The following is a 72,089-nucleotide window of genomic DNA, read 5'->3' on the forward strand; positions in this document are numbered from 1 at the left end:
CTCACCATTCGTGATGCATTCCCCTAGAACACAAGGTTAGGTAACTGTTCACCCCAAGCTACTACTCGAGGCCACGGGGGGTCCATGTAGATTGCCCACCGGTGTGGTCCTGTCTCATTTGCTCCTGTCGCAGGTATTGCCAGGCTAAGTAGGGTGAACACCGATAGAAGCTGACGACTCTGTCTCGCCATGTCTATTTTGTCCTCGTCTCCTTCTCCTCTTTCTTTTGCTGGGTCTCCTCCTTTTCTTCCTGGGGTGCCTCCTGAGTAGGGACAAGTTTGAGAGTTTTCGTTGGCACCCACTTTGTTCCTTCACCTGTTGAGATACAAGCATACCCTGGTCCCCAGGTTAGTACCCTGAAAGGTCCTACCCATTCATTATTGGGATTTTTCCACAGGACCAATTTCTTTTTATCTGTGTATATTGTTGGGCCATCAGGAGTCAAGGCAGGTGAATTGTGAGGTAAAAAGAATTTCATAGCAGGGGTAAGATCATTACCATCAAATTTCAAATAATTTATAGTATACAAGATTTTATTAATCTGTCTTTGAGGGGATAACCGCTCAGCTCCCCCTTTTTGTTTTTGAAAGAAAGTTTTAATGGTTTGGTTCATTCATTCAACAATGGCTTGACCAGTTGGGTTATAAGGGATACCACATATGTGCTATATGCCAAACTCTAGAAAAAAGGCTTGTAATTGCTTGGCAGTATAAGCAGGCCCATTGTCAGTTTTTATCACACATGGTGGGCCAATTATAGCAAAAGCATGATAAAGGTGATTAATAACATGTCTAACAGTTTCTCCTGTTTGAGGAGTAGCTATACAAAATCCAGAAAATGTATCCACAGTAACATGGAGGAATTTATGTTTCCCCAATGGTGGAATATGTGTAACATCCATTTGCCATGGAGAATTAGGAAAAAGTCCTCTAGGATTGATACCAGAGCGAAGTGATGGTGAATTGAAAGGGACACATTGAGTGCACCTTTTCACTATAGCTCTGGCTTGTTCTCTGGTTATGCCATAAAGGCGATGTAGAGACCTGGCTGACATATGATACTTACCATGTCCTTGTTGTGCTTCTTGACAATTGCCTATAAGTATAGAATCCACAATATTATTCTCTGAAAATATGGGACCTAAACCATCTGTATGGGATCTTACATGCATTACATACAGAGGATGTTGTCTTGATCTGATGCATGATTGAAGGTCATAAAACAATTCTGTTATTGGTGAAGCTTCAGGTTTAATATATGCTGTTTCGATGTGAGAAAGCACACCAGCAGCATAATGACTGTCTGTAATAATGTTAATAGGTTGAGGTGTTCTGCAAGCATGTACAAAAGCATATAGCTCATTCTTTTGAGCAGAAGTATATGGAGTCTGTATAACTGTATGAATGTCTAAGTCAGGACAGTATATAGCAGCTTTCTTTTCTTTAGTAGCATCAGTATAGACATTATAGCCATCAACAGGTGTATCCCTGACAATCTTGGGAAATATCCATTGCCAGTTATTAAACCATTTTGCAAAGGAGTATTTTTGTCCTGCTTGAATATTACCTAGATTCAATAACACAGTCCAATTGTCATCACAATATAAAAGGGTCTCAAGTCTTTCTTTTGTAACAGGGACCCACAAAGTGCCTTTCTGTCCACTAAGATGTAAAATGCGAAGAAGTGCCTTTTTAGCCAACATACAGGCTTCTTCTAGATAACTAGTTAAAACTCTTTTATTACTAGTTTTGCTGTATAACCATTTTATAATGTTTTCTTTTTGGTGAAGTATAATGTGTGGATGTTGCTGAGCCATTATCAATGTGGCTTCTATCTCCTTCTGTGAAGATACCTGATGGGTGTGATTTCCTAACTTCCTAATGATTTGTTTTAAGCTTTGTTCAGCCTCAGGGGTCCATTTTCTAGGAGAATTTAAGTGAGGATCCCCTTTTAAGATAGAATATAAGGGTTGCATCTCCTCATTAGTAATGCCTACCTTTGGTCGCATCCATTGAATATTTCCTATGAATTTTTGGAAATCATTTAAAGTTTGTACCTTGTCTTGTCTAAGTTCAGGAGGTTGTAAAGAGACTTCCTCCAAGTCAAGCTGAAATCCCAGATATTGAAAGGGAGGTTGTTTTTGCACTTTCTCTGGTGCTATCTGAAGCCCTTTGTTTGTCAAAATAAATACTGTTTCTTGGAGTATCTGCTCAAGGACTTCTAAATTGGCATGACTACAAAGAGTATCATCCATATAGTGCACTAAATAGGCTCCTTTATATTTGATCCTTAAAGGCTCTAGTAGGTCTGCCATATATCTTTGGCAAATAGTAGGACTATTTTTCATTCCTTGTGGTAAAACTTTCCATTGATATCTCCGAGCAGGAGCCCAGTGATTTGGTGTAGGTATAGAAAATGCAAAATACTTGCAGTCATCAGGGTGCAAGGGAATTGAGTAAAAACAATCCTGAATATCAAGGATCCACAAGGGTTGATGTCTAGGGATTATATTAGGTGAGGGTAGTCCTGTTTGCAAAGGACCCATTTTTTCCATTCTTTTATTTACTTCCCTTAAATCTATTAACATTCTCCATTTTCCTGATTTTTTCTTAATGACAAATATAGGAGAATTCCATGGACTAGAGCTTTCCTTTATGTGTCCCTGCTGTAATTGCTCTTGTACTAAAGAATGTAAGGCGGTGAGTTTCTCTTGTGTCAGGGGCCACTGATTAATCCACACAGGCTCTTTTGTAAGCCAAACTAATTTATGTGCTGTTAATGAAACATCAGTGGCCCCTATGAAAAACCCATGCTTATTGTAACACCCATGTCTGTAAGAACACCATGTCCCCATAAAATAAGAGGTAATCCTGCTGTGATATATGGACGGAATGTGCCACTTTTATTGTCCTTTTCCCATGTGAGGGGGCGTGTAGAGATTTCTGTTTCTTGATTGCCTCCTATACCTCGTAGAAAGGTATAAGTCAATTCCTTAGGCCACCAAGGTGGCCACTGGTCTGCAGGGAATACTGATTTATCAGCCCCAGTATCAATTAACCCTGTAAATTTCTGTTTTTCTACACTTATAGTACATAGGGGACGGTCCATAGAGACGGCTTGTGTAAAAAATGCTCCTGACCTCCAGCCTGTCTGTGGGCCTTTTATTATGATAGGATCTTCTATGTGGAATTCTGCAGTGATGGCAATGGCTTGAGCCACGCACTGTCCCCTTTCAATATAGGTATCATCATTGTTAGTGTTAATCATGGTGAGGTGAGGGAGGGAGCCTTTATACATTTGAATAACTGGAACTGCATGTGAGTAGTGCTGATTTGGGGGTGATATGGTAATTAAGGAAAATTCTGGCCCCAATTCCTGTTGGTCCATGAGTGGGATGTTACAGACAGCATGGGGAGGCAGTCTGAAATTATCTAAGCTTCTCAGTTTCAATACTCGAATTGTTTTTCTTGGGCAGCTAGAGTCATGTATTTCTTTCCCCATTCGTTTGTGAGAGGGTTTGATTCCTGTACTGTCATTCCCATGGGACGAGTATTCGGGGCTCCCGCAGAGCCCCTGCGCCCATTTCCCGACCTGCATTCAGAGGCCCAATGCCCTAGCTTTTTACATTTTGGACAGGGTCCAAATGTCTTTTGTTTGACTTGCAGTCTTTCTTAAAGTGCCCTTCTCTCCCACATTGATAGCATGTTTTCCCTGTTTTTTCCCCTGACTTATGCTCTGCTAAAAATTGATTCATCAACTCAAAGTGGAAACACTGAGTCCCTACCTTTTCACATCTTATCATTTCCTGTAAGGTAGTGTCCCTAGGCAAACCTAGCATGGCTTTCTTACAGTCTTCATTGCAGTTTTCTCTAAGTAGTGATTTTATGACTATTTCAGTCCCTTCTACTTCTCCCATTGTTCGTGTGACTAGTTCCTGAATTCTAGCCACAAAATCAACAAATGTCTCAGTCGGTTTCTGCCGGGCAGTGGTCATAGACTCCTTTGCCTGCCCCTTTTCTAGTATCCTAGACCAAGCTTTCCTAGCTTGTACTGCAATTCTATGATAGCCCTCCTCAGCATATCCTAGCTGTTGGGCAGTGGTAGCAAAATCCCCTGTGCCACTCATCTGTTCGAAGAGGATTTTTCCTGGGGCTCCAGGTGCCAATTGGTATGAAACCATACGGCACTGATCTACAAACTCAGCCATCCAAAAGACAGCAGCTCTGGGCGTCAGAACTGCATGGGCTATTGCCTTCCAATCATTTGGACACAAAATAGAGTTAGAGATAACCTCTAATTGATACATTACAAAAGGTGAAGTAGGTCCATATTGGGCAACTGTTTGTTTTAATTGCAGCAAGGTTTTAAAAGGAATACTTTCATGCCTCCTCCGTACCTCTCCTGGGTTAAAGGGATCAGGTTCTTCAATGACCAGATAGAGGCCAATATCCCATTCACTAACATCCTCACCCTTTTCTTTTGCTTCTCTAATGCCCTTTTGTAATGGTGATTCTTCACTGCTGGACTTTGCTGTGTGCCCGCCAAGGTGGCCACACCCACTTCCCAAAGTCTGTGGCGTAGCAAGAAATTCTTTTGCAAGAAACTTTCCTCTAACATCCTGTGCAGGAATATCTCATCGGTGGAAATTCCTTACTATCCTGCTCCTGCAATCCCTGATTCTCGGGAGGGGTCACTACCAAGTTTCTTAAAGTGTCCTCCAGCTCCCCCAAGTTGGAATAGTGTCCTGTGGGTGGCCCGAGAGGGAGGTCTGCGAGGTCCTTTCTTAGTTTAGGAGAGCAGGGTCTATTCGCAGAGGGAGAGGGGAAGGAGGAACCTGTCTGAGTACAGACAGGAAAACACTGGACTTCTCTTTGCTTTTGATTTGTCAGAACCTGTTTTACAAGATTGTAGATGGTATAGTCTAAAAGCCTAACTTTTCCAGGGCAAGTACCATCATACGAGGTTAGCTGCTCCCCAAAAATCTTCCATCTCCCTGGCTCAAAGCAACCCTGTTCCGGGAGCCAGGGGGATACCTGAAAAGCCAACCTCACAAATTTTCTAAGATCTTTTAGGTGTATCATTATTCCTTCATTCTTTGCTACCATATATAAAGCTCTGGCATAATTCTCCTCATCTGTGGGAAGGAGAAGACCTATATTTTGCCCCATTATGTAAAGCGAAACCTTTACCTTCTCCGCCCCCCAAGGATGGGAAACGTCTCGGAGACCCGATTCCGTCGGGCTGAAAGCTCAAAGCTTGCTGACACGCTATTCATGGAGTTTAGACTCCGCCCGTGGGTATCTGTCAGGCCTGTCATCGATCTGCCCCACGTTGGGCACCAGTTGTCGCGGCCGCTGCAGTGGAGAGCATGAGACCAGCTCAGTGCTCAGTAACCCAGAGACACATGGATGAGGCGGGAGACAGCAAGGCGGCAGAAGCTCCGTTTATTGAGTGCAGGTAGCTGTCTTTTATAGCCCTACTGATGCATGTTCAAAGCATGATCCCCTTGTGATAGCCAATCATCAGGTCTGCTGGAGCTCATGTCAGGACTCATCTCCCAATGAGAGGAGAGCCAAACCAACTGTGGGAGCTGCATGTCAGCAAAGGAGAGGTCTTGTGAGACTTCCTTATTTTTGCCATGCAACTATGTTGTGACCCTCAGCTTCTGCTGATAGAAGCTAGAACTCCCATGGGAAAGTTCCCTCAACAGAGCTCTCATGAGACCGTGAGACATTCACCCTAACAAGGTTGAAGATTTGGTATTATGGATGGGGAGGGGGTCGGAGGGTCACAAAAATACACTTATTCTGTAGATCACTAATAATACACTTATTCTTCACCCTAGAATTAATAGCTGGAAGGGGCCAGAGTAATTTGTTTCTATTTTTCACAGTAAAGGAAAGTCTCTGCTAAAAACCAGTGTTTACATAAATAACTCTTCAATTAAGGCACATCTTAAATCTTTCATGGCAGCTAGGTGGCACAGTGGATAGAGGGCCAAGCCTAGAGTCAGGAAGCCTCATCTTCCGGAGTTCAAATCTGGTCTCAGACACTCCAGCTGTGTGACTTGGGTAAGTCACATAGCCCTGTTTGCCTCAGTTTCCTCATCTGTAAAATGAGCTCAAGAAGGAAATGGCAAATCACTCCAGTATCTTTGCCAAGAAAATCCTAAATGAAGAGTCAGACATGACTGACAAAATACTTCATGCTTCTCAGTGATCTGAACTGTGATTTTGCATGTTTATCAGATATTAGGACCCAAATAAACTCAGTCTCACACACACCAAAGGACCTATTTAGTCAGGCCAAATAATAAAGAATGGTACAGTTTTCAGAAGAACATGGCCAATTATGTCAAACTAAGGATTCCATGCCTCTACCTTTACATATTAAGAGAGCTTTAGTCCAAACCAAGAAGTCAGTTATTAAATGACAGTATATGGAGATCAAGGCAGCAGAGATCTTTAATACTAAGGAAAATGTTTGCTTACATAAGAATTAAATAGCTTGTTTCTTAATAAAAGGGACTGAAGGAATTGGGCATGTTTGTCCAGAAGAATGGGAGGAGGAGAGAGGTGGGATTTGGAGGTGTGTGTGAAACTTCATGGCTTATGTTTAAATGTTTTCCATTCATATGGAGGAGCCATTGGACTTTTCTATGGTTATGCCGGCATCTTATAATGGGGATTCCTTTTGGGTATGGGTCACTGAGATCTCTCCTAGAATTATGTGATTCTGTAAAACTTGTACTTTTACCTCCTTCCTGAGCATGCAGGTTTTTTTTTAAATTAAAAGAAAATGCTCTTTGCCACTAACAATATAAAAACCATTGTCCAAGTTTCTTTTGTCTTAATTTATCTCTAGTCTTGCAACTTCTCTTTTTTTCCATCATGCACTTCTATTAGCACAAAGGAACTTATCTGTATATTTATGGGTTTAATAATAATAGCTAACATTTACATAGTACTTTAATTTTTTTCATTCAATTTAATTTTTTTTTCATCACTTTTCTTCTGGATTGCTTTTTAAAAAATATTCTATTTGGCATTTTATTTTTCCCCAGTTACATGTAATAACAATTTTTAACACTTATTTTTAAAACTTTGAGTTCCAAATTCTCTCCCTTCTTCCCTCCCAAATCCCCCTCATTGAGAAGGCAAGCACTTTAATTTTTGAAATATGCTTTTGCATGTGATCTCATTTAATCCTTGCAACAACTCTGGGAAGTAGGAGCTATTATCATCTCCATTTTACAGATGAGAAAACTGAGGCATTGTTAAGTGTTTTGCCCGTGGTCACATAGCTAGTAAGTGTCTGAAGTAGAGTTTGAACTTGGGTTTTTCTGACTCCAAGTCCAATACTCTACTGTACGACTACTAGTTGCTCTTAATAATTAATATTTATCAAGTGCTTAGTATGTTCCAGGCACTGTGTCTTAACTTAGTGCTTTATAATTATCATCTCATTTACTTCTCCCAACAACTCTGTGAGGCTGATATTATATTTACCCCCATTTTACATATGAGGAAACAGGTAAATAGAAGTAACTTGCCCAAGGTCACCCAGCTAATGTCTAATGCCAGATATGAACTCAGGTCTCCATGACTCCAGGACCTGTGCTCTATCCACTGCACCACCTAGTTGCCCTTAGAAGCACACTTTTCATTAGATATAGCTTGGGGTACTGCTTCACACACACTGTCTTTGCCATTTTAGGCCAGGGGAATGGCATCTACCAATCAAGATACCCACTGCCCGAGCTATGGTTCATTAGGAGATGGAGAAGAGCAGGGCCAGAAAGGTACTCCAGGTCGCTGGCATTATTAAAGGCAAAGAAGTCTGAGAATGGAATGAAACTGAGGAATTTTATACATAGAACACATTCATGAAATATTTCCATATTTAAAAATACAAGACAAATCATGAAACCTTTTAAATTGTACATTTACTGTAGAAAGATCTTTATTATATTCTTCCTGAGCTTATTATATTATTATATAATATTATTATAGCCTTATTATATCCTCTCTTGAGCTCCTATCCTCTTACAGCACATATTAAACAGCATGACTCATACTCAAAAAGAACAACTGCAAGAGTTATGTAGACTATGCATACACACACACATTATATATAATGTATATATATTATATATATATATACGTATACATATATGTATATATACATATATACGTATTTTCAGTCATGTCTGCCTCTTCATAACTCCATTTGGGGTTTTCTTGGGAGAGATCCTGAAATGGTTTACCATTTCCTTCTTCAGCTTGTTTTGCAGATGAAGAAACTGAGGCAAACAAGATGAACTGACTTTCCCAGGGTCACACAGCTAGTAAATGTCTGAGGCTGGATTTGAACTCAGGAAGATGAGTTTTCCTGACTCCAGGCCTGGTGCTCTATCCACTGTGCCATCTATCTGCCCCAAGCTTCTCTTTACAGAACAAAATGCTTATTTCAAGAAATTTAGATGAAAGAATAATTTTTAAATGCATCATCTATTTTATCTGCTTTCTTAATCTGAATCTATTTTAATTTTTTTCTTGATGGTTGAGGTCAACACTATGAACATCAATGATCATACTGTGCTATAAAAACAGTGATGACGCAGGGCTTACTGTGATGTGTATAAGTTGGCTTGTCCCTATACTAAATGACCCTACATTGTTGCCTTTTTTTTAAGCTGTCTGATTTCACAGATTTGCTGTCTTAGTTTTTGCAACCAAGCTTTCACTGCTGTTGATAAACCTGATTGTGGCAGTTCTTTCCCCTCCTAATTATCTGTCGGCTTGAAAATGAGATAACCATTTTTGTCTGAAAAGCCTATGTGTAAAGTAAGAGTAAATAGGGTCAGTGAGGGTCTGAGAGGCTCTTCTAAGGGTAAAGCACACTCTATTTTGTTTCTGTAGAGGTTGGTTTTTTTTTTTTGTTTGTTTTGGCTTGCTTCCTGTGTTCTAAATAGGTGAGATTGCTGGACAGTTGACTTCCAAGTAAGTTGTTACTAAACTGGTCATCAGGAAAAAAACAAGATTTTTATTGATTCTATCACTTTAATCGCAACCAATAATAATAATAAAAGAAAATTACCTGAGGAGCAACCTAGAAAAGATTTCCAAAACCCAGTCTAAATACTATTTATTTCTATTTTCTATTTTAAGATTTCCCTTCTATAATGGAATATATATTTAGTGCAAACAACACAGTAGCCTTAATAACATCTTATTTGCCCTAAACCTAAGCATGGCAGCAGCTAACACAGGGTGTCTTGTCTTACCAATTTAATATCTTCTTTTTTTTTTTTAGGCAATTGGGGTTAAGTGACTTGCCCAGGGTCACACAGCTAGTAAGTGTCAAGTGTTTGGTCTGAGGCCGCATTTGAACTCAGGTCCTCCTGACTTCAGGGCTGGTGCTCTATCCACTGCACCACATAGCTGCCCCTTACCAATTTAATATCTAAAGGCACTGTGTGTGTATGTTTTTAAGAAAAAATAATTTCTGTAAAGAACAGAACTGAGCCACATGAAATCCAGCAACAGGAATTCTATTAAAATTCCCTATATGTGGGCGACATCACAAACCAAAGTAACAGCATTTTTATTATACAATTGCCCCTAAAGTGGTTACTGTCATTTCTTTACCCCCTTACTAGAAGCAAAGAATAATAAATAGACTGTCCAGCTGTCTCTCCTCCAAGCCCCAGAGCACATGGGCTTCAAAATTAAGAACAGACAAGAACTAAAGGAAGTTATCTTTTGTTGGAGAATTCCCCCTCTGCCTTTGATGCTGAAACACTAAAGATTTTCACAAGTATTGTTTTACTCTTTTGATGGAGTGTGGGAACATTTATGTTCCACCTAGTAATTAGCCTCATTCTTATAAAGCCTGGTGGGGCTGACAATCTGTTTGTCACTTTGTTATTTTTATAGGGCATCCTTCATAGTAATAAGAATGAAACCAATTCACCCTTCCTTGGGGTTTGTGATTTAAAAAACAAACAAAAAACATTCATAGTTCTTTGTTGTAGGCTTATGAAAGTGAGATATAATACAGAAATAGAGCTAAACAATTTCAAGAAATCCACAGCCAGAGTTGAGGTCAAAAATATATATTCTTTTCACATAACTATCACATAAAATGATGCGAGATGGGGGGTGGGACTAAGAGGATGAAAACAAATTCAGGCATGAAGGAGAGAGGTACTCTTTGTCTACAGCTTTCGACATCTTTAAAAATTAGACTTTTGTCAAGTGTCTTTTCCAGAACAGAACAGGGAAGACATGTCTAATTGAGTTTTCAAGGCTTGAGAAAATTCCATTTCCAGCAGTTCATGGAGGGATATTCCATCATGAGAATACACCCAAGTCTTCCCTGTCCAGTCGTAGCGTTTGGGACCACTAGAAGACAAAACAACTACATGACACATTCCATGTAGAGAGTATGTGGTAAGAAGCAAGAATTCACATTTACAGAGATGCCCAGAAATGAATGAACTTCCCAAAGTGATTGAAGACATGTTTCATTATGAAGAGACTGTCCCTATAGAGATCCAGAAACACGTGGAATCTTTTGTAACCCCCACAGATCAAGTCAAACAATCAATGAGCATTTATTAAGAACTTAATATGTCCCAGGTACTGTGCTAAGCACTGGGAATACAGGGAAAAGCAAAAATACTGTCCCTGTCCTCAAGCCAAGAACCAGCTACATAAAAGATGTGGGGGAGGGGTGACTGGAGGTAATCTCAGTGGGGAAGCTTCTAGCAGAAAGTGGGGTTTTCACAGAGTTGAATGAAGCCAGGGAAGCCAGGAGGCAAATGCAAGGAGTGAGAGCATTTCAGGTGTTGAGGAGAGCCAGTGAAAACACTTGGAGTTGGGAGATGTATACAGTGCCTATACGCAATAAGTACTTAATAAATGATTATTGATTATTTAGTAAATTTTGGTTTTGATCTGCATCCGTAATTTCAGCAGTGTTAAAACTCTAGGCTGAGTGAATCCCTTTAACCAATGCAGACCAGCAGCTTCTTTGTAAATTATTTTAGTCTTATAGAGTAGTTTGCCTAGGGTTATACAACCAGTATGTCTTAGTATGAGGCAACTAGTTGGCACAGTGTAGAGAGCACTGGACCTGGAGTCAGGAAGACCTGAGTTCAAATCTGGCCTCAGACACTTACTAGCTGAGTGACCCTGGCCCAGTGATTTAACCTTTATTTGCCTCAGTTTCCTCAATTGTAAAATGGGAATAATAATAGCACCTACCTTCTAGGGTTGTTGTGAGGATCAAATGAAATATTACAGTAGGTGCTATATAAATGCATTATTATCATTATTATTACGGGTCAGAGGTGTGACTTGAACTCAGGTCTTTCTGACAGAGGCTGGCCCTCTATTTACTAGGATATGTCTCCTATGTTTTAAAAACATAGTATCTACATAAATATTTCTTAGGTTGGGAGGCAAATTAAAAATTATCCTTTTTTCTAAATTTAAACTGAAATAGATAAAAGTTGTGATGTGTGAGTTATTCAGAGATCAAGATATCTGTGTGATTTTTTTCTCTTTATACCAGGGAAGAGACAGAGGCAGAATAAGAATATTACTCACTTACCTTTCCAAACAGGAGTGGGGTAGGTATGAAAGGAAGGAGGCAAAACACTAAATTTGCTCAGCTTTAGAGCTGAGACTTCAGATAGTCCAAACTCCTCCACCCCCAGCCCTGGAATTTTAGAGATGAGGAAACTGAGGCCCAGCGAGACAAAGTGACTTGACAAGGTCACAAAGATACAAAGTAAAAGAGATGAACCTGGATTTCAACCACGATCTTCCAAATCCAGTTCTCTTTTCATGAAATCAGACAGCCTCTCAGTACTACCTTCTTACTACTTTGAATTACCATATACTGTCAGTGAGTGAGATTTGTTCATGCTCTACAGACTGGCTCCCAAGTTCATATAATAAGTACAACTGCTATCAGAATGAGCGTTTCTCACCTTTTCACTTGGAAAAAAATGGAAAGAGGAATAAAATAGCCAAAGGCGGAGTGGAAAAATTACTGTCACCTCATCCTACTCACCTCTCATTTGTTTACTATACTGCCCTGGGAACTGAACTTCCTGTGCAAGGGAATGGAGTCTGCAGGGTTATAGTGGAAATGAGGGAGGACAGCTCAACTTCACATCCCAATGAATATTCTTCAGAGTAGGAACAATATACGTGGGCACTTGTAAATAAGGATAAATCAAACTGATTGTAAGCTGTGCAGACATTCCCTTTTTTGCAGCTCTGGAGCTGATGGCTGTTTGGAGTCAGGATTATCTGCTCCAATTACTTTGTTATGTATCTTCTTTTTTCACATTCGGAGCAAAAGATGACATTTAGATTCACTCATGAGGGCTACTATTTTAGGGGTGATATTTCATTGGCTGTTGCCAAGAATGCTTGGCATGAACATAATGATTTAAGACTTAAAGAACCTATTGGAGAAATTATTTGACCCTTACAAGCTGTGCTAAATTTTCTTCTAATGACAGTAACTCTTTGGCACCCTAGTTTGCTGAGAAGTCCTAGCAAGGTGGTGGAGTGAATGGCCTTAAGTAAAGATTATACCCAGCTCCTCCTTAGAGCTTCAAAAACATCCACATAAGCATCAAATAGAAGAAAAAAGAAGAGAAGGAATTGCCACCATGATCACTACTAAAAATCACCATATCCAGGAAATTACTTGGCTCCCTCACCCAGAACCAAATTTCCAATTCATCTCCCTCCCATTTGAGCATGGCTCCCTAGCCTGTGTGTGGTGATATTGCAGTGTTCAGTCATCTCCACTTATTTGTGGCACTGGGTACTGTGTGATTTTTTTTTTAGAGGGTAGAGTGGAAAAAAATCAGTATTTCCTTGCCCCCATTGACTGAGGAATGGCTAAACAAATGTAACAGAAAATTACTGTGCTATAAGAAACAACATGATGAATCCAGAGAAGCGTGGGAAGACTATTGTGAACTGAGAGGCAAAGTGAAGTAAGCAGAACCAGGAAAACAGTGTTATGTAATGACTACAAAAACATAAATGGAAATAACAGCCACCAATTTGATTCAAAACAATCGAAAATGAATGTTGCAGAAATATAAAAAACAAATATTGCCCTAACGAAGAGAAATGAACCCAATTAGGGAATTAGGCAATTAGGGAATTAGGGCAATTAGGGAATAGAAACAAATTGTGATACGTGAATGTAATGGAATATGACTGGAATATGGTGGATAAGTATGAAGATCATGGAAATGCATGAGAAGACTCGGGGCAATTTTCACAAAAGCAAACTTGGCAGAACCAGGAAAGCAAAAATTAAAAAAAAAAGGAAAGAATCAATAGGAAATGTGTGTGTGTATTTATATATACTGAATGCTGTGAAATTACAATGACCAAACTTGGCCCTGAAGAAAAGATTATGAGAACTTTATCTCCCTCCCTTCTTTCTTTGTAGCAGCTAAGGCGGGAAGGAGCAAGGAGGAGATGACTATAGGTGTGGAACATTAGATGTAATGTTGGATTTGGCTGATGTGTTAGATTTGTTGAACTTTTTGTTTTTGGTTCTTTGCCAAAAGGAGTGGCTCTTGATAAGTGAGTAGAGGGATATATTGGGAAATAAAGATGATGTAAAAACAAAAGATATCAGCATAATTTTTAAAAAATAACAATGGAACTGCTATAGTATATACCTCAATATTATACAAATTAAGGAAAATCATAAATCAGATCACATTTACATGTCAATGATATGTGTATTCATCAGTGGGGTTGCTCCTTCTATTCTATAGGCCTAGAGTACAACTGTTCTATGACAGTCTTTGGGTATTGCTATGGCCAAAAAGACTAACCACCCTTTGGTCAACTTGGTAATGTGCTTCTCCAAATTTAGGTAGGCTGGTCCTCAAACAACAGACATATAAGCAGGCCCATGCTGGTAAAGTCAAATCATGTCCCTTACAAAATAATTCCACATAGTTAAGGTCTATTATTCATATTCTCAGCCTATAACACAAATATTCACTTTCTCCCTAACAACTAGAATTGTAAAGGGGTTCTGTTGTATTTCTATCCCCTTTTCAGTTACACAACTCATTTAATTCTCAAGGATATATCCCCCACTCCATTTAGGAGTAATTTAAGGAATAGTAAGTTATTTTGGAATAAGTGCTAATTTATGAGACAAATTTCTTCTTTTTGGGGGGGTTGTTTTCCTAATATAGAATTACTCCTTTTTTCTATATGCTATCCTGTTTTGCTGCCTCTTTTTAGAAAACAAGTCATTATTCCCATACTTCTCATCTGGCTTAAGTAAGGATAGTGTCAGTATCAGTTAGGTTCAAATACTTCCTCTTATTTATGCTAGCTGTATGACCTTGGGCAGGTTTCTTAACCTCTTAGTGGCCTGGGTAACTCTTGATCTGTAAGTCAAAGCTGAATTGCTGATCTGTGTTGGTGAAGATAAATCACAGGTCCAGGATTAAAAAAAAACAAAACTGTTTTTTTTCTTCCAGTTTGTTGCTTCTTTGCCTAGGTCCTCATTCAACTATCCTTAAGTCATGTAAACTATTTCTTGCCTTTGAATTCTTCTTTTAGATTATCTGTAATTGTTCATGCTTTAGGAAAATCCTTAGGTATCTTCTTATGTATCCCATTTACTTTACAGATCACAATGCTATCCTTTCCTTGTTTCTTACAGCTTTTTTCATGAAGAATGTGGGTGAAATCCACCACTATCACGCTATATACATCTACTGAATGGATCTGACCATGAAGCAGCCTTTATTTATTTTTACAAACTTATCTTCAAATGATTTTGTAATAACTTGCCTATGAGAAAAATCACCAGGCCTTCTCTATTAATAACATGACTGAAATATTTGAATTTTGGGGGGCTATTAATAGAGTCTATAAAGATAAGCGCTACAGATGGTAAACCTTAATTTACATGAAAAACAATCATAATTCATCTATGGGTTTAACTTGTTCAACAAGACAGTTCTCAGGAGTTTTTCTTTCTTTTAAAAAATATTCTCACACTACATAAAGGCCAAGCAAATGGTAATTAACATTCAAGCACTTTCACTTCGATTGGCACATTTCCAAAGCCCATGCCTTTCAAAGAGTGCTATTCATTGATGTTTGCACAACTTTTTCCTTTCCTTTCCTCTTTTTTTTTTTTTGCTCATTCCCCAGTATATCACACAGAGGACCTGGTCAGCAGGGATAATGTGGCTACAAAAAGCCATTGTGTTTTCATAGGTAAATCAACCAATGTCATAGGAAGCATCTGGAAAAGTTCTCAACCAAATCAAATAATCTGAAAGATAAATTTTACCTAAAGAGGGAAAAATAGAAAAATACATTTTAAAAAAAAAATTAGTATTTGTAACCTACCCTACATGGATTGTCAGCAGTTTCTTTAAAAATTTTCTTGGCATATATTGCAGATGAAAAATGCTACTTGGGCTTTCCACAAATTTATTATTATTCACTGAAATACACTTCTGAGCAAGACTGGTATAGCATCATGTTACTGTCAAGTGTGTCCAAATAAAACATGGGCTTGCATGGCCTTTTTCAGTCTCCAGACATAGCTATATTTTTTTTGGTGGTTGCCATGACTACTAGTATTATCCTCTAAAAATGGAGAGGAAGCTACGGACACATATACTCTTGCTAGCGCCCAAGTAGGCTGAGATGTTTTTCCAGGAGTGAGGATGAATTTGCAGTGATCCAACCATATTTTCCTCACTTAGTCCCTGCTGTGAACAAGAGCACAGATTTATAGGATAGCTGGCCATGGGTAAGGGATGATGGCCATGGCCATGGACTGAGATGAAACTAATTGATCCACATAAGGATCAAACCTCTGTCCCCTGCTTCACTAGCACTGTAAGGATGTGTTTCTTTGGTGATATCCTTTATTCCTGTTCTTTTTCAAGGTTCCTTATTGGTTCCACATAGGTGGCATAGTAAAAGGAGTGCTGGATATGGAGCCAGGGTGATGAGTTCAAACCTTGTATCAGTCACTTATTAACTGTGTGACCCTCAGCAAGCCAATTCATCTCCCTGTGACTCACTTCACTCACCAGTGAAATAGGGATAATGACAGCACCTACATAATAGGGTTACTATCTCAAATGAGATAACAAAGGTAAAGTACTTTGCACACCTTAAAGCACTGAATAAATGCTAGTTATTGTTGTTGTTGTTATTATTATTATTATAGTTCATCTGGCTAATCCCCATATGCACCTTTCTGTTGTCTTGTGCATGAGATTCATTTTCAAATCTTCTAAAGCTGCTGTGGGCCATGTCTCAAAGTCTTATGACAAAGTCAGTAGGATACTGGAATTTATAAGATGGATTTTAGTTTCTAGGAGAGTCTGGGGATTTTAAAGGAGCTCAGTAATTTTCTGAAAGTAATCCAGCCTACTCCTCCTGTTTAATGCTAAGAACAGCTTATTATCTATTTATATTGTCAGTCCTAGAAAAAATACAGATAGACAGATTCTACAGATTGTTCATCCAAATGCCATGTTAAAATCCAGGCAATCACCAGGAATAACATGAATTGGAAACATCGTTTATGAGCCTGAAGGAAGTGAGAGCAATGGTTTACTAATATCTGACCCCTACCGAATTCACTTACAACAGAGTGATTGAACACAGCATGGTGAAGAGATCATTCATTAATTGCCCATGCTAATTATCCAAGAATTAATGTAAACACTAGGGCAGGGAAACATGCAACACCATTTATACTGAACCATGTGCTTTTTCCTATCTTATTCCTCCCCAGTAAGTATGCATCTATGGAAACTCTGGCTGTGTACTAGGTGACTTGGACAGTTTTTGCCTCGCCCTTTAAAACTCTCGTGTATTTCAGTCAAACCTGCTGCACTATGCTGCAAATGGAACTCTGCTAACCTTTGGTTTCTATGTTTGAAGCAGCCAAAGAAGAACTGCAAAACAAATCAGGGGTCAAAGTTGGTACTAAAACTGTATTGTGCATTGGGAAAAACCCTGAAATGTAAAGCTGTGTAGTTCTAACGACCAACCTTGTCTCTGACAAAGAGAGGAGAAAACATTTCTCTCTCCTTCTTTGCAGACACTGGGACGGGTGGGTTGGGATTGGAGGTGATCCTTTAGCATCCGTCAGACTGTTGATGTGGTGGTGGCTGGTTTGGACTTACTGCTTTTTTCTCTTCTTCTCTAATGTTTGTTACAAGGGTTGGCTTGGTGGATAGAGGAGTAAGGATATGCTTGGACATAAAGGTAATGTGGCAACAAAAGATATTAAACTTTTTTTTAAAAATAATACAGCATGAAACAAGACTTTGCTACAGACATGCCATTAATTCAGAGATGATGAAGACAGCCTACCCTAGTTCCTAAAAGACACATCTTTTTTTTCATTTACATATCTTTTTGGCTAAATACCTTCATGTCTGTTCACAGGAACCAAATTATCAGCAAGGAGAAGTCATGTGATTGGTGTACATCTTCCTGCTTAGAACAAGAGATAAATGTATGCAAACATACAAGAAGATTCACTTTTCAAGCTAGTTAATAATGGGCAGGGAGGGGGAAAAGAGAGGAGGAGAGGGAAAGGGCACCACAGGAAATTATTAAGGTACGTCGCAGTTCAATTTTTCCAGAACAAGATAACTTACATACCTGGATGGAGAAGACAGCCAGATCTGCTTGTTGGGGGTCTGTTTGTTGATCACATAGGTTCCCAGGTCTTCACCCAGCTTTACTGTTAGCACACCATCCTAGGGTTTGGGGTGGGGGGGGAGGGGAATTGAAAATTGGCATCACGTCATAATTGCTTTGAACCTCCCAGTTTCTCAATACTTTGCAATCACATTTGAACACAACAGATATCACAACAATCTTGATTTAGGGCAGGCATGCACACCCTGAAGGATTTTGGGTGGCCTGCAAAAAATGGAGTGGATGTTTTCCTCTGCATTTTTCTCAGGCTGCCTGAAATCCTCTGGGCTGCCACAAGGGTCCCATGGGCCTCAGGTTGTGCAGGCCTGATTTAGGGTTTAGAAATAATAATATCTCATGACTTTGAAAACACTTTCACATTCTTAATCTCATTTGGTCCTTACTAAAAACCCTGTCTAAAGGCAAGTTAGGGCAGCTATGATGAGCCCTACTTTTACAGATGAGGAAACTGAGGTTCAGAGTTCTGCTCAAGGTCACAACATGGAGAGAGTTCTGTAACTACCTAGTCTTATACCCAGGGTAGTGTTCTTATATACTCAACATCCACAAACATTCAAAATGCACATATAAACAAACAATAAAATTAGACATGTAAAATTCAACATGTAAATATACTCACAAAAGGAATATCAAACAGGTTAAATCCACTTAACCATTTACTTTGTTTACTGTGGGAGGATGATGGTGAGGAGCTCTGAAGCCCCAGGCTCCCCCTGAATCTGCTCCAACCCCAGATCTTTTCACATGTCATCAGAAAGCTTTTTATTTTTACTTTTTTTTTTTAATGCTTAGAAGACACCTCTCTTATACTTCAAGTCATACATGGAAACAGATTTGTTCACTCACCTTTGCCCTCCAAATAACTAATGTAAATTTTAAAATATCCTTTCAATGGTAGAGCCTTTTATTTCCACATCTCCTGTGCCTCTTTAGGATGTACAGGATATGGGAGAAACAGATTAGAAAAATAAAATTCCCCTTAATCAGACTGGCAATGAAAGATTTTCTGGGTCTTCTTCACTGTACATCAACTGTGACCTGAAGAAAGGATCTCTATAACATCTACATGGAAATAACCTATTCTTTTGGGTCAACTCCCAACCCCACGGCAACTTAACTGTTGTGAATAGTTCTTATAAAAATTTCTGCAAGTATGAAAGCAAACTATTTAAATAAAAATAATAATGATAGTAGCAATAATCGTACAATTATTAGGTATGGAAAGGCAATACAAACAGTTTATTTTCCAGGTGCAACCTAATCATTAAATAATAACCGCACAGTGACAATTAAAATTAGACCCAATTAGAATCCTAATACATTATTAAATCAGGTTTGTATGAAGTATGCCACCATTAATTTTAGAACAGGAAACAGAACAGAACAAAGAGGATGCTTCTGATTTACTATTTCTAAGGACTAAATTGAAGGGGGAAAATGACATTAAAAAATAATTCACTGCCTTTGGACTCAGAAATACCATTGTGGGCATATGCCATGAGGAGATCAACGACAGAAAAAAGGTCCCAAATTCACCAAAATATTCATAGCAGCACTTTTTGTGTTAGCAAAGAACTAGAAACAAAGTAGATGCCAAGTGATTAGGGAATGGCTAAGAACTAAGAAACATGTAGAATTCAGAGAAGCATGGGAAAAATTAATAATTGAAATGGAATGAAATAAGCAGAACCAAGAAAACATACACAATGCCCACAACATGGTAAATGGAAAAACCCCCAAATCAAATTGAACATTGTTAAGGACCACGACTGGTTCAAGAGAAAAGATGAGAAAAGTACTTCTTTGCAGAAGTGCATTATGGGTATGGAACACTGCACACACCCTGAGACTTGGTTGATGTGTCAGTTAGTTTTGCTGAATTGCTTTTTATTTCCTCCTATTTTATTCTTTCTTTTTTTTTTTTGGCTAGGCAACAGGGTTAAGTGAGTCACAGAGCTTGTGGCTGGATTTGAACTCAGGTCCTCCTGACTCCAGGGCTAGCGCTCTATCCACTGCGCCACCTAGGTGCCACCTAGCTGCCCCCCCCCCCCATTTTATTCTTTGTTAGACAAAGCAGGTTCCTTGGTAGGGGATGGGAAAGGTTATATTAAGAAATGAAAGTGACATGAAATAAAAGCTACCAACACAAAGTTTTGAAAAGGATACTCAACTAGTTCCCCCTAGCCCTCTGAAAAAAGTATTTTAATAAGTCATGGGTTAATTGTCATTCCTTTGCTTGAAAGTCTTCACTGACTCTCAACTGCCTAGAAAGTAAAAACTCCTTTTCTTGGCATTCAAGGCCCTCCATAACCTGGCTCTACCTTTTTATCTTTATTTCATTCATTTTTCCCAACGTGTTTTACCAACCAAACAGGCCTATTCACTGTCTTGTCTTCCAGAAATTACCCATGTACGGGATTTGCAGATGCAAGTCACCTATGCTTTCATAGGTGTCTTTCACTGCTCTGTTCTGTTAAAACTCAACTCAAAGATCACCTCTAAGTTTTCTTCCCCCTCTGACCTCATGTAGCATTTTGTTTTTCACTTTTCCAACATATTTACTGTGGATTTGAGTTACCTGTGTTGGTACATCCCACTACAATACTGTAAGCTTCAAAAGGGAAGGGGGTATGTTTTACCCAAACTTTGTAGTTTTGAGCAAAGTAGAAGTTTCATAAATGTGTGCTGAAACTAAACCTAATTAGGTTGGTTGTTAGATGATCTGTCCCTAGGCCTATTTCTGAAGGCTTTTAACATTAGGTAAGAGCTTTCAGATCTTCTGCTCTACTGATCTAGCTTTTAGAAACCATGATGAAGTTCTGAAGGTGACCTTCAGAGGAAGATTATTACTATTAAGGCTCTACACACAGAGTAATCATCATCATCATCACCATCATCATCATCATAACAGCTAGCATTTATATAGTACTTACTATGTGCCAGGTATTGTTTTAAACACTTCACAGATTTGATCCTCACAACAACTCTGGGAGGCAAGGACTGTTATTATTTTACAGTTGAGGAAACTGAGGCAAACAGAGGTTAAGTGGCCTGTTCAAGGTCATACAACTTGTTAAGTGTCTGAGGTCAAATTTGAACTTAGGTCTTCTTGACTCTAGGCTCATCATTCTATTGATAGTTACCTAGCTGTCTTTACGCGGCAAAGTATTGGGAAGGGGCATGGCTAAGCAAATTATGGTATATGAATGTAATGGAATACCACTGTACAATAATCAACGACGAAATAGTATAAGCTAATACAGAGATAAGTGAGTAGGGCCAGGAGTTATATAATTAACAACCCTGTAAAAACAAAGAACTTAGAATTCTTAGAAGTGCAATAACCAACCAAGATTCTAAAGGCTCAATAATGAAGCCTGCTAACCATTTCCTGACAAGAAGGGGATGGACTCAGGGTACAGAATGAGACATATATTTTTGGACATAATACAGAAATTAATTTTGCTTGACTATTCATATTTGTTAACAAGGGAAAAATAAACAGATGATGAATAAACAAATAAATAAAGGCTTCTGGTGTGAGTCCACTGGGGGGAAAATACCTTCCACACAGGATTTATGTTCCTTGATTATGCTTATTTGTTACCAGGATTCTACCTTTTTTCTCCCACTGCGACAAGGGAAGGTAGTAATAGTGTTGTTTAAAAAAAAAGAAAAGGAAAGAAAGAAAGAAAGAAATGGGGCAGCTAGGTAACACAATGGATAGAGCACCAGCCCTAAAGTCAGGAGGATCTGAGTTCAAATCTGACCTCAGACACTAGCTATATGACCCTGGGCAAGTCACTTAACCCTGATTGCCTACAAAAAAGAAAGAAAAAAAAAAAGAAAAGTAGGCCATTGAAGCATTTTAAAAAATGTACTGAAGAGAACAGAAAGAAGTTCAGAAGGTAACACAGATAAGCAGGATTGCTCTGAAAGTAACTAATTAAATTATATACTTGTGAAAAAAGCAAGTGTAAGTAATAGAGAATTGTGGTTTCATATAAATAATATTTTCCTGTTCTACTCTGTATATGGAATTGTACTTTTCTGGGGGGTATTTATGGAGTTTAGAAAAAAAAAATTTAAAGGGTACACAAGGGATGCAATGTCATACAGTGGAAAGACCACTGAACTTGGAATCACGGGACCCACCTTCAAATACTGGCTCTGGCACTTATTACCTGTATAACCTTTTGTAAGTTACTTACCTTCCCTGGGCCTCAACTGTAAAATGCAGTAAGAGCAGCTGACTTTTAAATTCTCTTTCAGTGCTGTATCTATAACCCTATCAATCAATCAACTCAATCAACATCTGTTAATGGCTTGCTCTGTGCCAGGCATTATGTACTTAACATTATGTACTTTACAAAGAAAAAGCAAAAAACAATCCCAGCCTTCAAGGAGCTTACATTCTAATGGGGGAGACCATGTATATAAATAATACATATAAATATATAAGCTACAGAATGTTCCTCCAGCTTTATTTTACTAACTCAGGTCCCTCTACATCCATAAAACCTGTTTCTAAACCCTCTTCTTCAAAGATGTCTTCCACCACTCACCCTAGACTGACTGTTGTTCACACCCTTATCCAGTGTTCTCAAAGGATACATGTACTCTGTTTATACTCTATTTAATATTTAATAACATGTCCCTGGAAAGCCATCATGTAACTCTCTCCTTTGTGTACTGGTCAGTCTCCCTGGTTAGGCTGTGAAGCTCTTGGGGGCAGGGCCCACAATGTCTACCCTAGCATACTGGCATAGTTCCTGGGGGGTGGGGATGGGAGAAGGGACATAGTAGGGGGAGGTACTCATTAAATGTTGTTTATACACCTGAGATGATCTTCAAAAAGATCCTTATCATAAATAATTCCAGAGTTTAAACCAAAATGCTTGCTTCCTAGTATTAATTAACTGCTGTCAAGAGAATTAACCTTAACAGGGGATTTTCTCCTTCTTGCTCAATGGGGAGTTCGTACTAAATAATAATTAAAAAGGTCAGAAGCCAGAAAGAACCCTTTCCTAAGTACGACACCTAGTGGTTTGTCATAGCCCTTTATTAAACTCTCAAACATAAGTGGTTGTCTTCATCCAATTGAAGAAATCTTAATTCAGTGCAGAGTACCACATATAAACAAACAAACATCTTATGGAAGTATTCCTAGCAATAAGAAACATCTATTAAATACTTGCTGCATGCAGAGAACTATGAAAAGTATTGGGTAAAACAGGAATTTTAGATGACAGTTCATGACCTCATGGGGTTTATAGTCTAGGACAATATTATTAAATGACGCAGGGCAGCAAGAGCTGAGTATAATTAGGGGATAAGGAGAAGTTGGGGTGGAAGGCCTCCTTTTCATTCAATATGGGCTTCCCTTTGCAGGTTCAGACCTGGGATTTCATCAGTGTAGGAAATTCCAGAGAGAAAACACTTCTTACCCTGGGGTCTGAGAACTTCTTTCTTCATATCTGATAACTGTATTCCAATATGCTTTGTTTGTTTTGCAACCCTATGTATTTTATTTTCTGCATTAAGAACATTATTTTGAGAAGGGACCCACAGGCTTCATCAGATTGCCAAGGTGGTCCATGACATTAAAAAGGTTCGACATTCTTCTCTTAAAGAGTTGCCTGGAAGCCCCGAGGGTTTAAGTGATTTGCCCAGGGTCGTATAGCTAGTATGTGTGAGAGGCGGGTCTTGACTCCAGGTAGTACTGACTCTAAAGCTGGCTTCCTATCCTAGATGAAGCAGATGGTGTCATGCTGAATATAGCCTAGAGCTGGAGTCAGTTCAAATATGGTCTCAGATACTTACTTGCTGTGTGACCCTGGGCAAGTCACTTAGCTACTGTCTGCCTCAGTTTCCTTGACAGTAAAATGATAATAATAGGTGCTACCTCTCAGGGTTGTTGTGAGAATCAAATGAAAATAATACTTGTAAAGCACTTTGTAAACCTTAAAGTACTATATATAAATATAGCTGTTATGTCATACTGCTTTAATATAATTTCTATACTGGGTAGGGTATGAAAGTACAATTATTATCATTATTTAGTCATGTCTGACTCTTCACACTGTCTATGGGGTTTTCTTGACAAAGATATTGGAATGGATTGTCATTTTCTTCTCCAGTTTTACACAGGCAGGGGTTAATTGACGTGCCCAGGATCACATAGCTAGTAAGTGTCTGAGGTCAAACTTGAACTCTGGTCTTTCTGTCTCCAGGCCCACGGCTCTATTCACTGCATCACCAAGCACCCTTTCCCAAATTTCCCAAATTCCAAATCCCATCTCTTGCCTCTGGAGATGCTATTCTGCAAAAGTGGAATACATTTTGTTTTCCTCTCTGTCTCTTAGAAGCTTGAGTTACCTCTGAGGTCCAGCTCATATGCCATCTCCTCCATGAAGTCTTGCCTGGTCCCTCTAGTTCTTCTGGGTCACTTTCTCTTCAAATAATCATGTATTTATTTATTTGTGTATATGTTGTAAACCCTAGCAAAATGTAAGCTCCTAGGAAGCAGAGACTGTTGTAGATTCCTTTGCACACAAAAGGCACTTAATGTTTGTTAGCTTGGCTCACATGCACAGACTTAATTTTTAACAGGCAGACTCTGAGTCTTATTTCTGACACATAGCATCACAGCACATAGCAGGAACTTAATAAAGGCTTGTTGACTTCTGTACTGCTGCTTGGTAGGACTGTTGTCTTGCTGACAATTACCTGGCCCTAACATGAGAAGAAACCCCACCAAAGTCCACCTTCCCAAAAGAAGGCTTCCTGTATCTTCTTAGAAGGTCTCTCATTCTTTTTCTCCAAGCCACCTGGGGAGACACTTGTTCTCCTTATAACTTTGGGCCAGTTTTATAAAAGGATTCATTGAGCTACTTTCCTTAAAGAAGTAGCCAGCTGGTGGAAAGAGCCCTGGATCTGTATTCAGAGGGCCTGGTTTCGACTTATTTTCTCTGTGACCTTGGGCAAGTCATCTGACCTCTTTGTAACTCATCTGTAAATTGAGGAAGTGGGACTAGAATGACCTTCAAGGGCCTTTCAGCTCAGAATCTATGATTTTGTGTCATACTTATTGAAAGTGCTGAGAGAGACTTCTTTCCCTCAATGTGTTGTTGTTCCAACAGGTCAGAAATTTTTTTTTTAGGCAATTGGGGTTAAGGTGACTTGCCCAGGGTCACACAGCTAGTAAGTGCCAAGTATCTGGTCTGAGGCCGAATTTGAACTCAGGTCCTCCTGACTTCAGGGCCGGTGCTTTATCCACTGCGCCACCTAGCTGCCCCAGAAAAATTAAAGTAAGAATAGAAATACCCTGAAGGAAACATCGTAATCCTTGGAGGTGTAAGGCTTGTCTCCAAGATCTTCAAAAAAATATGCTAAGGAGTCCAGTGTTTCCTCTGCAAGTTTTTCATAAGTGGCTTCATCTATTGAGCTGCAGGGATGGCAGAAAACATAGCAGCATACAATTAACAAATCTCATTTTGCTCAGTATCAAATTAACATTTTTTTTAAACAAAATAAGAAAACGTTAAAAACAACAACCTCCCTCCCCCACCCCCCAAAATGGACCAGACTAGATAATCTCTTAAGTTTTTCCCCATTCAGAAATTCTGTGATTCTATGAAGTTGAAACACTCCTGAAGACCAAGAAGACTTTGACAAAACCATCACTTTTTTAGGTGGGATATTGTTGAGGGGATGCATGCAGGAGATGCACAAGACACCCTCTGAGGTTTCTGCAAACTCTAAGACTATTATTTTATATTGGGACAATACTTTTTGCTTTCAAAATAACTCTAGAAGCTGGAGAATGGGACAGATATTAGAAACTATAAATCTTCCTATTCCTTAAGAGGAACTAAAAATCACAAGCCCAAACGGACAACTAAATATTAAGAGAATGGATTTGCATGGCTCAGCCTAAAACTAACAATCCAAAGAAGGATGTTGGGAATGAACTGGCAAATCCATGATATGGTCAGATCACTTAATGCACAAGTGTTTACTGAATGTATATGAAAGCATTTTCTTAAAGAAAACTAGTGCATACAAAACACACACACACACACACACACACACACACGTATACACATGCCCTGAAGCTTGTCCTCAAAGTTGAGAAAATGCACCTTCCTCCCTGCTTAGCAGGGAGGCAGGAGAGATTCTACTGGTGTCAGACACCATTGCGTTCATTTAGTTTTGTTGACCTCTTTTTTCCTTCTCTCTTTGTTATGAGGGATGGCTTGCTGGGGAGAGGGCAGGTCAGGGTTATATTCAGAAAGGGTGATGTAAAAACAAAATATATCAATAAAAATTTAGTTAAATTTTAATCAAACAAAAATTCTTTTGGGGTTGTGCATTGATTTGAGAAATTGATTTTTATTGCTTGCTTTTTTTTTTTACATCACCTACATCTCCCAGTGTATCCTTTCTCCTTTCTCCTCCAAGAGAACCATCCCATATTACAAAGAACCAATGATTCTTAAATTATCTTTCCTTGAGCTGTTTTCCAGGTCAGCTGCTTTTAATAGTGGATACCTCACATGTTCTTCTAATTTTTCAGTCTTTGGACTTTGTTTTTACGTTTCATGTTGTCTTATTGAATCATTGAGTGCTGATTATTCCATTCTATTTTTTCTGAGAGTCTACTGTTTGGGTCATATTTTCTACCCTTCTGTTCTAAGTAGTTTATTCTCCTTCCAATTTTTTTTTTCCACAAGTGCTCTAATTTTGTTAAGAAAAATCTCTTGCTTCATGTCTTCCATTCCTCTTAGAGGTCTTACAAAAATGGCATTCTTTTTCTTTGAGGCTCTACTTGTACTTATTATGGAGTTATTTCTTGGGATTTTCTTTTTTTTCTTTCTTTTTAGGGTTCAACATTCACTTTTATAGAATTTTAAGTTCTAGATTTTCTCCCTCTCCTTCCCTACCCCCTGCCCAAGGCAGCATGCAATCTGATATATGCTATACATGTGTGATCATGTTAAACATATTCCCACATTAGTCATGTTGTGAAAGAAGAATTACAACAAAAGGGAAAAACCACGAGAAAGAAAAAACTAAAACAAAAAAAAAAGAGAAAATAGTATGCTTCAATCTGCATTCAGATTCCATAGTTCTTTCTCTGGATGTGGATAGCTGGACTTTTCTTTTCTTTTCTTTATTAATTAATTTATTTTTAGTTTTCAACATCCACTTCCATAAGATTTTGAGTTCCGAATTTTCTCCCTTTTCCTCCCCTCCCCTTACCCAAGACGGGGTAAAATCTGAAATGGGCTTTACATATACATTCATATTAAACATATTTTACATTATTCACGTTGTAAAGAAGAATTAGAACCAACGGGAGGAACCATGAGAAATAAGAAACAAACAAACAAAAAAAAGAGAGCAAATAGTATGCTTTGATCTGCATCCTGACTCCATAATTCTTTTTCTGGATGTAGATAGCATTTTCCATCATGAGTCTTTGGAGGTGTCTTAGATCCTTGCATTGTTAAGAAGAGATGTCTATCAAAGTTAGTCATTGTATAATGTTGCTGTTACTGTGTACAATGTTCTCTTGGTTCTGCTCACTTTACTCAGCATCAGTTCATGTAAGTCTTTCCAGGTTTTTCTGAAGTCTGCCTGCTCATCATTTCTTATAGAATAATAGCATTCCATTACATTCACATACGACAACTTGTTCAGTCATTCCCCAATTGATGGGCATTCCCTCAATTTCTAATACTTGGCCACCACAAAAAGGGCTACTATAAATATTTTTGTACATGTGGGTGCCTTCCCTGTTTTTATGATCTCTTTGAGATACAGACCTAGAAGTGGTATTGCTGGGTCAAAGGGTATGTACAGTTTTATAGCCCTTTGGTCATAGTTCTAAATTGCTCTCCAGAATGGTTGGATCAGTTCACAGCTCCACCAACAACGCATTAGTGTTCCAATTTCCCCACATCTTTTCCAATATTTATCATTTTCCTGTTTTGTCATGTTAGCCAATCTGATAGGTGTGATGTGGTACTTCCGAATTGTTTTGGTTTGCATTTCTCTAATCAATAGTGATTTAGAGCATTTTTTCATATGACCATATATAGCTTTAATTTCTTCATCTGAAAACTGTTCATATCCTTTGACTATTTATTAATTGGGGAATGACTTATATTCTTATAAATTTGACTCAGTTCTCTATATATTTGAGAAATGAGGCCTTTATCAGAGACACTGGCTATAAAAATTGTTTCCCTAGCTGGGCTTTTCTTAACCCACAGTATTGCTCCTCTGTGCCTGGAGTTTAATTTTTATTCACTCATGATTCCAGCCTTGGTTCCTTGAATGGGACTTTGAGCCAGGGATGGGTTCCATCACCTCCATGTCCCCTAAGTCTGGTTGCTGCTGCTGCCCAGCCACAGTTCAGGATGGGGCCCAGGGGAATTCTGAAGAATACTATCCTAATGATAGCAGCGCCACTGCATGGGTGCTCCAGATCAGTGTGTGATGATAAATGAGAAGCATTGCTAATGCAACTTACTTTTTGTCATTCAATGTTCCTGTATTCCTCAAATTCATCAGATGAACACTCTGCTTTTTGACCTTTGGAATCTGGCCTTTGAAGCCCTGGAACTGAGAACTCTAAAAGACAAAGACAATAATTACTGTTTTCCTGGATATATTTGAGTCACACGAAACACTATATTAAAGAACTATTGACAACCTACTTATGAAGTTCATACTGTTAAGAAGTACAGGCTAATGTTTCTAAGATAATAGTATTATACTCACAAATTTATTCTTATTTTTATTACTGTTATTACCAAGAGTAAAGAGAGGCAGCCTGCCATAGTGGATAAAGATCTAGCCTCACAGCTAGGAAGACCTGGGATTAAGTCCCAATTCTGATCCATAATGGCTATGTGACTCTGAGCAAATCACTTAATCCTAGGCAACCCTCTAAAATGAGAAGCTGCACAGAAAGTGGCATCATGCATTGGAAAAGGGAATTTCCTCATTCAGGAGATTCCTATACTATTGAAGTCACAGCTTGAGTCTCTATGCTCTATTACCAAAAAGAGTAAACTTTAGTAATGTGGAAAAAATATCCCACTATGATACAAGATGCAAAGTGAAACTGCCATTAGATAGTTAACAATTTATGAAGATGGAAGGGAATAGTTCCAGATGGAGGAGAATCAGAGAAAGCTTCATGGAGATGAAAAAAAGGTATTAAGCTAGATTGGATCTAGAAGAAGAAGATCAAATGGTGAGGGGATGGGCTGAAGGAAATAGGGACATTTAGCCTGGAAAAGAAGAGAGAATTTAGCATTTTCTCAAATATTTGAAGATTTACAAATCCATGTGGAAAATGAATTAGACTTGGCTTCCTTGGCCCCAAAAGGCAGAAATAGTACCAATGGGTAAAAGTCACAGACAGCTCAACAGAAGGGAAAACTTAGTAGCGATGAGAGCTACCAGTTGTTTCTGGATGTATCAAGTACCCTGTCAGTAGAGGTCTTTTAGAAAAGATAAAATGACCACTTGTTGATGATCTAAAAAAGACAAGGCAAGGATTTTGGTTATCTTGGGCAAGTCACTTAACCCAAGATAGTTTCCTCATTTGCAAATACAGATATTTTTAATAAATAGCATTTACATAGTGCTTTAAGGTTTGCAAATCTCTTTACATAAATTATCTCACTTGATCCTTACAAGAACCCTGCGATAAACATACTATTATTATTCCCAATTTTACAGATGAAGAAATTGAGGCTGGGATTATAATGACTTGTCCAGGTCACATAAGTGTCTGAGGCAGGATTTGAATTTAGGTCTTCCTCACACCAAAGTCCAGCGCGCTATGCATACATTACACCACCTGGCTGTCCCTAAGCATTATCTTCCTCAGAGGGTTTTTTGAAGAACATGCTTTATAGACTACAAAGCACTTTATAGAAAGATAGGCCAGCTTTAATGTCATTCTGTGATTACTAGAGGCCTCTTCTCTGCTAAGATCCTAAGAGTTTATTTGCCTATCTCTCAGGTTTCTAACCTGGGATCTGTGAACTTGTTCAAAAAAGCAAAATTTAATACCTACATTTCAACATAATTGGTTTCCTTTGTAATCCTATGTATTTTATTTTGTGCATTTTAAACATTACTCTGAGAAGGGGTCCATAGACTTTACCACATTGCCAGAGGAGTCCGGATCTGTTTATTTTCTTGTAGATTTCTTGTAAATACTTTTTAAAAGTCACATACATGTGAAATAATTTTCAGAAATGGTAAAGTGACAAGGACATCTGAATGCTCCAGTACTACCAGAAGTGCACTAGACTCTGAGTCAGAAGAGGAGTGGCTTTAGAGACTTAAAAGCTCTGTGACCAAGCCGGGGTAGCTCAGTGGCTTAGTGGAGTCAACAAGACCTCATTTCAAATCTGGCCTCAGACGCTTACTAGCTGTGTGACCCTTACTAGCTGTGTGGCAGATCACATAAGCTCTGTGTGCCTCAGTTTCCTCACTGTAAAATGGGAATAATAAGATTACCAACCTTGAGGGGTTGCTGTGAGGATCAAATAAGCTCATATTTGTAAAGCACTTAGCACAGAACCTGGCACACAGTAAGAGCTACTTTTTTTCCCCTCACTTCCTGTTCACATGTGTTAAACTCTCTGAGTTTTATTTTCCTCTATGAAATGAACTCATAAGGTTGTCATGAGGATCAAACGGGATAATATACCTAAGTTTTGCAAACTTTGCCAGTTATTATCATAACTTAATAAAAATAGGGGAGATAAAGTACAGAAACAAGCCTAAATCCTCAGCACATTTGGAATAACTTACATTTAAACCATTTAATGCACATTTATTAAGCATCTCTGTGCAAGGCACTCTGCTAAGCATGTACAATTACTAAGTGGTTTCCTGACAACAGCAGCAGGCTTCTGGTTGAACGTTTTATTTTTCTTGTTTTCTTTTTTTTTAAATCATAAGAAGTAGATGGGAGACAGGAAGGGGAAGAAGAAGGGATGTAGAGAAGATAGCTTCTGTCCAGTCATTCACTCATAGTCTAACTCTTCTTGATCCCATTTGGGGTTTTCTTGGCAAATATACTAAAGTGGCTTGCTATTTCCTTCTTCAGTGGATTGAGGCAAAGAGAAGTTAAGTGACTTGCCCAAGATCACACAGCTAACACATATGTGAGGCTGGATTTAAACTCAGATCTTCCTGATTCCAGGTCTAGAGCTATATCCACTGAGCTACCTAGCTGCCTCATGGAAGTTATTTATCAACCCATAAATATTTTAAGTAAAGAAAATATGGTATAGTGGTTAGATTTTGAAAGACAAGAGTTTAAGTCCTAACTTTGCCACATACTAGTTTGTGTGACTGTTAAAATCATTTATCTGTTAAGTCCTCCTGGGTAACTTCTAGGACAATAAATTTCCCACAAGCTGCTACTCTGTATCAATAGAGGGAGTATCTTCAATAGTAGTTTCCTATACAGATGAAATCTCAGGTCTCTGCCACAAAACAAAACAAACTTTAATAAGTGGGAAGTCACACCTTACTGAAAAAAAAATCAGGGTTCCTACCATGGCTCATTGGATTCCCAAAAGGTGTGCAGTGAGGATTCAAAGTTGGAATGATTAAAGTTCTGTGAAATAAGACTTAGGAGGAAATGATTACAGAACTGTGACTAATTCAGCCAGAAAAAGAGAAGCTGAATTAATGACTTCATAATCACCCAGAGAAGAATTTTATACTCATGGAATATTAGAGCTACACAGGGACTGACTTTAGAGATGATCTGTTTTAATCCTCTCTTTGTATAAACGAGGAAGCTCTGTCCCAATCAATCAACAATTCAGAATTTATTAAGGGTACAATATGAGGCAGGCATTGCAGAAGCAAGAGAAAAAAATAAAACTGCCCCTGACCTCAAGGAGCTTACATTAAAGTAGATAAGTATGTGGGATCTGAAGTCAGGCAGATCTGCCTCAGGAACTGACTAGCAGGGTGACCTTGGGCAAGTCACTTAACCTGTCAGTCTCAGTTTCCTCATCTGTAAAACAGAGATAAGAATAGCGTCCTACCGACTTCTCCCTGTCCCCCCACCCCTTGTGAGGATCAAATAACATAAGCGCTTAGAACAGTGCCTGGCACACACAATATAAATATTATTATTATATTTGTAAAGCGCTTTTGCAAACCTGAAAGCGCTATATATATTACCTACATCACAAGATTCAGTCAACAAACACAAAAAAACAAAGTCCACTCAATACAGCCTAAGCCTCACCAAGAGGCAGAGGGGAGGACAGAGCACTGCAAAAATGGGGGGACAGGCATCGCAAAGGCACAGAGATGGCTGGAGAAAGGTGTAGGAAGACAGGAGAGTTAGGAAAGATGTGGACCCCGGCCACTACGTGTCGGAGAGCAGATTCGGACATCACAAACCCAGGGTTCAAGCCCCGCCACCCCCACCTCCTCAGGGCGCCTGGAGCTAAAGAACGCGCATGTGCGGCTCCAGACATCACGGCCCCTCCCCACTCCCAGGCCCCGCCCTTCCCTTTCCCCAGGCCTCCACCCTCTCGATCCCAGGCCCCGCCCCTTTCATTCGGGCCCCCTCCGCTCCCCCTCCTCAGGCCCCGCCCCTTCCTTTCCCCAGGTAACTCCCTCCTGCTTCCCAGATCCTGCCCCTCTCGTTTCCCAGGCCCCGCCCCCGCACCTCCGGTTCCTCCGGCTCCGCCCCTCCCGTTCCCAGACCCCGCAGCCAGGGCCGCAGCCGCGGTATACCCGGCTGTGCGTACTCACGAGCTGTCCCAGGGCCCAGGAAGACACAGCTCCAGCCCCTGCTCCCAGAGCCAGGGGGCCCGCCTGGGCCGGGAGGCTGCAGAGCGCAGCCTTCCGAGGCCTGGGCGCCAGCTGTTGCAGGGTGTGTGGCCCAGCTTTGCAGGGCTTCCGCGGTGCCGCCTGCGCCAGCGCCAGCGCTCCCAGCCTGGTCCTCCACATGCTCCTCGCGCGCCTTCGCTGTGCGGCCGCGGCGCCTGGGGGGGTATTGGGGGAGGGGATCTTAGCCCCGCCTCCTTTGTCTGCGCCGTATAAACCGCGCGAACCCCGGGCTTCACGCGAATGCCCCCTGGTGGTGCAAGCCTGCCTCTTCCCCGCTGCCTTTTTCCTATGGGGATCCCTTCAAAGGCTGTAATTATGGAACAATGATAGCGATATTTCCACGGAGATGCAGCCCTGCCTGGGGGAGTGGATACAGAGCTGGCCGTGGAGGCTTGGGTTCAAGTCCCCTCTCTGACATACAGTGCAACCCTGGGTAACTTCTCAGTGACCCAGAGAACTCTCTAAGACTTTAGGTTACAAAGCGTGTGCTGATCTGCATTAGTGGAGGGAATTTACTCCTGTGGAGTTCCCTGCACTGATGAAATCAGGATCCCAACTTTGGAGTCAGAGGGGATCTTGGAGTTAGCTCATCTAGTCCAACCATTAATGATGATAATGATGATGATAATAACTAACATTTATATAGCACTTAAGTTGTGCCAGGCACTGTGCTAAGTGCTTTACAAGTATTTGATTCTCACAACAACCCTGGGAATTAGGTGCTATTTTCTCTATTTTACAGATAATAATAATGATAATAACATTTATATAGTACTTACTATATGCCAAGTACTGTACTAAGTAATTTACAATTATCTCGTTTGATCCTCACAATAACCCTGGGAAGTAGGCGCTATTATTATCCCCATTTTACATATGAGGAAATAAGAGTTCCAGAGAAGTTGGGTCTTACCTAGGGTTGTATAGCTAGTAAATGGCTGTGTCAGGATTTGAACTCATGTTAGGCAGGGGCTGTTACCTCTATTTTATAGATGAGAAAGTTGAAGCTTAGAGGGGTTGTGACTTGCCCAGGCTCACACAGCTAGTAATGTATGAGGCAATATTTGACCTTGTCTTTGACCTTGTCCAGTGCTCTAGACTGCCTTCATTTTATAGGCCCAGAGAAGGTAACAATTTGTGTAAAGTGATAACAGGTAATTAGTATTCCTAATGAAGGAACATTCCTTGAAAAGGAATAACAATAATAGCTTATGTTTACATAACACTTTGAAAAGATGTTCTAGCCTTATTTCATTTGCATGGTTTAGTGACAAGAGGCCTGATCTTGGAGTCAGAGCCTGGGTTGAAACTTATTAGACCTGAAGCAAGCCAATATGTGCAATGAAGGTTGATAATTATCCTTGTTCTACCTGCCTCACAGGTCTGGGCCCTAAAAATAACAGCTCACGTTTATCTACTACTTTGCATTTTATGAAGAGGTTTCCCCAGAACCACCTGGTGAGGTAAGTAAAGCAAGTTTATCTCAAGGCCCAGATGGAATCAACTTTGGAAAGAATATTGGATTTGGAATCAGAAGACCTGAAGTTTTGCATTTCAGTTACTGCATTTTTGCATATGTGGGAAACTTTCACCCTGAATAATCTTCTCATTGGTGAAGCCCTCCTCATTACTGACTTCTCTAGGAAGGACTTAATGTATATTTCACCTCACTGTTAACCAGGATTTTCTCTGGACTTGCCCTTTTTTTTCCTTGACTGCCATATTCCTCTGTTCTCCCAGGCATCTCACTTTTTAGCACCCCTCTATGTGTCTCTTCCCTCATTGGAATGTAAGCTCCCTGAGGATAAGGACTATCTTGTTTGGTTGTATTTGTATCCTTAAACTCTCAGCACTGTGCTTGGCTCATATTAAGCCCTTAATAAATACTCTAAGTCAGGCCTGCACAATATCGAGTGGGCCGGTTGTAGTGCCAAAGGATTTCTGGTGGCCTGCAAAAAAGGTAGGGTTGCCACTGCATAAGCTTTTTTGTTTGTCACATGACCTGCAGCAACCAACCATTATCAGTCTGTCTCTAGTCTAACCTATCTGCAGCCCAAAGAAGTTTAGCCTATTTTAATTTTGGCCCCTATCTACTGCCAAGTTGTGAAGGTCTACTCTATGTCATTGATAAATGATTGTTGAAACAAAGAATGAATAAAATCTGCCGTCACAAAGACAGGAGCTTTAAGTAGACCAAAGGAACTTTAGTGACTTACTAAAGCTGCATAATGAGCCCACAATGAATGTTTGTCATCAATATTAAGGCAATTATAAGGCCTGGGATATAGAGAGATTTCTCTGGAATCTTAACAAATAGTCAAAGCCAGGTAGGGCTATGTAGGCAATAATATCTTCTCATACAGGAAATTTCTTGCTCCGGTGATTTGCATCCCCTTATAGCCTGGCAAACATGTGGAGCTAGCTGTGAGATGACTCCTGACATGTTTTCTAACACTCCAGGGTGGTTGGTTGGGTCCTGGGAAGGGGTTCTCTCTCCAGTCTAGCTACCCTAGGGCAGGGCAAACCCTAAATAAAATGATGAAGCAAGCCACAAACAGCCTTAGCTTCCTTCTACCTCCACTATCTCTTTCTTTCTCATTCCTGGGCACTTATCTTGTGGGTCTCACTCATCAAGTCAACTTATATTAACCTGGCGTTAGCTGATAAGGGATTGAGGTTTCCTGGTGGTATTTGCATTCCCACCCACCCCACCTCCCCAGAGGACTCTTAGAGAGTAGAATGTTAGGAAGCAGGGTTGATGCTTTTGTGTAGAGGCCTGCACAACTCTCCTCACCCAAAGCCATATGTCATAGATGATGTAGAGGAGTCCCTATTCTGCTCCAAATGTATTTACTTCTGCTCTGAGTTTTGTCCTTCAAGTAAAGTTTGCAGGCTTTGGGGCCCTTTTGGTGTTCTAATAATCTCAAAGGGTATTTCCAGGGGTTCTGGTTTGGCTCAAGATTCTCTCCAGATAAGCTTCGGTTTTGAGGGAGGAGGCTCTTTAGAACTAACAAAGCTGTTCTGGGTTTCCTCTAGAAATCAGACCAATTTCTGTTCAGGTTGGACCCCAGAAAACATTTCTAGAGGAAAAAAAAAAAGCAGATTGTTGGGACATATACCCCTGAATGGTCTAGAGGACCCCAAAGTATTTCCTTTCTTAATTGCAGCACTCCATTGTCATAAGATTGTATTTAAAGATTTAAAGCTCTAAGATACCTTAGAGGTCATTGAGACCGATTCCCTCATTTTAGAGGTGGGGAAACTTAGGCTTAGACTCACTTGCTCAGTTGCATAGCTAGGAAGTGTCTAAGGTGGGATTCAAAAAGAGGTCTTCCTGACTCCAAATCTAGCACTCTATTCTTTTTTTTTAATTTTTCTTTTTTTTGTTAATTTATTTTGATTTATCAACAATCACTTTCATAAGCTTCTGAGTTTTAAATTTTTCTGCCCCTCTTCCCCAAGACGGTGCACAATTTGATATAGGCTATACATATACATGCTTATTAAACATATTTTCACATTAGTGATGTTGTAAGTAAGAATTAGAACCAATAGGAGGAACCACGAGAAAGAGGAAACAAAACACAACAGAAGAAAAAAAATAGCAAATAGTATGCTTCGATCCACATTCAAACTCCATAGTTCATTCTTTGGATGTGGATAGCATTTTCCATCATGAGATGTCTTTGGAGATGTCTTAGATCCTTGCATTGCTGAGAAAGGTTAAGTCTTTCAATATTAGTCATCACAAAACGTGGCTGTTACCATGTACAACGTTCTCCTGGTTCTGCTCACTTCACTCAGCACCAGATCATAAAAGTATTTCCAGTACCTTGTATTTTTAATCTTAGACGCTATTTAAAAACGAAACAAAACCATACCAAACCATTCATTTAATTGAAGCACCATCTTGTCTGCTCCCCCAAAATGAAGACACAAGGAGATGAACCTGGCTTAGCATCTTCCTAGCATGCCCTTCTTTTATCTTCTTTCACATCCCACCTCATCCCCTTCCTGCCTCAGGACAGGCAAAGTCTGACTTTAACTGATAAGCTAGCCCCTCCCAGGCTAAAGAGTTATGGGGAGGGAAGGCTGAGGGAAGTTCCAGGGAGCAAAGGAAGGGTGAAGAAGCCCAGGAGGGGACAGCTGGAGAGCAGAAGCCTCTGGGAAACAGCTTTCAAGAAGAATGGGCATCATGAATCCAGGAGCCAGACTGAATGGCTGAATGTTCTGTCACTGAGCCTTCTCCTTTCCCCCCACCCAAGTACTTCCCCTTGGCTTCTGCCTTCAGACTCCTGCACATCCTCTCTGCTCTAGTACCAGCTCTGAGTGGGTAGAAAAGAGTAATTCTGGGTTGATTTCTCCCAAGCCTGTGGGCATTCATCTCCTGCATCCTGACTTCCTCTTTAGAGCCAAAGCAGTTTATGAAACTAACAAAGATCTGTTAAATGCCTGTGTTTCAGGGAGCACTGTGCTAAAGTATTGAGGGGAGGAGCCTCAGGTAACTTATCTATCCAGTGGATGTATGTATGTGAAACAAATGCATAACTGTAATATATATTATGATTTGAGAAGCATACTAGAAAGGGACAGAAGTACTGTGACTGATATCTGAGGAGGAAGGTCTGTTACATACAAGCCATATCTAGGAAGGCTTCACGGAAGAGGGGGCATTTGAACTAGATTTTTAGGGATAAAGAAGAATTCAGCCAGTGAAGACAGGGAGAGAGGACATTCCAGGTTTGGGAAACAACTAGAACAAAAACAAGACTTAGAAAGAAGGGTTGTTTATCTTTTCTGTGTCATGGACTCCTTTGGCAGTCTGGTGAAGCCTATGGACCCATTCTCAGAAGAAAGTTTTTAAAAGAATTACAACAGAAACTAATTATGTTAATATATAATTATCAAAATATATAACACAAACAAACCAAGTTCTTGGATCCCAGGTTAAGAGGACCTGCCCTAGTTCTTTGTGTATTTTTCCTTTTGAAATGACTTTTTAGGTTGTTTATATTTGCTGACATATTCGCTCATTAGTGGGCAGCTAGGGCACAAAGTGGATAGAGTGCTGGCTCATCTTCCTGAGTTCAAATCTGGTCTCAGACAGTTATGTGATCCTGGGCAAGTCACTTAACCCTGTTTGTCTCATATATATATGTCAGTTTCCTCATATATATACAATTTATATATATAATATATATATAATTATGTAATATATATAAATATATATAATTTCCTCATATATAAAATGAACTGGAGAAAGTAATGACAAACTACTTCAGTATCTTTGTCAAGAAAACCCCAAATGGGGTCATGAAGAGTTGGGCACGACTGAACAAGTGCTTATTAGTAGGATGTAAGCTCATTGTCAGCTTCTTGAGGGTAAGGAATCTATTGGTTTTTGTTTTGTATCTGCTGGGGTCTAGCACAGTGCTTTGCCCTGCTTAATAAATGTTGGGTTGAATTGAATTCAATATCTCCTCCCAAAACATATACAAACCTGTACTTTGAACTTGATCCACATTGGCTGATTCTTTGATTAGATTGGTCAGTGGGGAATGTTTTGTCCCGAAGACTAGAACTTGGCTCTCAGCCTTAATTGTACCCAGTGTACAATGTGTTTTCTAAAATAATCTGTCAGACCTGGAGCCCAACTGTTAAGATGGTCAGACTGAATCCTGCTTGTACCTGAGAGAGAGTTCCCCTGGTATGACCCAGGTCCTGACTGTTTGCCTCAGTGCCTCACTGCAAGAATTCTACTGTCACAGTTGGAGGGACAGATGGCCAGGCAGATTGTCAGAGGTAAGTTGCTAGCAGGAGGGTTTGAAGGTAGAGTTGTATAGGGATGAGGTGGGGTGTGGAGGGACCTGAGAAGAGAGCTGGTGGTACTATCACTTTGGATCCTGTCTTGTGTGGAGCTTAGGCTGAGCATGGAATAGGTGAAGGGCTGGTGGAGTTTGGCAGGGATCCTGGTAAAATAGGGGTGGCTGCTTGAGCAGGCCTGATATTGTGACTGATGGGTGAGGGAAACCAGCCTGGCACCCTTGGGAGGCTGAAGATGGAGAGATAACAACAACAACCGCAGCAATTATTATTATTATTATTTATATATGCTTTAAGGTTTGCAAAGCTTTTTTAAAAATTATCTAATTTAAACCTCCCTATAACCCTGTAGGTACTGTTATTATTCACATTTTCCAAGTAAGGAAACTGATCCTGAAAGAGGTTAAATGACTTATTCAAATTAGTATCAGAATGTTTTTTTTAGATAGTATTTTATTTTTTCCCCAATTATTTGTAAAGGCGATTTTCAGCATTCATCTTTACGAGATTTTGAATTCCAAATTTTTCTCCCTTCCTCCTTCCCCTCTCCTCCCCTCTTCCTAAAATGGTAAGCAATTTGATATAGGTTATATATATATTATATATATAATATATATTAATACACATACAGTCATGTAAAACATATTTCCATATTAGTCACAGTGGTGAAAGAAGAAATAGACCAAAAAGAAAAAAAACCACAAAAAAAAATAAAGTGAAAAAAGTATCCTTCAATCTGCACTCAGAGTTCTTTATCAGATAGTATAAATGTTAAAGCAAGATTTGAACTCAAGTCTTCCTGACTCCAAGTACCATTCTGTATCCACTCCATCACCTAGCATACATAGTGGTGAGGGCACTGGGCTTGGAGTAAAGAAGAACTGCCTTTCAGTCTTTCCTCAAACACTTATTAGCTGTTTGCCAGTGACCTGGGCAAGTCACTTACCTTTCACATCCTTAGTTTTTCTCATCTACAAAATGACAGGGTTGGACTCCCTTTTTAGGCTCTCTCCCACTCTAAATCTATTTTCCTGTGATTAGAGTGGCTTTACTCAAGCTTTGTAAGTGAGGCTTTTGAGGAATTTTAATTTTGGCGAAACTAAGTGGGGGCAATAAGTAAACATTTATTGATCAGAGCTGAAAGGAGTAGAGTTTAGAGATTATAGTGGGATAGGGCTCTCCCTGGCGCAAGGAGGGAAGAAGGTGGAAATCGCTGGCTTTTCTCTGGCCTTCAGACTCTCTTTTTCTCACTCCTCAGGTTTCCTCTTCCCACTTTCTCCCCCTCTTCACTTTTAGTGTGTCTTCTTTTCTGTCTCTTTCCCTTGTTCTGCTTGGTGTATTTTCTTTTTCTCTTGACCTTGGCCCTAGTTGGCCTCCTCTTCCTTTAGATTAGAGGAATCTATTTAATCTAAAGTAGTGTATTGTTCATTATCAATCTAGCAATTTTTTTCAGTTTATCTCCAGAGGGAGGAGAGATAGCAAGGGCCTAGAGTGGCCAAGGGAAGAAACAACATCTAAGAGAAACATAAGGATAATAAGGACGTGAATCATATGCAGTTTTACTTGTTGGGCACAATTGTATGGCTCTTGCTCTTTAAATGAAGAAAAAAAACTATCAATAAAAACTATCAAAAGAAGGAAAAAGGAATAAAGTCATACATAAAATTCTTAACATTCCCCAAAGTAGAACCAAGCGAATCAACGCATAGACTTCTCCCTGTCTTAAAGCCTTCCTAACTAAATTAACTTACTTTATTTTCACACCCTGGCCCCCACTCCCAGTCCTCCTTTGCTTTAAATTATCCCTGAAAGAAGTCATATTCTGAGGGTCAGCTACGTGGTGTGGTGGATAGAGCACGGCCTTGGAGTCAGGAGGACCTGACCTCAAATCCCGTGTCAGACACTTGACATCTACTAGCTGTGTGATCCTGGACAAGTCACTTAAACCCAATTGCCTCTAAAAAAAAAAATAGTGTCACATTCGTTTTTTCTAGGGAAATAGGATTTTAATATAACAACAACTTGTAGCCAGGGAACTTAACTCATTAATAAGGAGAAGCAGACTCTGGGGCAAGAGAGAGCCCATTAAATGTTATTTGATTGATTGAAAAGGGAAATACAATAGATATTCTCTTGCAATTTCCAAGGATATCTTTTTTTTTGGGGGGTTTGGCTATTGGGGTTAAGTGACTTACCCAGAGTCACACAGCTAGGGAGTGTTATGTGTCTGAGTCCGAATTTGAATTCAGGTCCTCCTGCCTCCAGGGCCCACTGCTCTATCCACTGCCTACCTAGTTGCCCTACAAGGATATCTTGATAGGGTTATAGGATGGAGATTTTCTACAGTGCATCATAGCCTATCAGTAGTAATACTTCTTGATATGATACTTATGGAACTGTGAACTCATTGTCTGAATCTCTGCTATGGAATGGAATTTGAGGTGTGACCTTGAGCAGGGGTACTTTCTGACTCAGGTAATATAGGGATCATAATATTGATTATAATTGATGGTAGGTGAATTATTTAACTAGTACTTTCAGAGTTCTTAGGCCATGAACATTATGTTACTATATAGATGAAGATGGTAGTAATGATTAAAGACTCTTTCAAAGAAGAAAAAAGAAAACAAATATTGGGTGAAATATTAATCTCTAGCCTAATCGACATTGCCATAGCTTCTAGGTAGAGCACGACAATCTGTTGCCCTATAACCACACTCAGAATCCCTGTGATACAAAGCAGCAGGTCTTCTATTGGAAGATCCCTTCTCTGGCTACTTGTCCCTCAGACTCCTGCATATCAGGCCTATTTCCTTCACCCTCCACTCTTTCCTTGTTCCATTCTACTCTCACCTTCCATTGTGCTCTGGAACCCTATTATGTTCTGAATAACTGCTCTTCCTATTAGACTTCCTCCCCTCATACTCCTGGCTCATCTCCTGGTTTAGCTCATTTTCTAGACTTCTCTATGTCCCTGCCAGCCTCCTTCTCACCTGGTGATACCTTTGTGCCCTGTAGCCTGCTCTCCTGATTGCTGAGTCCCCAGACTGGACTGTCATTTCATGACAAGTCCCAGCCACGATCGATTCACTTCACTTCACACTTTGACTCACTCTTTGGACTTTACCTATTCATCGGCAGCCTGCTGTTTTCTAACTCTCCTTTACTTACAGTCTTCACCAAGTCTTGTTTAATCACTGAAAGGGTGTTTGTTGCCTCCAAACTGAGACCTGTTAAGACCTTAGCTTAAAAAGGTCAAGGTCTCCCACTGAATCCAGAGCCATCTCCAGTCGTCTGATCTATATATATCTTGCCATGGGAGGAGAAAGTGAGGCTGCTGACTTTGCACAGTCACAGTCCCTCACTTAAATCCAGTTCACTTGCATGTCTCAGTATCACCTCTCTGACGTCATGGTCTTCTTTGAGAAGGAAGGACAAACAACAACTATCCCTATGTGTAAATTCCTGGAGGGTAGGGATTGTCTTATTTACATCTATTTGTATGGTCAGTTTAGTAATAGTGCCTCCTACAGGTCAAGGGCTTAAATGGTTAAATCTATCTTAATCTTATTCTTATAATTAAACTTTTTTCCAGATGACTCTGAATCCCTGACCACTGTCTCCAGTACTGGATGCACCTTATCTTATGCTCCCTGACACACAGACCAGGAGGAGGAGGAGAAGGCATGTTTAAGGCATGGCCACTTCCAGACGCTTCCCCTAGATCTGTTCAGCAGTAGTTTTTCCTCCTTTGAAATGTATTCCATCCAGATCTTTCACGCTATCTACCCCTGGTGACTATTATCTAATGGTGTCCAGGTCATTTTCTTTCCCTTATCATACCACAATCCCCTGCCTTTATACTTGAGTACTTTCATTTACATGTTAGTATCCCTTCAAGTAGGCATGCTTTCCAGTGGATCAATTTTCTCACCTCTACTTGATTTACATCTTCACCCCCACCACACTTGAGGAATGGTCATATTCTGATTTTTATCATCACTTGTTGTTGTTCCACCTCCACAATTCCTCTGGCTACACATAACCTCCTGTAATTCTTTGTATACTCCCTCCCCTTTCCTACCACTCTCCTACCTTCATTGCTGAAACACAGGGAATCCATCTAGGACTGAGAAATATTTCTTATTTTTCATGTTTCTACAGTCAAATAATTCACCAGGTGACTAGCTACTGGTGATTAACTTCTCCAAACTTAATTATTCTGGTCCTAAAAGATAGTGTCCAGAACTCAACATTAATATTTCAGATGTCAACTGTTCAGGACAGAAGGTACCCTGTACCTTTGTAAGCAAAGGATGTTACTGACTAGTACCCTGGAATATCAACTAATGTTCTCTACCATCTTTGGAGTTGCTGTGATGACCCACCATTATTGAAGCTCTGGGAGTGCTTATTACTATAGAACCCTGAGCTGAAACTAGGAATGTACTTTTTCCCATTAAATATGCATTTTCCCTCAGAAATGATAGTACAATTGAAATAGTGCTGTTGGTATTATTAACTAATCCAACATGTCTCTGCCCTTATGGTAATGGTTATTTGGTGATAAATGCCAAGAAAGTAAAGGGGGTATTTTCAGGAAGGGAAGTGGAGTTTTAGATGTCATTTGTAGGTGGCATAGTGGATAAACTTGGAGTAAAGAAGTCCTGTGTTCAAGTCCTACTTCAGACACTTATTAGATGTGTGACCCTGGCCCAAGTAACCTCTCTAGGCCTCCATTTCCTTATTTATAAAATGAGGATAATAATGGCACCTACCTGCCTCCCAGTATTATTGTGAGGATCAGATGATAGAATATATGTGAAGTACTTTGCAAACTTTAAAGTTTTATCTAAATTCTAGCTATTAGTACTGTTTCTGTGACAACGTAAGTTCGTTGTGGGCCCTGATAACTTTACAAAGCCAATCAAGGCTTCCTCCACCTAACACGGCCAACTACAATGACAAGAAGATGGGTAGGTACTGATTTATGATTGGCAAGGCCTTTGAAACTCGGACACAGGTTTTTTAATGGGATTCAGCTCAGTCCCCTCATTTTAGAGATGAGGAAATTGAAGTCCAGTGATTTGCTGGAAATTTGTCATACCTACCCATCATGACATCTGCCTTATAAAAACAACTTGAACAAAACCAATCACATCTATCAGCGGATACACTATTAAGCATGCATAGTGTCCCCTTTCTCAAGGGAAGAGGGCTCCATGTTTTTTCTATGGGATTCATTTTGTTTTTGTGTCTCCAGCCCCTAATACTATGCCTTGTGCACAATAAGGGCTTAATAAATGTTGGATTGAATTGAACTGGGATTCAAGCTCCCTCATCCACTCCTGACTCCAAACTTAGTGTTCAACTTTGGCCCCTATAGTCTAGCATTTCATCCCACTTATGACCAAGGATGAAAATTGATATTTTAATCAATACTTAATAATAAAAATAATAATTTATGTATAGTATTTTGTACTTTGCAAAGTAATTCCAGTTATATTATTTCACTTGATCCTTGTAAGAACTTAGTGAGGAAGACATTATTATACTTGTTTTATAGAGGAGGAAAATAAGACTCATAGAGGTTAAATAACTAGTTCAAATTCATACAACTAGTAAGTGACAGATGTGGGACTCAAAACACATGTCTTCCGACCAATTTGACACAGAGTACTGGTATTCACAGAAATTCCACCAGACTCTAGCTAATCAGAAGAAATCAGATCAAAGGCTGGTTGCCAAAAAAACCAGATACCATAAACTTCCCTGAATCAAATTCAGTTTTGAAAAAAAAAATCATTGTAAACGAAAAGACACTTTTATGCACAAGCATCTTAAATGAGATAAAATTGAGGTAATTATTCATTTTGAAAGGTAACTCATTTATTCTATCCTTGCATGAGGTTTTTCTCACATTTTTGTCAAATATGTGGCAAGCAGGAACAAAGTTGAGGTGGGAATCAGTGAAAAAGTACTCCTAAAGGATAATGAAATTTGAAGGTAACCAGTGTTTCCCATATTTCTTTTGCTACCACTTCGTGGAAAAAAGTTGTACGTATTTGGCAAGAACAGAAATGATTACTTATACCTTGACCCAGGAACCCATCTAGTTCAGGGGAAACTAGAGGGTTGATGACTCCTCTTTAGTGACACCTGCTGGACAAATAGAAAGCAGGGATGAATTTGTCCTCTTAAGTCTTCATCTGAGTCAAACCCAAATTCTGGAAAAAGAATAAGAAAACCTCAGATCATAATTTTAGAGCTGAAAGAGATCTGAGAAGTCGCAGAGCTCAACACCTTCATTTTACAAAAGAGAAAACTCAGGCTCAGATGTGAAGTGACTTATCCAGGGTCATTTAGCTAGCAAGAGTCTGAAACAGATGACAAACCCAACTCTGTATGCCATATTACCTGGATAGCATGCTCTAAGTTTGTATTGGGTAGATTGCTTTCATGATTACTCAGTGTTTCTTACATGTTACTATGGCTTTCTCTTTCTTTGAAATATAGAGCAAGAAGTTTCAAACATGTAGCCCACAACAATCCTGAGTACCTAAATGAGATGAAAATATAATTTCGGAATACTTAACAAAATAAATAAAATAATAATAAATTATTATTGCACCAGTTCTGTTAGGATTTCCAATCAGGAAAATCAGGCCTCATTTGATATACAAAGGTTCCTTTATACATCTTTGATTCTGAGGCTCTTTTTCTTTCTCAGAAGTGGTAGACATACAGACTAGAAGCTGCTTAGGAAGTACAAAGTACAAAGTATAACTATTCCATGTTGGCTCCATTAGCAAGCAGATGCTTCATGTTGCATCGCATAAATGAGGCATTTAAACACTCTTGGTGTGTAGACATTATCTTACTCATTTCTTTTTTTCTTAATGTTTGTAATTTTTATTAAATTTTTTAAAATGTTTATTAAAAACATTCTAAATTCTAAATTCTCTCCCTCCCACCCCTCCCCCACTCACCGAGAAGGCAAGCAATATGATACCCATTATACATGTGAAGTCATGCAAAACATATTTCTGTATTATCTGTGTTGCAAAAAAAGCAAGAAAAACAGATAGTGGAAAACAATATGCTTCAATCTGTACTGAGAATTCATCAGTTCTCTCCCTGGAGATGGCTAGCATTTTTCATCATGAGTCCTTTGGAATTACTATGGATTATTGTATTGCTGAGAATAACTGAGTCATACACAGTTGCTTATTATTACAATATTGCTATTACTGTGTACAATGTTCTTCTGGTTTTGCTCACTTCACTTTGCTTCAGTTCATATAAAGTCTTCCTAGTTTTTTCTGAACCCATCCCACCCTCATAATTTCTTACAGCCCAGTAATATTCCACCACAATCATATAACACAACTTGTTCAGTCATTCTGCAATTAATGGGCATCCCTTCAATTTCCAATTCTATGACAAAAGCTGCAATGTATATGCATATATATGCACATATATACTTATAGTGTATATATACACATATATAGGTATACGTGTATATCCTTTTTATTTTTCTTTGATCTCTTTTTACCCATTTCTTTTCAATGGAAGTTCATTTATGAGTTGTCATATAACTATGTCAGTGAAAGGAACCAGGTGTTATGGGTGGTAAGTGGCTAATTTCTATGTATGTGTAATACATGTATGTGTCCAATCATGGAACTACCCTGAGGGAAGGAATATAACTCAGCCTGACTAGCCTGTTATACTATAGTGGGGGAGTAGAATGGGTTCATTGAGGTTGTCTGTGGCCCAGACTTGGGACCCCAACCTTTAGGGTAACTCCCTGGTTTGATTGGGCAAAGGAGTGTTGACTCCTCCTAAATATGTCCTCTTTGGGAGATGGGGGAAGAGTTCTCCATTTTGATTCTTCTTGTAGGCTTGTGGTTATGCTTTTTGTAGGAGTGGCGATTTGTTGGCAATTTGTAGGCTTCTCTCCATATCTTAACTCTGACTCTGTCTGGAATTCATACTCCTTTGTGGTCCGTTCAGTGCATTGCTGGGGGAACAGAAGGGGAGTATGAAAAATACTGGAGCAACATAGTCACTTTCCATCAACATGCCAAAAATGTTAAACTTTCTGGAGAATCAAGTTAAGTGCTCCTTTGCCCACCTCCTTTTGTCAGCCTAACTCTCCAAGATAGAAAAAAGTGTGATGAAAAGCACGTGTTGCCTGCATGACAACTTGCATTTGGATAGGTAGCCCATATCATTATATATATATCGTGGACAGGAAATTAAAATGAACAGTAAGTTTGACCTAGAATTAAATAGGAGTGCAGGCTGGACAGCATCAAACAAATTATATAGCATATTATATAGTATGATTCTAGGCTGCTCTCTGCCACGAAAAAAATTTTTAAGTAAATTTTTGTGGATATCTTTTATTTTTATATCATCTATATTTCCCAATATACCCTCTCTCCTCCAAAAGATCAATCTTTTATAACAAAGAAAAAAAAAGAGAGGAAAAACATTTCAGCAAAACTAACCAACATATTGGAAAAAGTCTGACAATTTGTATGGTATTTCACACTCATAGTTCTGCAGGTCTGCAATGATATAGGGGAAGTATCTTCTTATAACTGTTCTTTGGGATCAAGCTTGGTCGTTATAATTTGACAACATTATTTTAATTGCTTTATTGTAGTTCTTTGCATTAACATCATTGTAGTCATGTATTTATTGTTTTCCCAGTTCTTTTGACTTTATATCAGTTCACATAAGATTTCCCCATATTTTTTCTGCCTTCATCATATTCATCACACAGCAAGGTCCCAATTAGTGCAAATAATGAAAGAAGGAAGGAAACAAACATTTATTAAGCACCTACTATATACCAGGCACTATGCTAAATGCTTTACAAATATCTCATTTTATCCTCACGATAACCCTAGGAGGTAGGTTCATGATTCCCCATTTTGCAATTGATTTTACATTCGGTACTCTGAGGCAGACAGAAGTCAGGTAACTTGCTTAGGGTCACACAGCTAATAAGTGACTGAGGTCAGATTTTAACTCGGGTCTTCTTGACTTGAGACCAGCTATTGACTGTAACACCTGGCTGTCTTTGAATCCCAGTGAAATGGTTGTATATATTCAAATTCATGCTACTCAAAGCTACAATTATGTAAAATACAAGAATTGGTTCTTGTTCAGTCCTTTTCTGTTGTGTCTGACTCTTTGTGATCCCTTTTGGGGTTTTCTTGGCAAAGACACTAGAATAGTTTGCCATTTCCTTCTCTTGTTCGTTTTACAGATTAGGAACTAAAGCAAATAGGGTTAAGTGACTTGCCCTGGGTCACACAACTAGTAAGTATCTGAAGCTGGATTTGAACTCGGGAAGAAGGGTCTTCTTGATTCCAAGCCCTGCGTTCTACCCACTCCACCACTCAGCTACCCCAGTAATTGGTTCTCATCCAATGGAAATATGTAGCATGCTTATCAGGACCTAGCTGCTTCTTATAGTACAGGAATTTTCTCTTGCATTCATGAACCACACCTTGTTTAGCTCTTCCTCAATTGATGACCATCTGCTTTGTTTCCATTTCTTTGCTACTACCAAAAAAAGTGTTGCCGTAAATATTTTGGTATTATATAAAAGCCCATCTTTTAAAATAACAACATTCTCTGGGTGCTGCTAAGTGGCTACAAATCATGGAATGTCAGTATATCAGAAGAACTGAAATTGTGGATGACCCAAAGCATTGGAAAGATGCTTATTGGATAAGTAGACTGCATCACACAGAATTATCACAATGCTCTCACATAACATGAGGGCCTAGTTACACTTGGAGAAATTTCCTCTATCTCTGGCTTTTTGGCCCCACCTAGAAAAGCTGGGAACCTTACCCTATGATACAATCCATTATGTTGTCACCATTCCCACTTGTAAGTACCCTGCTTTATGAACTCAAAGAAAACAAAGCGGATCCATCATAGCTTGTGAAAAGTACTGAGAGCTGTCAGATCTGTATAGCTTGTCACTACACTTATGCATTAGATAGGGCTCCAGCAAGTAATCTCTTTCACAGATTGTTCTTTAGCTGTTCCTGAGTCTGCCAGCAGATGGCGATGCTAGGCCATTTTCCAAAGGAAAAGCTATTTCTCTGGCATAACCCTAGGTCCAGCAAAGGGCATATGGAAGGTATATTCCCTATTGTGTTGCTCAAATGCAGGATCAAGCTTGTGTGCCCCTACTCTAAAGATAATTCTGAATTCCCTCTCATAGTATGGTTCTGAAAGACCCCTGATCATATAAAAATTTCCCTGGTTGTCAGGTGTACCAACCCACCCTTCTTATTCACAAAAGATTTTCAGGTTTTCACAGTGGGTTGGGTCAGGGAGAAATTCAGTCTGATGGCCTATTTTCCAGTCCCTCTGCTTAAGCCTACGCTTTGTATTGGTCTAAAAGCTTTATAATAACACGTCAAACTCTGCTCTTCTCCTCACTCTTGGGGCTAGCTGGGTGGGGTTATTTAAGTTACTGGGGTGGAGTGGGAGAATGTGTGGATGGCCTAGTTATAACTTGGGTAGAATGGCTACAGCCTTGCCCAATGCACCAAATTCAAAGGGTGCTGACAGCATCTTCACTGCTTCAATAAGGAAACAATAGCATTTTGTACCTAGGTAGTCAGAGTGAATGATTGAGATGGCAGAAGGCTGGAAGAATTTGTTTCCTGTCTCATCCTAGCAGTGGTATGAGGCTCCCCTTTAAGGGAGAGTGAATTGTATCCCTCTTGTCCTAGGCACAGTTACACAAGGATCATAGACTAAGAACTGGAAGAAACATTGGAGGCCATTGAGTCTAACCCCCTCATTTTATAGACAAAGAAAGTAAGTTACTTGCCCAGGGTCACATAGCTAATAAGTTTCTGAGGTGGGATTTGAACTCAGGTCTTTTTAACTCCAAGCCTAGCACATTGTCTACCATACTAGCTGCCTCTCCATTTCCAGGAGTTGCTTCAGGTATAAAAGTTTTTACTTATGGTTCTCATGGGGAGGGGAAGCCACTTTTCCCTCAGCCTTTCTGTGAGCCAGAAAGAGGGAAATTTGTAGCCCTCAGATGTTTAACTTAATCAGTTAGTTTTAAAAATTGTTTAAAACAACTATTTCTGCTGAATTTTCCTATCTGGTAAAGTGGTTTTCATGCTCTAGATTTTGTCATGCCCTATTTTTTTTTTTTTTTGAGGCAATGGGGTTAAGTGACTTGCACAGGGTCACACAATTAGTGAGTGTTATGTGTCTGAGGTTGGATTTGAACTCAGGTCCTCCTGACTCCAGGGCCAGTGCTCTATCCACTGCACCACCTAGCTGCCCCCATGCCCTCTTCGATGAAGCTGAATTGGGCTTCTTGCTGTTCCTCACCCAATAGTTTATCTCACATTTCTCTACTCTTATATAGGCAACAGCCCCATACCTGGAATCCCCTACCTCCTAGCCTGTGCCTAGTAGAATCTCTAGCTCTTTCATTACTCAGCTCAAGGAGCAACTCCTACAACAGGTCTGTTGTTCAATTGTTTCAGTCATGTCCAACTCTTCGTGACCCCATTTGGGGTTTTCTTAAAAAAGATACTGGCATGATTTGTCATTTCCTTCTCCTGCTCATTTTACAAATGAGGAAACCAAGGCAAAGAGGGTTAAGTGACTTGGCCAGGGTCATACAGTTATTTTTTTTAAAATTAATTTATTTTGATTTATCAGCAATCACTTCCATATGCTTTTGAGTTTGAGATTTTCTTCCCCTCCTTCCCCACCACCCTCCCCAAGATGGCACACAATCTGATATAGGCTATACATATATATTCCTATTAAACATATTTTCACATTAGTGATGTTGTAAGTAAGAATTAGAACCAATAGGAGGAACCACCAAAAAGAAGAAACAAAACTCAACAGAAGGAAAAAAAAATAGCAAGTAGTATGCTTCGATCTGCATTCAAACTACGTAGTTATTTCTTTGGGTGTGGATAGCATTTTCCATCATGAGGCCTTTGGAGATATCTTAGATTCCTGTATTGCTGGGAAGGGTTAAGTTTATCAGTATTAGTCATCGCACAACGCGGCTGTTACTTTATACAACGTTCTCCTGGTTCTACTCACCTCACTCAGCATCATTCCATACAAGTCTTTTCAGGTTTTTCTGAAGTCAGCCTGTTCATCATTTCTTATAGCACAATAGTATTCCATTACATTCATACACATGGTCATACAGTTAGTAAGTGTCTGAGGCCCAGTTTGAATTCAGGAAGATGTCTTCCTGACTCCACGCCAGGAGCTCTATCCACTGTGCCACCTAGCTGCTCTAACAACTCTAGTTCACTCCTGTTCAGAAGTAATTTTGCATAGATTTTGCTAGCCTACTCCCTCAGAAGTTACTTTGTATAAATTCTGAGGGCACATGCCCCCTTGGAAGCTACTTTGTAAATATTTTTCTGGTTACTTTGTATACATTTTATATTCATCTATATATGTTTCTCTTTAATAGACTATTTGCCTCTTGAGGGCAGGTCGGTTTTTTAGTTTTTAGTTTTTTTTGTCTTTGTATCCTCAATGTCTAGCACATTACCTGAAACATAGTAGGCACCTAATGCTTATTGGGTAAATGAATGAATCTAAACATGATGGCTAGTTTAGAGGGGGCTTCATACTTTTTGTTCCTGATATTAATGGTGATTACACCCAGTTACAGTATTTGTTTTGTCAGTTGAATTGCCTGCATGATATGTATGTGTGTTGTGCTGCCTCACTGTAAACTTAGTTAAGAGGGAAGGAAATGTGTCATGTCGTTCTCTGCCTTGCACTGGGTGTGGAATTCATCCATTGCAATGCAGTTTATGTACAATGACACATTTTAGGTTCAGTGGAGAGAGGCCATTCAAGATAGGTCATGTTAATGTGAGTGGAGAAATAACATTTCCCATGGACGCCATTATATTCTCCACTGAAGACAGAAAATGATATGACATGAGAGACTATCTTAGACTCAGATTCATAGACTCTTTAAGTTCACAATCTAACCTCCTACCTGTAGCAGGAAATACAGGAGAGGTAGCATGATGTAACAGAAAGAGTCCTAGAATCAAGGAACTGGGACACAATCCTGGCTCTGCTCGTTGTTGCCTGAATGACACTGGGCAAGTTTTTTAGCCTCCGTGGGCCACTTGTAAAATGAGGAGGTTGGACTCAGTTTCCAGCTCTCATTCTAAGCTCCTATGATCCCTTTGCATGTGATCTTGCTAAACAGTCTTAGATCCACCTATCAGATGAGATAATATTTGTGTGTGTGTGATTCTTAATATTTTATTTTTCCCAATGACATGTAAAAACAATGTTTTTACATTTAAAATTTTTTTTTAATTCCAAATTCTCTCCTTTTCTTGCTCTCTTCCCCCCTCATTGAAGGCAATTTGATGTAGATTATACATGTGCAGTCATGCAAAACACATTTTCGTTTTTAGTCATGTTGTGAAAGAAAAAATAGACCCCCCCCCCAAAATAAGAAAAATCAAATTTAAAAAAGTATGCTTCAGTCCACATTCTGACTCCATCAGTTCTCTTTCTGGAGGTGGATAGCACTTTTCATGAAGCCCTTCAAAATTATCTTGGATCATTGTATTGCTGAGAATAGGTAGGTCATTTACAGTTGATCATCATACAATATTGCTATTGTTGAGTACAGTGTTTTTCTGGTTCTGCTCACTTCACTTTTCATCAATTCATATAAGTCTGTCCAGGTTTTTCTGAAATCATCCTACTCATCATTTCTTATAGGACAATAGTATTCCAATGAGATAGTATTTGTAAAAAAAAAAAATGCTTAGCACAGTGCCTGGCACATAATAGGTACTCTTTCTTCCCCAGTTTTTCTCATATGGAAAATGAGGAGCTTGAACTTGATACAGTGGTGAGGGCATGGGTTTGGTATGTGAGTGTTTAGATTCATACCCTGTCTCTGCCACTTTACTACCTGCATGACCATGGGCAAATCCCCTGGCCTTGATGGTTCTCAGTTTCTTCATCTGTCAAATCAGAGGAGGTTGAACTAGATGGCCTCTAGAGTCCTTCCTCTCTTTAGATCTATGATCAGTAGGTTCCATGGCAGCTCTAAATTCTGTATTCTTGTGTTTCCAGTTTAGTTACAGGAAACTTATAACAAAGTATTTTAAAAAAGAGAGATTTACCTATAGGAATTGCTTTTCCTTTTGTTGGGGCAGCTAGGTGATTCTGTGGATAGAGTGCCCAGGCCGGGAAGTCAGGAAGACCTGAGTTCACATCCAACCTCAGATATTAGTTGTGTGACCCTGGGCAAGTCACTTAACCCTGTTTGTCTCAGTTTCCTCATCTATAAAATGGGTTGGAAAAGGAAATGGTAAACCAGTCCAGTATGTTTGCCAAGAAAACCACAAATGGGGTTGTGAAGAGTTGGACATGACAGAAACAACTGAACAACAATAACAACAACAACAACCCCTCCCCTCCTTTTTTTTAGAAAGACTGGGTCTTACGCAATGGTACATTGTTGGGAATTGACGTGATGACTTTGGGGAATAGCAAATAGGTCCGTCTGGTTGGAACATAGAGTGTATGCAATAGGGTAATATGAAATATTTGGAAAGGTAGGCTAGAGTCAAATCATAAAGGTTTTGAATGCCAAGATGAAGACTTTCTATTTTATACTACTGAAAGCCCCTGAAGATTCCTGAGCAGTGAGAAATGATATGGCCAGCTCTGTGCTTTAGGAAGGTTACTAGGTAGAAGTATTGAGGCTGGATTGGAGAAGGGAGAGATCAGAACAGGAAGATCAACTGGGAAATTTAAAATAATCCACTGTATTAGTTATCCCTCCCGGGTCTGTGTTGTCTACAAATTTGATAAGCATGCCTATTACGTCTTTATCCAAGTTGGAGAGGTCGCATGAATAGAGGAATGATTACTGGCTTTAGGACAAGAGGGCTTGGGTTTGAGACCTGGCTCTGTGTAATTCCTTCAACTCTCTGAGTATTTATTGATCTGTAAATGTGTAAAGTGATATTTGCATGACTTGCCTCACAGAATCATGAGAAAGGTGTTTTGTAAACCTTCAAGCACTATAGAAATGTGAATTGCTATTATTGATGAAAATGTGGAAGAAAACTGGGCTAAAGACCTCTGTAGCACTCCATAAGAGATCTTCCTTAGATGTAAATTTAGTGACCACCACTCTTTGGACTGAAGATTTTACAGATTACAAAGTAAAAGCTTTCCTTTGTAAGTTGAACAGTGTAAGTGAGTTTGTGATTCTGGGTCCCTTTCCCAGCCAAAGGAAGGACTCAGCCACTGTTCCAGCTTCCTTAACTTACCTAGGGATAATTTTAGGGGAAGATGCTGTCCTGAGTTAAATTTGGTCTTAGGGTCCCATCATCACATTGTCCTAAGTTTCTGGTATCTATTTTAGTCAAACCTGTTAATTAAGATTTCCCAGAATCCTCTTTGAGTACTCCTGCTCAATTGATCCTCCAGAAGGAAAAGAAAAGAAAAGAAAATTCCCTTGAAGTAGTGGATTCTATGTTTATTAGGAAATCAAGGTGATAAAAGATACTTCTCTCTGAGAGGCAGTGGGGGTATAGATAAGGAAAGAGCCTTGGACTGTGCATTCAGTGACCTGGGTTCAAGGGTCAGCTCCGTTCCTAACAAGCTGCATGACTTTGGGCAAGACATGACCTCTTTGGGTCTGTTTCCTCATCTCTACAATGAAGGGTTTGGCAAAAAAAAAAAAATTTTTTTTTTTTTTGGCTACAACAATATGAATGGAAGGAACAACAAAGCGATGAAGGCTGAATGCTGAGAAAATATAATGATCTGATGTGGTTCCTGAGAACACTTAGGAGATGCCACCTTCCCCATTCTTTGGAGAGGTCAGGGAACTATTGGTGTGGAATGTTGCATGTAAGATCAGATCTTTTCAATGTGTTGGCTAGTTTTGCTAACTGTCTTAAAAATAATTCTTTGTTATAAAGGATGGCTCTCTGGGAGAGTCATTTGTGAGGGAAATGTAGATGAAATAAAAGCCAGTTATCAATAACATTTTAAAATGAGGTGCTTGGACCACCTCATTTCTTTTCTTTTCTTTTTTTTTTTTTGGCTAGGCAGTGGGGTTAAGTGACTTGCCCAGGGTCACAGAGCTAGTAAGTGTTATGTGTCTGAAGCCGCATTTGAACTCAGGTCCTCCTGAATCCAGGGCTGGTGCTCTATCCACTGCGCCACCTAGCTGCCCCCTCATTTCTTTTTTAAAAGAAATTTTTATTGGTATCTTTTGGTTTTTTCCAGTTGTCTAGATTTCCTCCTATGTCTTTTTTTCCCCTCTCAGAAGGCCATCCTTAATAACAAAGTATTTTTTTAAAAAAGATTTTTAAAAAATTTAACAAAACCAATCAATACATAAAAAAATCTAACATTACCTAAAATGTTCTACACCTGTGGACCCCCTCCATGCACCTTTGCAAATGGGAGGTATGTTCTTCTATCTCTTCTTCTGAGCCAAGTTTGCTCTTTGCAATTTTGCAACATTAATTCTGCATTGCTTTGTGGTTATTGTTCCTTCCAATTACATTAATGTAGTCATTAGGTTTATTGTTTTCCTCCTTCCTTGTGCATTAGTTCATCGAATTCTTTACATACTTCTGTATTTACTGTATTTGTTCCTTGCAGCACAACACTCCTCTATTATATTCATGTACCACAATGTGTTTAGCCATCCCCCAACCAATGGGCATCTACTTTGTTTCCAGTTCTTTGCTGGGACTAGATAGATAACTTCTAAGGAATCTGTTAGCTCAGACATACATGAACGTAGTTTGAAGTTAATGGGAAACAGGCAGCTGGAGGATCAGTGAGGGGATCAAATGGTAGGTTTTAGAAGTAGTTATAAAAATAGTGCAAGGTAATAATTTAATTAAGGGCAGGTAGGTGGTACAGTGGACCTAGAGTCAGGAAGACTCATCTTTGTGAGTTCAAATCTGGCCTCAGACACTTACTAGCTGTGTGGCCCTAGGCAAGTCACTTAATACTGTGTCCCTCAGCTTCCTCATTTGTAAAATGAGCTGGAGAAGGAAATGATAAACCACTCTAGGATCTTTGCCAAAAAAACCTAAAATGGGTCACAAAGAGTTGGACATAACTAAAACAAATGAAGTACAAGGGAAAGGATATTTTAATAGGAACATTTAGGGAGGAGGAGGGTACAAGAGGGGTGAGAGTGAGTTCCAAATGTGGGTCACTGTAGGGCCAGAGCAGACTTGGATATTGTGCTAAAGTGAGGGTGGGGAGAGCAGGGGCGGATAGCAGCACATGGTCATTGAACTACTGAGGAGGTAGGAAAAAGTCAAGAAGTGGGAGAAGGTCCTAGAAAGGACTAGTCCTGTCCCCGCTTCCCTCTCACAGGCCCAAGTGGTATGACTATACTTATTTACTCTGCCCCACATTGCCTTCAATTCAACTTAATTAAATAAACATTAATGATCCATCTACTGAGTGCTGAGTGTTTTACTAGATGCTGCATATACAAAGATGAGTAAAAGATACTGTACCTTTCCCCAAAGAGCTTTCAATCTATTTAAATATATAAGGCAGGGATACAAGTAAATGAAGTATACATCAGATCATGGTAAGTGCATAGGAATGGCACAAAATACTATCAGAGAATTGAGGGAAAAAAGATTACCCTTAGTTAGGTTAGGGAAGAATTCAGGTAGTAAGTGATGCCTGAACTAGGCTTTGACAGTAGGGAAGAATTTTAACAGAGATGGAGCACTGCATTCCATGTGTGGGGGCCAATATGTAATAGGTATCTTGATATTTCTTATGTGTGATATATCAGTGCTTCCTTTGGGGCCTCAGTGGGACATTATATCACATACCAGTTTCTTTAACTTCGGCTACTCATCAATCATTCTCTCTCTCTCTCTCCCTCCCTCTCCCTCTCCCCCTCTTCCCCCTTTCCCCAGCAACTCTATTTGGTAGATCCAGATTGCTAACATCCAGTTAGGTCCCAAGTTCAGAGTTAAATAGTTTACTTAGAATAGTAAAATCACGATCAAAGAAGCATTTGATACACATATCAGAATTTAACATTCCAATCACTTTCCAGATCTGAATGTCTAGGGTAAGATCCTTTTCAGACTTAAGTCTGTTTTCTTGCTCTTTGGTCTGTTGAACTCTGGGAGAGTCAAGTTGTGAGGCTGTCTAGTCTCACAAAATCCAAAATCCCTTGGTGCTACTCAGGGCTGGAGAAGGGCTGCATGTGTTTTTGGTGATTTTCTTGGTTGCAGCTACAATGGCAAAGAGAATGGCAGTCTTGTTGCCTCCAGGATCCCAAAGACTGTGCTCTTCATTGATCTGGCTTGTACATCTGCCTATCCCTGAAACCCCAGCACTGAAAAGGGATACTCTGAGAAAAGGAAGACCTTTGGTACCAAGGATCAGCATCACAGCCAATAGAAAATGGAAGTATGGGTGATAGAAACCTACCAGTGACTGTAAAACCAGGAAACGTACATCTCCCCATGCAGAAGTGGGCATCCTATATTCTCATGGTATTCATCCCCCTCCCCTCTTTTTGAACTGCATTTGAACTGCATTATTTACCCTACGTTACACCATCTGTGGACATGCTGCTATTTGTTTATTATATCACTTTGGAATAAAATGTTCTAAAAAATGAAAGAAAGAAAGAAAGAAAAGGGATACTCCCTGAATGCTAATGCTCTTCAGGTGTAGCACTGCCTGTCAAAGATCTAAGGTTAACACACAGCAGGGGACAGGTATGGCTGTTTTGTAAAATTGGCCACCATTATATTCTTCCATTCTCCTCTCCCTTTAACCTTTGTATGTCACTCCTACACCTTGCCTCATGTTTCCAAATCAAACCAATATGAGCAGTGCTGGCACCAAAGCAAATTGGGAAATGTTCCAATCGTGGCATTTCCTAAGGAGACTGGGGACATATCTTTTACACATGGAAAAAAGAGAGGGTGGGAGAGACCCAACAATCAATAATTCCTCCAATTTGACAGTAATGTATTATGTGTGAAGGGTAATAGAAGTGTCTAATGGTAGAAGGTTAGGTTGACCCTATGTTATGGAGGAACTTGAATGCCAGGCTAAGGGATTTGAATTGTATTCTGTGGGCAATAGGGATTGAAGGTTTATGAGTAAGGGAATGACATGAACAGACTTGTGCATTCGGAAGATTACCCTGGCAGCTGTATGTAGGATGAATTATAGTTGGTGAAGAGACTGTAGTCAGGGAAACCATTTGGGAAGTTACAACAGTCCTGGCAAGAGGTAATGAGGGCCTGAACTAGAACGCTTTCAGTGGAAATAGAAAGGAAGGGACCAATTTAGAACACATTGCATAGATAGCTTTAATAGATCATAGGATTTAAACCTGGAATGGACCTGAGAACCATTATGTTAAATTAATTATGCTAAACAGTATTATTAATTGTGTTATGTTAATTATGTTAAACAGTATTTTATATTAATTGGATTCACAATTTTCATAATTGGCATTTTCAAGTACTATTTTTCCTCTAAGGAAATTTCTTTCTCAACATTTTCCTCCAATGAATGTACTTCCTGAAGCTGACTTAATTCTCTTGCTTCCTACTGATTTTCAGCTCTAATATCCATTGGCAGTGTGACTATGAACACATTACTTAACCTCTCTGAGCCCCAGCTTCCTCACTTGTAAGATGGGGTTGGTACTTACACTACCAGGATTGTTTTGAGTAAAGTATTCTGTAAACCTTAAAGCACTACATAAATGGAAACTATTATTATTATTTTGTTATTGTTAAAGCAATGTCTTGCCTGTACTATTTATTACATAGCTACTTATAGTTATGCTACCAAAACTACTCATCATGGCATTTTAGGAAGCAACATCTTAGATTATCTACCCATCATTTATTGAGACTCTCCTTTTGGGAGCTATTTTTTATTTCATTCTTTATGCCTGCCATGTTCTTGATTTCTTTTCAAGCAATTTGTTGACCGTTGGGGCCACAAATGCCATAAAGGAAGAAAGAGGAGTTAAAAGAATAACAATGGAAAGACCAGGCAGAACCAATATATTGCCAATGTTGAGAACAAAATATTTTTATTTCTGTCAACAAAACTATAGTTTACAGTAGTATTTACTAAATAAATTATATAATTTCTCTTTTAACAAGCAATAAACTGAATCACAAATATTCCAAAGACAATATATGTACACAACATAAGGCCTTGTTATAAATAGCTTTCTCTCTCTCATTTCACTAGTCAACAGTGAAAATATCTTTATAGAAGCAAGTCTCCATAAAGTCGGTGCAGACAGGTTACGCTGACCCTTGTATGAAATCAGTTTAGACTTCCAACAACATGGACTTACGTGATTATGACTTTGAAAAAAGGAGCAGAATTTACACTTTATTCACCATTTCATATTGATGAGTTTTTAAATAGATATTCAGATTACATATTTGACTTGTTCATTATCACTGGATACATGCAAATGAAATAAACACAAGAGCCAATAGGAAAATATGACTAAGTCCCAAAGGGTGATTGGCAACAATATAGAAAATAGCTTAAATATAGTCTATGCGGTTCTTCACAGTTCAACAAGCAACAGCAAATGATAGGAATGTGTGGCTTTTTTTCCCCACATCATTTCTTCCAAGTAAGCAGAGCTATCATTTCTATGGTTTGAGGCTTCCCTGACATCTTTCATAGGTAAAGATAAGTCCAGTCAGTCATTACTCTTTGTGTAGCAAGGTTGAGCCAAGTTGTGCCCAATAATTCTGGAGTGGAGAACAGGATTTTCAGTCACTGTGGTCACTTCTGCCCGTGAGTATAGATTTTCACTTACTGAAAAGAAAAAAAAGAACACAGGTATGAATCTCACTTCTTTGTAAATACAAATTCATCATTTGCCCAGTGATTCATAGCCAGATATATTCAAGCAACTTCTTCTCCATGGATAAGGATTAAGATTCACAAATAAAAATTATCATGAGCTTTCGTAGTCAACAACAGGTCCAAACATGTCAATCTCCTGCTTAATAAACTGGTGGGTTCCTATATCCTTTAGGATCAAATATGAACTGTTCTCCTTGGTATTTAAAGTTCTTCACAACCTGGCTTTGACCCATTTTTCCAGTCTTACTATCTATTAATCCCTTCTATACACTACATATTTCAGCAAAACTGGTCTTCTTGCTGTTCTTTACACATAGCATTCCAACTCTGGCCTCTAGTTCCAGTTGGTCAATGCTCCCTCCCTCCCTCCCTCCTTTCCTTCCTTCCTTGCTTCCCTCTGTCCACAAGGGCACTCATACCCTTACATGTCAGTGCTCTGCCCAAAGGAAAAGAAATTTTGATTGCTTAAACCTCATAAGATATCTTGGGGGTTGGGAGCTTTTCTTCTTGGGGGGGGGTTTCTTCTCCCTACTTATTTATTCTATCATTAAAAAAAAAACTGGGACAGTTAACTCTTCTGACTCATGTAGTTTCATTTATGATTTCTTGAAATAGAGCTCTGGAAAACCAGGCTTTGATAAAGCCCATTAGGATTCACATGGAGCTACTTAACTACGCCTCAAACCCAAATCACTCTGCTTCTCACTGATAGACCAATAACAGGCTGCAGCCCAAGCCTTACTTGGTCATTGTCTGGTGTTTGATGGCTCAGAGTGAGTATAAATGGCAATTTTTTCTGTTCTGGCCAGAAACCCTGAGGATCCTCCCCTCCCAGACTGATTTTTTTTTTTTTTTTGAGTAGGCAAACTAGGCCATCTTTTGCCTCGTTTTCTTACCTAGCCAGACTTAAATCACTGAATGGGTGTTGCTTCAGACCAACTGAGGCCTGGGAAAGACCTTAGCTTAAAAAGGCCAAGGTCTCCCAGTACATCTGGGGCCATCACCAGTTGTCCTAAACTAGGTCTTGCCACTGGACTCAGATGACTCTGGAGGAGAGAATGAGGCTGGTGACTTTGAACCTGTGAGTGTGTGATTTAAGTGAGCTTTGGCTCACTTAAATCCAATTCACTTACAAGTCCGTGTTCACATTACCCAAATGATGTCATTGGTCCTCTTTGAGAACAAAGGATGAACAACAACTTTGTCTTTGCAAAGGGGGCCTCTCTCCACTATGCCTGGAATACTCTTCCTTTTCAACCCATTTCTTAAAACTCCTGGTTTCCTTCAAGGCTCAGCTCAAGCCCCATTTTCTATATAAAGCCTTATCCTCTCAGCTCCTAGTGCTTTCACCCCTCCTCCATTACCTTGTATTTATATTGTTTATATTTCTATGTGCTTTTATGTATACATGTTTTCTTTGTTCCTTGAAGGCAGAGACTATGTTTATTTCTTTGCATCCTCAGTGCCTAGCAGGTTGCCGATATATCTATCTATCCATCTATCTTAAGTACTTACTATACATATAGTAGGTACTTAAGTACCTTGTTACTTAAGTACCCACTATTATATATTATGTGTTTCTTAAGTACCTACCATCTATAATAATATATATATATATATATACATATACATATATATACACACACATATACATATATATTAGGTACTTAAGAAATGCTGGTTGATTGTGTGTTCTTGGAAAACATATTTCAACAGCACTTGAGGGTTTATTTGCCTCATTACCCTGTGAGGCTGGTATTCATTTGTTTTGTTTGGCTCTGTGACATGATTTTATCAGTGGAAATGACATTAAAGAAGCACTAACACCTACTCTGCTGCTGCATTCTAAGGACCCTGGGACCTTTTCATTTTATTTGCAGCTGAAATCTTCCTTATTTGTTGTCTCCCCCATTAGAACTCCTTGAAAACTAGGACTATCTTTTCTATTTGTATGGGCTCATTCATTTATTCACAACTGGAAGGAGACTTACCTGGGGATACTGTTACTGGGGATAAAGTTAGTATGTGTTAGAATCAGAATTTGAACTCAGGTCTTCTTGACTTAAGCTTTCTTTCTTTCTTTCTTTCTTTTTTTTTTTTTGAAGCAATCAGGATTAAGTGAATTCTACAGGGTCACACAACTAGTAATTATCTGAGACCAGATTTGAACTCAGGTCCTCCTGACTCCAGGCTCCATGCTCTATCCACTGTGCCACCTAGCTGCCCGTATGCTTAATTTCTATCCACTATGTCAAACTCTGTCTTTGAGGTAGGTAGTGAAAATACTGTCTCCATTTTACAAATGAGGAAATACATGGGAGCTTTCAAGCCTTGCCTAAGTTATTCAAATACCTTGGCTTTGCTCTGAGCTTATATTTTAAAGCTAGAAATCATTATCTTTCAATTGAAACAGACAGATAATACCCTAACTTCTTTTAAGCAGATTATTTCATCTTTCTCCATCAACTCTTAGAATTGCTAAAATGATGATAAAATGGAGTTATTTCCCTTTTCAAAAACCAGCATGAGCCCAGGCTGAGTCTCAGAGAAGTCTAGGTTGCAGTTGGGACTCTTTCACTAATTACCTTTATGATCTTGAACAAGATCTCTCTGACCTCAGTTTCCTAATCTGTAAAAGGGTACCAGAAATACATGCCCTTCCAATCTCAGAATATTGTTTTGAGGATCAAATGAGATAGCAGAAGTGAAAGACATGAGGCATTATACAAATATAAAGTATAATAATCCCTGAACCAGCTCAATGTCTGTGGTGATCTTAATGGGAAGTGAAAAGATCACAGAGTGGCTGAAGTCTGAGACTAAGAAGGAGGGAAAAAATGGCCTTAACGATCTACAAATTGGAATTGTCACACCTGAAGCAGACATGAGCTGGCTAAGCCTTTGTCGTGACCATTTAGTTTCAAATGTGTTTCATGTTTACTCCTTCTCTCCCCCCCTACCCACATACCCTTCTCCCAACTCTTGTTCCAGTCACCTCTTCTCCTGGTCCCATTAGATATTTTTTCTAGGGAAAGTGGTTTTAACCTGGGACCCATGAACTTGTTAAAAAAAAAAAATCCAGGTCTTCTAGTCCAATCTTCTAGTCCAAAGCTTTTACCATTACATCATATGGTCTCCCTGAGAACTTTATTTCAATATAAATGATTTTCCTTGTTATGTTATTTTATGAGCTTAAAACCATTATTCTGAGAAGGGATCCATAGTCTTCAACAGCTTGCCAAAGAGGTCCATGACACAAAAATAGTTAAGAACCCCTGCTCTAGAGCACACACACACAAAAATCACATATAGTCTAAGAAGAATATGCTACATTCTATTTGACAGCAAATAAACAAATAAATCACTAAGAAATAAATTTTGCATTCATGCAGAAATTATTATACCTGGGACTAGCTTGTCACTGGGGCAGCTAGGTAGTGCAGTAGATAGAGTGCTGGGCATGAAGTCAGGAAGACTTATCTTCCTGAGTTCACATCTGACCTGGACACTTACCAGCTGTGTGAGACCCTGAGAAAGTCACTTATACCCTGTTCGCCTCAGTTACCTCATCTGTAAAATGAACTGGAGAAGGAAATGGCAAACTACTCCAGTATCTCTGCCAAGAAAACCCCAAATGGGGTCATGAAGAGTTGGAAACAACTGAAAACAACTGAGCAACCAAAAGAATATTAAGCTTGTCACCTGACAAGTCTTTGCTATTATTTCCTAGGAAGTAGCTGAATCGGATGGCCAAGGAGTGAGACAATGTCACAAGATGAATGAAGGGATATAGGCGCAGCCCTGGGTCCTTCATCTTGATTTTCCCTCTGAGGTCACATTATCAGTTACTAGAAGCCACCTCGTAGTTGTAGCAATTTATAATTCCAAACAAACACCTCTGGGCTTTAAATAAGTTACTGTCAGGCATAAGTGCTTTGTGAGACTTGAAGGCTTAGAGTCTGGCTGTGATAAATATTGTTTCAGTCAGGAATCTAGACACCAATGCTGGCCTTTACTCAGTATAAAATGGGATATGTTGTTAAATTTATAGCCCCACAGAAACATCAATTAATCTGCAATGAAATAACCTAGTATTATTTATATAGTAGCAAGAGGATTGACAATTAATCCTCTTAATCCTTCTATTTGTTATCTGCGTGACCTTGGGCAAGTAATTTCATTTTTCTGGGGCTTAGTTTTTCCCATCTGAAAAGAGGTTGCAATGCCCTCTCCCCCTTAAAGCTTGATATAAATAGCAATAGGGAAACAGGGATCTAAAACATGAAAAGATGTTTTTTCTATTTCTTTGCCAGCCAACATTCACCATACCTTTTACAAACAGGTTATCATGAACATAGACCTTTGAGTTCTAACGATATCCTGTCGCGGGCAAGAGACATTATCTCTGCATAAGGTAGAGGAAGAGGAATTAGGACCCCTAGGTTAGAAATGGCCTTATCAAAAATAAAAACAACAAAAAAAGCAGAGTTAGAAAGAAGAAAAAAAAGAAATAAGTGTTTTCTAATAGCCCACGATTGAGCTGCATTGGCCAGACAATTATGTAAGTAAGACATAAGTGTCAAGGAGGCAATATAGTATGATGGTAAAAGGACTGGAATGGAAGGGAGGAGACCTTAATTTAAATGATAGTTATGCCATTATAATAGGTCACATTTATGTAGTGCTTTAAGGTTTATGAAGAATTTTCCTCACTAAAACTTGATGAAATGTAAAAAGATATTATTTCCAATTCATGTATGAAGAAACTGAGGCTCTGAGAGGTTATAGCTAACCCTTCGTCACACAGATAGTCAGTGCCATAGTTGGAACTCAAAGCTTGGTTTTCCAGTACTGCATCTGGTTTGTTCTTTTTATTAGGATACATTCCTTCTATCTTCCTGTATGACCTGAACAAGTTAATTTAACTTCTCAGGGCTTCAATTTCTTTCTTTGTTAACTGAAGTCTCTTCCAGTTTCAACACTCTATAATTCCATTAAGGTAGAAGATATTTTGTTCCTTCTAAGAGCCATGATAGACAGGAGAGTTTTAAGTTTCATTTTGCCATTTTATGTGTCAGGAAAACGGAGTTCTCTTCTATGTTGAAGAATGGGATGAACTTTCATATTTACTGCCTTCTTGGATGTGAACTTAATATATTACCTTTCTTTTCTTTAAAAAAATTTTTAAAATTTTTCCCCAATTACATGTAAACACAATTTTAAACATTTGTTTTTTTTTAATTGAATTCTAAATTTTCTTCCTCCAGCCTCTCCCCTTCTCTCCTCATTGAGAAGGTAAGCAATTAGATTTGTCTAGTATAGTCATGCAAAACATATTTACCTTTCTTTTCAAGGTAAAGCTGAAGCCCCAAGTCTCAAGTCAAGAATGAATGATCTAATTAAGCACAGTGCTCTGAACATAGTAGGCATTTAATAAAGATTTGTTGAATTAACTTGAAATTGCTATCTTGATCCCTACATACTGTAATCTCCTTGTTTTCTCTTTAAAATTATTCTGTATACATATGTATTTATACATATACATGCACACACACACACACACACACACATATACACACAGCTGTATATGTCTGTCTGCCTGTTTGTCTTTCTAGCACAGTCTTTTCATTGGTGTAGGGAACTCCATATGAAGAAACACTATTTCCCAATGTAGATATTGACACCAATCTACAACTTAAGAATCTTAGAGTTGTCTGCAGTACAGAGAGTTTAAGTGATTTTCCCAGGATTACACAGGTCTTCCTAAGTCCAAGACCTGCTCTCTACCCACTACATCACTGTTAATATCCTTCTTCACCTCTAGTTAATAGAATACCTTCTTTCAAGATTCAACTTAAGCACAACTTTCCTACATGGAGCCTTTAAAAATATTTTTATTTATTTTGTTAAATATTTCTCAATTACAAGTACATTTTTTAAACATTCACTTAAGTTCTTGAGTTCTAAACTCTCTCCCTCCCCTCTTTGAGAAGGCAAGCAATTTGAGATTGATTATACACGTGAAGTCATGCAAAACATGTTTCCATATTTGCCAAACTGCAAAACACAGACAATGCTCCTCCCCCCTTTCACTGCCCAAGAAAAATAACATAAAAAAAAGTATGTTTCAATCAGCACTCAGAATTCATCAGTTCTTTCTTTGGAGGTGGATAAACATTTTTCATCATAGGTCCCTTGGAATTGTTTTGGTCAGAGTAGTTAAAGTCTTTCACAGATGATAATCATACAATATTGCTACTATTGTATATACTGTTCTCCTGGTTCTGCTCACTTCACTTTTCATCAGTTCATATAAGTCTTCTCAGGTTTTTCTGAAACCATCTTGCTTGTCCTTTCTTACACCACAACAGTATCCATGAAGCCTTTCTTAAATCTCCTACTGCTAATACTCTTCCTTCCTAAACCATCTTGACCCTGGAATCAGGAGGACCCGAGTTCAAATCCGACCTCAGGCACATAACACTCACTAGCTGTGTGACTCTGGGCAAGTCACTTAACCCCAATTGCCTCACCAAAAAAAAAAAAAAATACTTGACTGAAAAAAAATTATGCATGGAAAATAATGAGAGAATGATGAAATATTTACACGGTACAAATTCTAAGATATGGGAGATATCAGTGGGAGCTGAAGTAGAGCTATTGAATTTTTGACGTAAAGGACTTCACAAATCATCTGGTCTAATTTCTTTTAATAAATGAAGAAATAACCCAGAGGCATTAAATGATTTGAGAGCAGCTAGGTGGCATAGTAGATAGAGTGCTAGGATTGGAGTCAGGAAGACTCATCTTCCTTAGTTCAAATCTGGCCTCAGACACTTACTAGCTGTGTGACTCTGGGCAAATCACTTAATCCTGTTTGTCTCAGTTTCCTCATCTGTAAAATGAGCTGCAGAAGGAAATGGCAAACCAAGAATCAGACATGACTGAAAATGACTGAACAATAAAATTAAATGATTTGTCTTAAGTTCACACAATTAGTGCTAGAGTTTACCTAAAAAAGGGTTCATGGAGGAAGTGGGACTTGAGTTAGATCTGAAAGGATGGGTAAGGTTTGGATTTGACTTAGCATCCTATGCTTCCTCTTCTCTTACCCACTTACTGGTTGAATATAGGTGTGGTGGTAGCTCATGAGAGAAACAGATTTCCTGTCAATAGTTAAATATCCTCAATAAGTAGATGATACTCCTCAATGCATACATTGGGATCAGTCTAGACCCAAATGACAAGTTTGCTCTTCTTTAGGCCCTCTCACATGATGGATTTAAGAGCTGATGCTATCATTTCAAAACTGTTAGTATGAAAGAGATTGTTTAATGTCATTCCCCTCGTGGCGGTTTGTTCCCTGAGAATGTTACATGATGTTTTGGGCACCAGTGATTTATCACTCCCTGACAATTCTACAACAGGATTTCCAGAACCAAAGTTACTTTTGCTAATTGTAAAGTTAATTAGTTACCTTATTATATAATCTATCACATAGTTCTTTTATCTCAAGATAAGAGACAAGCAAATTAATCTTTCCCCCAGCTGCTCCCTTCCTTGGGAAAACATGAAGAGGAAGAAAATCTATTATTGTTTTATTCTGAAAAGGAACACTGTCATCTGATAAGTACATTGGCCCATCTCTCATTGCTACAGAAGGGACTAATCAGATGACAGAGACTTCTAGGCTGGGTACGAGCATGAGATGTAGCATTTGGATTGTATATGAGGAAGACTAGAAATAGCATCTTCCTATCACCCTCTCTCTGCTTAGATTCCTAGATTTAAAGGCAGAAGGGATCCCAGACTTCCTCCCTTTACAGATGAGGAACTGAGGCCCAGGGAGTTTTAGTGACTTGCCTGAGGTCACATAAGTAGTATCAGAGATGGGATTTGAACCAATGGTCTTTAACTTGCAAATCTAACACTTTTCCCCATTGTACCTTATTTATATTTTGCTGATATTTTGGTTTCCAAAGATTCTGTGAAGGGAACACAGTAGAATGATTCCCAGAGAACATCTTCAAATGTTTTACAAGAAAAAATAAAGTATGTTCGGCTGTTTCAGTTGTGTCCAACTCTTTGTGACTCCATTTGGGATTTTCTTGGTAGAGATACAGGTGTAATTTGCCATTTCCTTTTCTAATTCATGTTACAGATGAGGAAATGGAAACAAAGAGGTGTAAATGACTTGTCCATGGTCACATGGCTAGTAAGTATCTGAAGCCAGATTTGAACTTAGGTCTTCCTGACTCTAGGCCCAGCACTTTTTACACTAAGCCATCTAACTGCCCCAAATTATACTTATTTACAAACATAGTACTATATTAATTTGTTGTCGTTCAGTTGTATTCAGTCGTGTCTGATTCTTCATGACTCCATTTGGGGTTTTCTTGGCAAAGATACTGGAGTGGTTTGATATTTCTTTCTCCAACTCATTTTACAGATGAAGAAACTGGAGCAAACAGGATTAAGTGATTTGCCCAGGATCATGCAGCTAGTAAGTATCTGAGGCTGGATTTGAATACAGGAAGATGAGTCTTCCTGATTCCTGGCTTGGTACTCTATCCACTGTGTTATCTAGTTGCCTGCTACATTATACAATGTACATTATATAATTTATACAAAAGTAGATAATAAAAAAGGATAAGATGAAGATAAAATTTGATCCTAGAGTCAATAGGGACTCATGCTTTAGGAAAATCACTTTGGCATCTGTGTGGAGAATGGATTGGAGAGAAAAATGACTTGAGACAGGGAAATCAGTTAGGAGGTTATTACAATAGTCTCTGTGGAAGTGATAAAGGACCAAACCGCAGGGTACAATGAGGCTGTGATAACTTGAGTGACAGGAAAGATGGTGGTGCTGTCAATGGTAATACAGGAAGAGAGATGAATTTTGGGAAAAGGAATGTAATGACATAAGCAACACATCACAAGCCACTCATACTTGCTTATACTGTGTGACTCATTCTGTCCCACCCAAAATAAAAAGGGGGGGGGAGCAGTGCTTTTCTTCACTTGTTGATCACTGCCCTATCCCACTAGCACAGAACACACCTTCCAGTAGGTACCTGTCATAGCCACAAGGTGATCTGGGACAGAGAGGCAGGATACAGAATTGGGGTTTTTCCCAGTGATATCTGAGTACCTGTGTAGTTGCTTCTACATGGATGCCTGAGTAGCAGTTAGGTTATAATTATCATGAACATACAATGGCCATCTGGGAAGAGGGGAAGTTGGGACTTTGTACTCAAAAAGCAAGAGGGTAGAGTTGGGTGGTGTTGGGGGATGAGGGTAGGTGGGGTTGTATTAGAGACAAATCTCACAATGAGAAAGGGATGTGACCCATCTTCTGCCTTCTAATTGGTTGATCACATAGCCATGGCCCTCATTTTGGAGACCACATAAGAAACTGTAGATGGAACCAAATGGAACTCTTATTGATTTTCCATTTGAGACTTCTATCTAGACTAAGCATTATCCTGGCTAGTCTTTTTTCCAAAAAAAGTTTTAAAAAATATTTTCCAAACATTTTCACCAGTCCTTCCTTAGATGCCTAGAAGCAGGGAGCAGAGTCATGAACAGAAAGGGAGCTGGCCTAGAAATCAGGAGAACTGGGTACCTGTCCCAGTTCTACCACTAAGGACTTGTGTGTATATGGCCTTGGACAAATCACTTCACCTCTTAACCTCAGTTTCCTTATATATAAAATGAAGTCCATTTGCACACAGAGTAGGTGATTTCTGAGTTCCTTTCTAGCTCTGACATTTTCTTTGCAATTGAATGTCCCCTAGACATCTCTAACTTGACACGTCCAAAATGCAACTCATTATTTCCCCTTCAAAACCCAATCCCTCTTCCAAATTTCCCTATTTTATTGAGTACCATCATCTTTTCAGCCACCCAGATTCAGAGACCTGGAGTTACTCTTGACTACTCAATTTCCTTCCTTGTCCCACTCCCCTCCACTTAATTTCCAAGTCTTGCAATTTTTATTTTGCCAACATCTCTGGCATCCAGCCTGTCTTTGATCTAAGACACATCACTTTCACTCTACTCACACACAGCCATAATCCCAATTCAGTTGCTCATCATCTCTATAGTTATTTTATAATTAGCTTCCCTACATCTTTACAGTGACCACATTGATATTCTTAAAGGACAGGTCTTACCATCTCATTCTCTTTCTTAAGAAGTTTTGGTGATTTTCTACTATCTCTAACATACAATAAAAACTTCTTTGTTTGGCATTTAAACCTCTTTTTAATCTGGCTCCAACCTATCTTTGTAGACTAACTTCATTTGGCCTACATCACACATTGTATGTTCCAGTGAGACTGGTCTATTTGTTTTTCCCCATATGTGCCATTCTAATCTCCCATTTCTAAGCATAAGAAGGCATAAGTTGCTTCTCATGCTTAGAATATGCTTCATCACCTTTGTCTCTTAGAATGCCTACTTTTCTCGAAGGCTCAACTCAAAGGTCAGTTAAGAGGCTATTTTCTGATTTTCCCCCTTGTTAGGGTGCCCCTCAAATACTCTCTATTTGCTTTGTATATATATTTCTTTAATTGACTTAGTTTTATACATGTTGCTTCCTTCTATTAGAATGTAAGCTCTTTGAAGGTAGGAACCATTTCCTTTTCGTCTTTGTATTTCCAGTACTTAGCACAGTGCCTTGCACATAATAGGCACTTAATAGATATACATGATGAATAAGTCCAGTGAACAATCATGGTTCTATATTATATGCATCCATCCCTCCTATTGTATCATTTTTTATTTTAATCAAAATTCATATGTGTTTATAACTTGATTCCTTTTAGGTCTGACCTATTAGTTTTTTATAAATGCCTGATCAATGGGCTCATGGTGGTTTACATGGCTGTTCCAAGTCAATGCTGTGAGATACTAAATAACCTTTCTCTTTCCTCACCTGTAACACAGGGATAATACCTGACCAATTTATTTTACAGGACTTTTTTTTTTTTTGAAGACAAATGAAATAATATGTGTGAAAGTGCTTTTTAACATATAAAGTGCTATAGACATGTAAGGTATTGTTATCATTCTCCCAATGAGAGTCAACACTTTCTTAAAGAATAAAGAGAGATTAGAATAAAAAAAGCATTAGGGAGAGATTGGAAGATCTGGGGAATCACTGGCAATCTAGAAGATTATGAACAAGTGAGCAAGAGATGGAAGGTCAACTACACCCAGGTCTATGGGATAAATGGAAATGAATGCTGAAACAAAGTGGAAGTCAGCATTGCCTGTGAAGATACAATGCAGCCCAGTTTTTTATTGTAAAATTGGATTACTGCAAAGAAATTACTCTAGCTCAACAAAGCTCTGACCAAGATAAAAACTCTTGCATTAATTTATTTGAGGGGCAGCTAGGTGGCGCAGTGAATGGAGCACCAGCCCTGGATTCAGGAGGACCTGAGTTCAAATCTGGCTTTAGATACATAATACTCACTAGTTGTGTGACTCTGGGCAAGTCACTTAACCCCAATTGCCACACACACACACACACACACACACACACACATTTATTTGAAAATCCAATGTTCCTTTGCTGCTTCAATCATAACCATTCCAACAGGTTCAACTATAGCAATGCCAACAACTCTCATGTATAGCATCATAAATAAGATCACTAGCTTGACTTCACTGATTTGAGAATTCAGTCATCTTAATTATAAAATGGGGATCCTATTTGGATGCTATGGAATTCAGGAAGTCAGGCTCAAATTTGGTCGTGGTAAAGTAGTCAATCTGTTTCTTTATTCTGTTTATCAAGATTATTTTTTATAATACCTTAAGGGAGGGGAAGGCCTTTTCTGAGATTTACAAAGCTATTTTGGAAAATGCATTAGGAGTAGGAGTCAGAAGTTTTGGGTTCTAGTCCTTACTGTACAGTGAATGAGCTGTGAGCCATAGGTGAGCTGCTTCCCCTCTTTGGTACTAAACACTTCTGTTAAAAAAAAAATAGACTAGAATCAGTGCTTCTAAACTGTGGGTTGTGACCCCATATGGGGTCATGAAAAATTTGGCAACAGTAAAAGGTTTCTGAACATGCAAGGACCAAAAATGAACTAAAAATCAAACATGTAACAAATTCGAGGTGTTTCTGACCAGCGCTTGCCTGTGTTGCATCATATAACTTTACTGCAGCCTTGGTTCTGAACACAAAGCATGTGCACTTTGCATTGCACATGCCCTCAAGTCATGCAATGTCAACTAATGCTGCTGAAAAGCATAAGAAGTTGCAAGTTGATAAAGGGTCTCCAGTGGAAAAAGTTTAAGAAGCCCTGGACCAGATGACCTCTAAGGTCCCTTCCAGCTCTGAAATTAAATGATTCAATGGGATCACTTTTTTGGAAGACAATAACATGAGCAATGTGGGACATGTGAGTAACTGGCAAAAAATAAAAATAAAAAAGGATTAATTCCAGCACTGATACAAATCCATTACAAACCATTTCTTAAACAGTCCTGCGCCATGGCAGAGATTATTGGTCTGGTCTGGAAACTCCTATAGATGGAGATTTGCAAGTCATCTGTAACTTCTTACCATTTGCAGAGTTGTCTGGGGCACTGAGTGGTTAAGTG

The 72,089-nt window shown here is 39.1% G+C and overlaps 2 protein-coding genes across 3 annotated transcripts in view; both read right to left on the minus strand.

Moving 5' to 3' along the window:
• Positions 1 to 10,101: 10,101 nt before the first annotated feature.
• On the minus strand, positions 10,102 to 32,798 carry FXN (frataxin). The gene is made up of 5 exons (XM_027839076.1): positions 32,601 to 32,798; positions 28,321 to 28,421; positions 25,107 to 25,227; positions 17,721 to 17,818; positions 10,102 to 10,406 (listed from the first exon to the last, which is right to left on the minus strand). The coding sequence occupies exons 1-5, from the start codon at positions 32,796 to 32,798 to the stop codon at positions 10,256 to 10,258; spliced, it is 669 nt and encodes a 222-aa protein (XP_027694877.1). The 3' UTR covers positions 10,102 to 10,255.
• Positions 32,799 to 58,646: 25,848 nt separating this feature from the next.
• PIP5K1B (phosphatidylinositol-4-phosphate 5-kinase type 1 beta) overlaps positions 58,647 to 72,089 on the minus strand; it is a 329,210-nt gene continuing 315,767 nt past the window's right edge. For both annotated transcript variants that reach the window (XM_027839284.1, XM_027839282.1), the window contains one exon: positions 58,647 to 59,417. In XM_027839284.1, the coding sequence (XP_027695085.1) occupies positions 59,411 to 59,417 (7 nt within the window). In that variant the 3' untranslated portion in view covers positions 58,647 to 59,410. The remainder of the gene's footprint in view (positions 59,418 to 72,089) is intronic.

This window comes from Vombatus ursinus, unplaced genomic scaffold (assembly GCF_900497805.2).
Source record: "Vombatus ursinus unplaced genomic scaffold, bare-nosed wombat genome assembly UNPS02014832.1, whole genome shotgun sequence".
Classification (NCBI taxonomy): domain Eukaryota; kingdom Metazoa; phylum Chordata; class Mammalia; order Diprotodontia; family Vombatidae; genus Vombatus; species Vombatus ursinus.

What these genes read in the sequence shown, in the direction of transcription:
- FXN (XM_027839076.1), bottom strand. Translation starts at nt 32,798, where the DNA reads ATGTGGAGGACCAGGCTGGGAGCGCTGGCGCTGGCGCAGGCGGCACCG. An exon ending in CCTGGGCCCTGGGACAGCTC is followed by an intron (nt 28,422 to 32,600) that starts GTGAGTACGCAC and finishes TTTGTCTTTTAG; the next exon opens with AGTTCTCAGTTCCAGGGCTT. An exon ending in ATTACGATGTTTCCTTCAGG is followed by an intron (nt 17,819 to 25,106) that starts GTATTTCTATTC and finishes CCCAAACCCTAG; the next exon opens with GATGGTGTGCTAACAGTAAA.